The sequence below is a fragment of the Cynocephalus volans genome, chromosome 7, assembly GCF_027409185.1.
Source record: "Cynocephalus volans isolate mCynVol1 chromosome 7, mCynVol1.pri, whole genome shotgun sequence".
NCBI lineage: Eukaryota > Metazoa > Chordata > Mammalia > Dermoptera > Cynocephalidae > Cynocephalus > Cynocephalus volans.
The window spans coordinates 57,467,393-57,539,481 of NC_084466.1; the positions used below are offsets into that span (position 1 = coordinate 57,467,393).

Below are 72,089 nucleotides of genomic sequence, written 5' to 3' on the forward strand. Positions count from 1 at the left end.
CTAGAACATTCAACACGTATATTATAAAGACTAAGATTAATTTACAAGTGACATATACATTTGAAAAAAGTGCATGCTAGTAACTGCTAAAATATAGTGCTAGTTCCACATGAATGGAAGAAAACCAACATCTTTTTGAGCTAAGACTTGTTCTAAGTTCCTTACTTTCATCATCTCATTTAACTTTTCTATGGGGGTAAGAACTACTAATATTCCATTTCACAAGTGAGGAAACTGAGATTTGGGACAGTTAATAAACTTTTCCTTTGTCAGGCAAGCTAGCTAATGGTGGAGCTGGAATTTGAAACTAAGTATGTGGACTTCAGAGCCTGGGGTCTTAAACACTGCACAACACTGGCTCTCTGCAGTCATAAATCATAAATTATATTTTCTTTGATGTCTAATTTCTTTGAAGCCTTTCTCCTTTTGGGTCTGCATACTAACCAGTTGTACTACATGTTTTGTGACTATAAATTAGGTGAAATGTTCAGATTTTCATCAATATCATCTTTTTATAAAAAATAAAAATAGAAAATAATCTCATTTTTATAACATTCATTCAACACAGTTTATCTTAATGTTATGCTGAAGAATGTAGGGTTTTCAAAGAGGTTTGTCATGGTTTCTTTCCTGGATGACATTACTTTCTATGTATATATGGCCCTTATATTGAAACATATTGGAAGGTGGATACAGGAAGAGATATAAAAATCTCATGAGGAGCATTTTAAAATCTTATAAGTGACACACTTGCAACCCTCTCCCTAATTTGATATTCCCATCTTCAGTTTTATAATAATACATTTTACCAGGAGAAACAAAGTGTTTAAAAGCTTTTCTCTTCTTCCCTCTCCCCTCCCTTCCTTTTGTTCCTTCCCACTGCATCTTTTCTCCTTAGAAGTGGGTGAGATAATGTGGCACAGGGGTTCCTTTCACTTCCCCTAATAGGCCAAGTGTGAACAAGGTGATGTTTAAGGAAAAGGACTGTAAGAACAATGCACTTAGTCCTGCTTCTAGTGTAGGCTTAAGCTAAGGGCAATATGTGTTCTTGAAGCTCATTGACTGTTTAGCTTAAATGTAATAATCTGCACAGGTTTTTGTACTTATAGATCAAGACAAAGCAATACTCCATGAGGCCACTCTAAATTTATTTCCTCTGGGAAGAAGAGAATATCCATAACTATTCAGAAGTATGAGGCTATGGCCAAATATCTTTCTATTTGAAAAATAACTAAGAGTTACAATGCCTTGAATTTTGTTTTCTTAGGCCTTTATAAAGTTTGTGGCACAATGTTACTAAAATTTTCTCATTCAATTCTCATAATAAAGAATTTTTGTTTTGCCCGTAAGGGAGAAAATGATCCTCTCTGGGAAACATAGGACACTGGCTTAAAATCAGATTATATACTAAGCAGAGATGGGTGAAATGAGTAATAAAGTCTACATGAGTCATTTAGCTGTATGGACTGATCTACACGAGTGTTGGTGCCATGAGGGGAGATTGGGAACATAGGGTAGAGTGTGACTAAGTAAGCAAGCTATAAAATCACTTACAGGGGGTTATCCCATTGTACCAATTAATACAGTCAATGCAAGATGCAAATCAAATGTGAATATCTTAGGCTTTTAAAAAATCTTATCAAATTAATAAGACTGTAGATGAATAAAATTTCAGATATATGTTCAAGTTCAAGTCAGGGGTTAGTTTGTTTCTGATTCAGAAGCAGGTGTTAAATACAGGTCTGGATTCTGTTAGGAGGGTTATGTGATCCCCATACCTGCAAAATCACCCTATGAAAGTGATTCATTGAACACTTAATTACTACTTAACATGTTCATAAGACCATGATAAAATCAATACATTTTCTTCATATAAAGAAAGCTTCCACTGGAAGCTGAATTCCATTTTTTTTTTCTCATTTTTTATTTCAAAAGCAAACACATTTTCTTTTTAAATGCTGAAAATGCTTGAAAATTTACTACATCTCTAGGCCTAATTTTCAAAAGTTCTTTATATTTAGTATGGCTTTGATAAATTATTTTTAGTCAGTAGAACTTAATGACAAAAACAACTGAATATTAGCTAAAATATCTGAGATTTTTACAGCAAGTAAAAGCCAAAAGGAAATAATAATAATAATAATAATAATAATAATAATAATATAATACCTGCATATAGAACCAACAGTATAATTGAGAATTTCAATTGTTAAAAAAGTGATTTCAGTAATGTACCCTCAATCATTGTGCATTTGCATTAAAAGGCAAAGATATAATAATTCTTATTTTAAAATATGTGTTGCATTCTTCTTTCTTACTTTAATAAGAAAAACATACCCAGTAGTGCAAATAACATAATACACAACCATTTTAAAGATTTTAAATTTAACGTTATGGTCTTAACAGAACATAATGAAATGTATGCATTGACCAACTCCTTAGTCTTTGAAACATACCATTTCTGGATAAAATATGCTTCATTTTGAAACAGATTGATATAAAAATGCATGCATGCTATAAAAGAACAAAGACAAACTGTTTTCTAAAACATTACCTTTTTTATATTCACACATTTGGATATTGGTGAAAATAAACATTTAAAACAATCTAACAAGCTGCCCCAAACCTGCACAGTCCTTTTGTACTCTATCAGAACAGATGCAAGACTGGAGAGTGAATAATTCCCTTTAGAAGATATATTCACAAAGCTGGTGTTGCCAGGATTTTAAAAAACTCTCTTATTGCTTATACCAAAAGTAAAATAAAATTGAAAAATGAAACAAGTAGCTATTCCTAATTTTTCAATACGTGCCATCTTGTCACATGGTATCTGTTTGTTTCAGTCAATCTGTTGGTTTCATTGAATCAATTATTTTGACTCTCAAAACACAAAAACTTACAAATTGGTAAAAATCTGTAAAGCAGCTCATAATCATTTCCATGGTGTACCTGTAAGGCATCAGAGTAACCATGCTCAAAAAAAGTCTTGTTCAGCTTGATTTTAGTAGATACAACTTACTTTCCCACTTAAATTTGCATTTAAATACTTCACCAGTATTTGATATTCCAAATTAAATGACAGTAAGAATAATTTTTCTATCAACTTCGTGGTTCTGCATCCTTCCTTTTCTACACCACTCTTGAGAATCCCTGAATAAGCAGCCCTGAAGGCTCATGATCCAACTGTTCTCTAAAGATTATAAAAGCCCTTATTCATTCATGTTTCTTAATATCCCGACAATTGACATTGTTAACACTAAACTCCTGCAGAGTTCACAGGATAAGAAAAGAATCTAGAATGAAATGAATAGCTGCTCTCCAGTATCAATTTGCAATCACTGAGTTCTTAGACAAGATAACTTACCACCAGTAATTTGTGGAAACCATCCAGTCTGTGTCAGATTTTTCTTGCTTAGTGCAGACAAAAAAGATTTTCTATCCCATACCTCTCTTTTGTCTTTGGGGTACTGATGTGTAATTTAAATATAGTAAAATCCAACTTTAAAAGGTATTCAGTTCTATATGTACCTTTTGACAAACTTACACAGTCCTGTCACCACCACCACAATCAAGATAGAATATTTTCATCATCCCCCAAATTCCTTCATACCCCTTTGTATTCAGTCCCCTCTCTCAATTCCAATGTCTGGCAAGCACTAAACTGGTTTCTGACCCTGTATTTCTATCTTTTCGAGAATGTCAAGTAAATGGAATCATAAAGAATATATACATTTTTCTTAATCTTTCATTTAGCATAATGCTTTTGAAATTCGTCCATGTTGTTGTCTGTATCAGTAGTTTGCTCCCTTTTATTACAGAGTAATGTTCCACTGTATGAATGTACTACACTTTGTTTATCCACTCTCTCCCTTTGGTGACCATTAGGGTGGTTTGCAGATTTTGGTGATTATGGGTAAAGGTGCTACGAAAATTTGCCTACAGGTTTTTTTTTTCTGGACCTATATCTTTATTTCATTTAGGTAATAACTTAGGAATAGATTGCTGGTCCTTAGGGTAAGAATATCTTTAACTTCATATGCAACTAAAAATCTACTTTCCAAAGTCACTGTACCAAATTGCATTTCTACAGGCAATGCATGAGAATTCCAGTTACTTTGAATACTTGACAATTTTTGATAATGCCTATTTTTTTTTTAATTGGGGCCATTCTAATAGTTATATAGAATTATCTCATTGTGGTTTTAATATGTATTTTCGTAATGACTAATGATGTGAGTATCCTTTCATGAGCTTATTTGCCATTCATATCTCTTCTTTGATGTCTGTTCACATATTTTGCTCATTTTAAATTTGGATTGTCTTGTTAGTGAGTTTGAGAGTTCTTTGTATATTCTGGAGAGAAAGTGACTTTTTTCCTACTTTCTACATCTTTAGTGGAAATGAACATCATCTTATTTGAAAATAATAAATATACTATTTGCAGATGTAGACTATATGAAACTCAAACTTTTATTTAAGCCATTTGACCATCTTAATTGTTTACTGTATACTATTTCTGTGCTTATGCCTTTCGTTTAAACACATACAAATCACAGCCACTTTTGTTTATAAAAGAGGCTACAAATATAAAATATTGTTTAACAAATACGTAAAATAAATAATTTTGTTTTTCTCTTTTCTTTTTATCTTGAATTTCCTATGTGATGGTTGAAATAAGGGAAAATCAAACCTGATAGTAATATAATTTTCAGGAGAGAACATGATTTCATAAAAGCTTTAGCTCAATTACCATGATAGCCAGGCTGTCAAAAATCTATGATGAATCACCTCTAGTTCCATTTTGACTAAATTTTGCATTAATTTTAGTTGCCAAATTTATTTCAATGGAAAGAAACCACTGTATAAAGTTTCTGTAAGAATTTGTTTAACTTTTTCAAGGAGTCTGATTCAAGTTGAGTTGTCTTAAAAGAAGAAAATTCTACCTTACATTTTACTTTTCCATGCGAGGATCTAGTAGAAAACACATAGAACTACTCCAAGGTACTGCTCTAATGATATAGCACATAGAACAACCCTAATGATGCAACACTTTTTAGAATACTCTTCAGAAGAACATGCTTCATAGCCTAGGATATGGGCGTACTTTATTAAGTCTTCCAACTTCATATTTTATTTATACTACCTTTTCTAAAATATTTCAAAAAAGAGAGGTACAGAGGAAAGATGTGTCAAGACTGGGGAAGAGATGAATAGAAGTAAACCAGTGCAGGTATTTATATACTTCTTTTTACTTTATCGGAGATCAAAAATAGTAAAATGTATTCTGCGCAAATATTTCAAGCCATCTACTTAGAACTTCTGCCAAAAACCTGTTGAGCAATCCAGTATACTCTTAGTGACCTATGTGGTAGATTAAAAAAGAGGAATGGGACTTGGCAAGTGAAAATTCAGCCAATGAAATCTGTCTACACTGATAATAAGATGTTTTTGGACATGGGAAGATGAGCACCAGAATTTGAATATTATGACTTCAAGTTGGAGGAGAACAGGGCCTAGGAGTTTGAGATGTGACAGGAATGAATAGTCTCTTGGATATCATCTGATGTATGGGAAATAGTAATTATGACATCTGCAGATTTATCTGAGATGTAAGTTGGAGGGTGGGTGGATACTAGACTCATTGTTCCCCTATGTCAGACAATGATTTATCTCTTATTAAAAATAAGCAAACTTGAAGGTGAGGGGGATGAAACAGAACATTTATAGTCTAACTTCTTTCCCATAATCTTGCAAATTTTCTACCTAAATGATCTTTCTGATACCTGGTAGTATCAAAAAGTTTATCAAGTGTTATACCTTGAAACTGAATACAACTATTTAAGGATGATTTCAAATGATTAGCATTTAGCTGTAGCTGTAAATTTAGCTTTATATGAAGCCACCTTATACACTAGCCAACTTAAAAGTAGTCCATCTCATGGTGATTTCCCCTCCATCTTTACAATGATTTCAGATTTGTAGGCAAACGTGCCACTAAGCAATAAAAGGGACCCATTTTTTATATTCTCAACTCTTCTTGTTTGCTAAACCAAACCAACCAAACAAATGAACAAATAAAAAATTCCTCACAAAATATTCAGTGAATAGTGCTGCCAATGAAAACGCTGCCTTTTGAATCCTGAACATTTGATTCACACTTCTTTATTCATACTACTTTTCCCTATTTAGAGTGTGTGCATAAGAGGCAGCTTTGCCCAATTATGGAGAGAACATGAGCATAATCTCATGGCTCTATTCTAGTCCATACAGACGAGTCTTCTCCTCACAAAAGCAGCCTCTATGTATTACCATATTTGTGGTGTGGATCTTCAAAACCTCAAAACCTTAGACAAATAAGGGGAGGGTCTAGCATTGTGGGGTGGGGGTTATTGTTCTCTAACTAAGGATAGTGTTTGAAATATTAAACATTATCCTTATTTTTATCCATGTTTTTTTTCTTCCCTCATACATTAAAAAAAAAAAATCAGATGTGAGAATTCCATAGAAGGCAGCTTTGCAATAGGTTGAAAATCAGAAAATGAAAACTGTAAGTCGTATCTTTTATATCTGAAATCATTTGGTAGTTCTAGAGCATTGCACAGAATTATTGGAGAGAGCTTCAATTCCTGTTAAAGCCATAAAGAGAGAACCAGGGAACACTTTTTTAAAAATTTATTGGAACATAATTGATTATACATACTTGTGGGGTACATACTTAAATATCAAGCCTGTATACAATATGTGATGAACAAATCAGGATAATTAGTATATTCATCATTATAAAATATAATCATCCTTTGTGTCCATTAACCAATTTCTTGTTAACCACCTCCCCTTTTCTCCCAACTCTAGTAACCACAGTTCTGTTCTCTCCTTTTGAAAGGTCTATGTATTACTGTGATCGTTGCTTTTCCTTCCTTCCTTCCTTCTTTCCTTCCTTCCTTCCTTCCTTCCTTCCTTCCTTCCTTCCTTCCTTCCTTCCTTCCTTCCTTCCTTCCTTTCTTCCTTCCTTCCTTCCTTCCTTCCTTCCTTCCTTCCTTCCTTCCTTCCTTCCTTCTTTCCTTCCTTCCTTCCTTATTTATTTATTGGTTCCCACTTAAGAGTGTGCCTGGCTTGTTTCACTTAATGTAATTTTTTCCAGGCTCACCCATGGCAAAATTTCATTCTTTTTTATGGCTGAGCAGTATTACATTGAGTACATATACCACGTTTTCCTTATCCAGTCATCCGTCGATGGACATTTAGGTTGGTTGGTTTCACATCTTGGCTATTGTAAATATAGCTGTAATAAACATAGGAGTTAAGGTATCCCTTCGACATGATGGTTTCCATTCCTTTGGGTACATACTCATAGTGTGATTACTAGTTCATATGGTAGTTCTACCTGTAGTTGTTTGAGAAACCTCCATACTGTTTTCCTTAATGGTTGCACTAATTTACAGTCCAAGGAGCACTTTACAAGAGAGCTGTAATTTTTGAAGTAATGGATTATGACCAGATCATGATGGTATCAGACAATGCCTGAATGAACAGGCAATTTAAGTGTTCCCTACCTACACAACAATGACTTGGCACTATATAACCCCTTGAAAGTTAGACACAACCTTTGAAAAATTGTGAACCCCAGCAGAAGGAAATTTAACTATTATCCTATTAGAAACTAACCTGTGAAGTCGTATTTGTTAGGCATTTTATTTTATGAACTGAAATTCAGATTCGCTATACTAAGCTGTGTTTGGACAATTAACCCTTTCTGCATAACTGAAATCCCCTTTCTTAAGGGGAAACTATGGGTTGTGACTCTAATGTCTTTTCCTACAGAGGTTATTATATGGATGAGTAGGAATTAATCAATTATATTAGTGTTAACTTCTATACTCATTTCTTCAGATTTCTTGAAATATATGCTTTAATCCCAGTAATCCCAAACAAAAGGATACAGTTTATAACAACAAAAGTCAGGGAACAAGGTATGATGTGGTATGTTAAGCCATCAGACATTAATTGGGACCATGTATAAATCAGACATTGTATATGGAAAATCCCAAGTGCAAACATGACAGCAAAGATGGAGAAAAACTATATTTTGGTTCTAATATACTCCCCCAAAACTAAACTCATCACGCTACTGGTAGTAAAATTAGGAACAGTAGGAATATTATTATAGCAGATAGTTTTTGGTTGAGTAGTTATGTGCTAGGCACTGTACTAAGTATTGCAGCATTATTTTATTTAAACCCTGCAATAATCTTATCTCCAGAGTCCATGCTTCTCACTGCCTTCCATATTGCTGTCTTTAACCACCAAGAAACTCTAAAATAGGTTTTCCAAAGAAGAGGAATCCACTCTAAGTGCCTCAAATACAATTCAGTATTCACTTTGAAATAGTACATGTTTGTGTTGCCAAAAGTGTGCATGTTACTTTGAGAACAGGTTCTTTGAATTTCTCTGGATTCTTTGTCAATGAAACATTGATATAAAGGGGAAAATGTATTGTTAGATTTTTTTACTTTAATTAATGCAAAAATGAATAATTGATTATCCAGAGGATGTAATCTATCATTCATATGCTTCCATGCCAATAAAACAGAATGCTTACTTCCTGAATTCTTAATGGCACATTGGTTAGGACTTTTAAAAACTAGGTATATTATAGATAGAGAGTTGTGGATATTATAACTCTAGACATGGCTGAAGCATATCTGGAGAGGGACATCTCATCTGCACTGTTATTTTTATATGTGAAGAGCAGTTCTTCACAGTTATCAGAGTGAAAATTCCATCTGCTACTTGCTATATACAGACTCTGAGCAGAAGCCACAGACCTTTAAAAATGCTTATTTGTTACAAGAAAATACAATACATTTTCAGAATCCTCAAATATTGAACGAGAAAGATTATAGAAAACTCTGTGCCAACAAGAGCCAGTAGAGATTACAAACATTATACAGAGAGGAAAACAAAAGCATCCTGAATATCCCTGTTGAGTAAACTGCCTCATTATTTAGTTTTAAAACACAACTTAGATTTTTTTTTCTATTGTCTCTGATATAATTTCAAAGTCAGACAGATAATTAAGAGAGGGAGAGCAAAAGCCACGTACTGTACGTGGCAGGGGCAAGTGGGACTGAGAAGGAAAGCGGAAGGCATGAACATGTTTACTGTTGATTCTGTTTTGGTAAAAATAATGACAGTGTATCAAATGAGAGGCAGTTATACACACCTCCAGAATCTCAAAAATTTAAACAATAGGTATGGCATTTTAAGATATTAAATATACATTGTGGGCCATTTCTTTGGAAAGTCATTTTAACCTTCTCTTTCGATTGTCTATAAAAAAATTAATGTTAAGCAGCTCTCAATTTTTTAGAGAACATTTCGGCCATTGCAAGTTCTTCAAAACATGTTTGTTTATTTGTTTTCTAAATATGCAATACAATACATATATGGGCTAGCATACACTGATTGCTTGATAAATATTTTTTGATTGATTTTATTTTAGATGTCATGACACTTGATGTCACTGTGGAATAGAGAAACATTTATAACAAAAAGTATGAGCATAATTATTATTTACATGTATTTGGATCGCTTTTCATTATCTATTATTTTTCTACTGATTCTCTTTTACCTATGCCCAAGCAGCTTATGAACCTGAGGAACCTTCCAGGAGAAAAGCCTACTTTTATATGTCCTTGCTTGTTTTTGTTGTTGTTGTTTTTCCAGGTAACTTTTTTTTACTAGCCCCAAAGGTGTGCATTGTTGGAATAATTTAATACTATCCTAGGGCTAGTCAATTGTAAACAAGTCTGCTTCATGGAAAACCTGCTTTAAAAAATCACAACTCAACATCTTAGACTATGAAAAGGAATTGACTGAGGATATATTTTATAATAAGGCTTCTCAATTCATATTTTAAATCAACATTTCCCATTGGATTTTCTGGGGGTTAGAAGAAAGCTAAATTCTGAACTAATGGCATTCAAATAAAGGCAATAATAAAAAGAAAAATATTTACTATAATTTTACACAGGCAATTCTAATCCTAAATTCTAAAGCAAAGTAGTAAGTTCTAAAGCCAGGTAGTAAATATTTTTGGCTTTGTGGGCCAAATGACACAACTACTGAACTCTGTCATTACTGTAGACTCATAAGCGGCCATAGAAAATAAATTAACAAATGGACTTGGCTGTTTTCCAGTGAAACTTTATTTACAAAAACAGGCAGTGCCTGCCTTTGGTCTGTGAACCATAGTTCGCCATAGTTTTAAAACAGAATAATTAAAATTAAATCATTCCCATTAAAAATCAAGAATCTTGCATAACTTTTTCTGAAAACAACTGTTTTATTTTGGATATTTCTAGACTATCATAATTACTCTCATCACACTGTCAACAAATCCAACTTTTTGGCTGAATTGATAGCTTAATATAATCATATGTAAGATGGTTGTAAATATGGGAATTTTTATTTCCTACATGCTTGCCATGTTTTTTTTTTTATTACCATTTGAGATTTCTAAATTACTTATTGCTATCTGACAGAATAGGTCAGTTTTCTTTTCCCTTCCAGTGATTTCCTTGGTCAATAAACAGCTCAATACAAAGATCTGAGGGATTGGATCCACTCTTCGTCTTTAAAACCTTCCTGAAAAGAGGCTTCACCCATGTAAATTATTAAAATACTGATGCAAACAGAACAAGCTACTCAAAGATCATACATGGTGAAGTTATAATACTGAGGTTAATTTACAAAATAACCTATGAAAAACAATTTTGAAAAAAGAAAGTTTCATCCTTTACATACAGTTTTAAGTTGTGCCTTCATTCTTATTCAAGGCAGTAGTACATTATCAACAATAAGTCGACTTTAATGTTTCTGCCTATTTCTTTCTCTCTTGATATTACAAGGTAGTAGAGAGTCCTTTATATGCATTTTCAGCTGCATAAAGACTCTGTTTAGAATGTTTTACTAGAGTTAGCTAAGAGCTTCAGCTTGCTTAGTGGACTCCTGAGTTACTGCAGCTTGATACTGTCCTTATGCAGACTGTGACAATGTTTATTACCTTGTTACTGTTTAAAGTGTGAGTACTTTGCCCACTTAAATTAGCAGAAACCCATTTTCTCCTTTCACTAACGGTAGCAAAATAGATCTATTAAAACGCTACAAGTGTAAAAAGGATGGTCTACCATTTAGCTTGAACTAAGAAAGTCTCACTTTTCTATGCTGATTTAGAGTCTCCCTTTCACTTTATCTCATTTACCCTATATGTTCTTGGCAAACAAAGAAATACTGGAGAGCACTTCATGTGTTTCATTTACGGTACAACACATTCTCTGTCCAATCCTAACATACATCCTAGAATGTTAAATCGACCTGGCATCATGCAGCTTATGCCTTGATGATTAATTACAAGTTTAATAGAAAAGATAAACAACTCATTGCAATTGGAGAATAGTAAGCAATTTCCTTAATCATGGTGAAATTACTAAATCCTATTCATCACAGGTGTGTAGGTTTATGTTTTCAGCATCTGCTGTGAATCACACGAAGTTATTATTTTCATTCTACAGCACCAATGGGTGTTTATGGAAATAACTGTACACTATACAATTTTGATTGCACAGAGAGAAAAATAGTTATTTGGAATGCAATTTGGACTACAATATTTCTTTTTCGTTGCCTCTCATTTGGCAGCTTATCCTACTCAGATATTATCATCAATATGCCATACATAAACTTACATTCATCACTGGTACTTAGGCTTATTAACTAAACAGTAATTATATTTGGTAGGAGGATTATGGGAATGGATACAACTGCATGTTGCAGTGTTTCTTTCTTTATAGCACAATGTGTTTTTTGTTGTTAACAACAAGCCACAATGTATAATCTGTCTGAACGTATAGGAAGTGTCATTGAAGGCAAAAGCAGCATTTTATGAATATGTCCATTTATAGACATTCTTTTATGAAGTTCAGCAACTCAGCATTTTCTAACATAAAGTATATTGAACACAAATGGCACAAAAGATTCCATTGTAGTATGCAATTTTACAAATTAATTAAAGTCTGATCACTAAGGTCGTCTGATATTTATGCAAAATCACAAAGATTATGTGAACCCAATCTCAATATTTATTTTAAGTGGTAAGTAATTTTTAGAATTATCAGCTCCCACAAAAATGTAACTTCCCCTCAAAAGAAAATGGTAACTGGCTGCACTCCATGGCAGCCCTTCTGTCTCCGTGAGAGGCATCTCTAAGACAGGGCCCAGGCTTTGTAATTCTGGATCAACTGAAAAAACAAAGACAAGCAATTTGTCATGTACCTCACCACCACCTCAGCAAGCTTGTGGACCACATGGTGAGTCCTTGATATTCCCTTGACAACACCAGAAACTGTAACAGGAGAAAGCTTATTCCAGAGTCCAGAGGGAATATCCTTGCCTGCTATACACATGGTTAACTCAGTGGGCTGATTATCAGAATCCATGACTGAAATTCTTCCATAGACTGCAACATCACAGTGATTTCATTAAAGTGGACTATTTAAGACTCACAGATGCTGGTAATATTAAAAGTGTCTGGATTTTATTTTTTTTAAGGACTGAATTGAAAAAATGATAGAGAAGAGATAGAAAACTAGTTGAAAAATATACTCCTCTAATCTGATAGAAATCTTACACCAAATTCTTTAAAAAAAACTGTAGACATAGAGAGAGAAACACCTTAACTGGGGAGATTTTTAAAAAGTCATTGGTAGCTGCTACTTACTATAATCTGTAAATAGTAAGTTGTAATATTTGAAGTAGTGAAAGTTGTGTTAAATACTTTTGCCTGAATTAACCTATTTTATTGGTGTCATTGCAATTCTGCTCGAGCGGGCATATAACAGAGATTTTGTATTCACTATGCAGTTGCTTCTTAAAACAACAAGATGTGACTGAAGTGAAGACAAGACATCAGAACTGACCAATCAGAAACCACAGGCTTTTTATTCATAGCTTCAGGCAATGATTCCATCTGAATTTTAATGAGCTGTTCACCTTTGCACCCATCTTACTAGATATAAATTAGAATCAGCACTTCTGTCCTGGGATTCCTCAAAGGTTATAGAAATATAAGTTCAGATTTTAAATAAATCCTAGAAGTCTTTAAAGGAAGACAACAGGTCTCTGTAAAATAATGTAAATCTATAATTTCTCTTTTTATCTTTAAAAATTATAATGCAAACACACATTTTGTTTTAAAAACTCCTCACTGCTGTGTGGTCCAGATATTGGGTTGACATTCCATTATTAGCGAGAAGTGATTCATTCTCTACATGTGATATTACAGTTCTCAGTCTATCAACTCGTTTAAGATTGCAAAATCCCAGATTCTTCACTCTTTTTGAATATAGAAAGGCATATATGTAAAAAATAATCACTTTTTAGAGAAGAAATTTAGGATACTGACTGAGACTATGTATTCCCTGAAATAAATTTTCCCCTGACTTTTAAGGCTGATTTTTCTTTCCATTTTCAAGTAATAGGACTTATTTAATTTATATTTAAATAGCTGTTTGAAAGATTTTTTTAAGAAAAAAACAAACCCTAGATTGCTCAGATTATTGAGCATTGTAGCTTTTTCTCCTGATAAGTATTATTTAGTTTTACCTTAGTTTCTATGAAGATATTTCTATTCACAAATATTTTACAAAGACTCTTTTCTTATTTTTTCCTTTCTTAAATATATGTGTGTGTATATATATGTATACACATACATATAAAAACAGTAACTGAGAATGAATTAATGATGGTGTAGGAGAGAGTGACTTTCTTCTAAGGAAATTCTGCATTTGAAAGCAGAATTGTTGACTTCTCACATGTACAACTTGTTAATTGACTTATACCTTTGATTCTTCACCTGTGGGTTGGTACTATTGTTATCTCCATTTAATAAATGAGGAAACTGAGGTAGACAGTAGTTAAGCAACCTGGCAAGGCTATACAGTTTGTAGTTGAGAGAGAAAGAACTCAAATCAAGGCACTCTGGATGCAAGTGAATGTTTTTACCCATCCATTATACTATCTCTCTTGTCTATTGCCATGAGATAATAGAAGAATGCAGATGTCAATTATCCAAGATCCAGAAGAACATACTGATGAGGGGTAGGACATGGGGATGGAGAGAAGAAACCAAGCATTTGCATTTGGATATTATTGTTGAGGGACTGTTATAAATTGAATTCTGTACTTTCAAAGTTTGTTGAAACCCTAATCCCCAGTATTTCTGAATATGGTCATATTTGAAAATAGGGTCTTTGCACATGATGATGTGAAGATGAGGTGATCTGAGTGGGCCTAATACAGTATAAGTGTGTCCTTATAAAAAGGGGAAATTTGGACACAGACACATAGAAAGAAGCCATATAAAGTTGATGACAGAGATCAGGGTGATGCATCTGTAAGTAAAGGAACGCTGAAGATCGCAGGCAAGCCACATGAGCTGAGAAAGAGCCTTGGAACAGATTTTTCCTTACAGACCTCAGAAGAAACTAAGCCTGCCAACACTTTGATCTAGGCCTCCAGCATCTAGAACTACAAGACAATACATTTCGACTGTTTAAGCCACTCACTGTGATACTTTGTTACAAATACAGTGGCCTCTACGCACCAACTGGAGTGAATTAAACTGGCAGTTGTATATATGAGTCTAAGGGGAGAAGTCTGGGCTTAACTTGTTTGAATAAAATCCATATATAATAATGTTTAGCAAAATGCTTCCTTATTAAATTATTTTTATGAGATTATGACTTCTAATTACAAAATGACCTGCATTTGTATATATTTGTCAATACCAAATTAATTTCAGCATTTTTCATATTGTGCCTACTGGATGCTAGCTTAATTTTGTCCTAGCCCACATTTCTGTTACCATCATTCTCCCTGTAAAACCGACATGAAAACTACTTTGCACATATTCAATATGTAAGCATAAAAAAACTAACATTTGTTGAACATTTGCTATGTGCCAGGAATTGTGTTGTGCACACTATGTGAATGCTCTTGTTTTGATTCACTGATATTACTTAGTGGCAATATACAAACCAGAAATTTTGTAGCTATCCAATTTACAGCCAAGTACATTTGATGAAATTTTAATAAATGTGGTGCCAGGCACATGGCAGGCTTTCAATACGTGTTAGTTTCCCTATTTTTGTGGGTGGATTACTTATCATAAAAATTATTAATATTATTGAGAACGTGTCAACATAACCAAAATCATAGCAGGCATGTGTCTATTTCCTGGTACTAGATTGAAGGGAGTGTGTGTGTGTGTGTGTGTGTGTGTGTGTGTGTGTGTGTGTGTGTGTGTGTGTGTGTGTGTGTGTGTTTCATCCACTCTTCTCAGTTGTAATCAGCAATTTAATCTTGGATGACAGTAGCAGAAAAGGAGCTTATTAAAAAGATACTGTACAGCTAGGAGACATATGGAATCAGACGAATGGTATCTATGGAATCGGGATCAACTAACAAAAACCTTTGCAGAATTCATCTGGTAAAGAAACTATTGCCACCCTCACTTTGCAATCACCAGGTGTTATGGCTTTCTCTGCTGCCACTGTTTTGTTTAATTTATACATATTTATGCAGTACAAAGTGGACTATCAGTATTTGTGTACTGGATGTGATGATCAAATCAATATTATGGGCATGTTCATCATTACAAGTTGTAATAGCCTTTTGTGTCTCTTACCCAATTACTCCCTATTCCCCCATCTCTCCTTTTTTCCCACCTCTAGTACCTATAGGTCTGTTCTTTCCTTCTGAATGTTCAATGTATTATGGTCTGTCTTTCTTTCTTTGTTTCTTAGCTCCCACTTATGAGTGAGGACATGTGGTATTTCTCTTTCTGTGCCTGGCTTATTTCACTTAACATAATTTTCTCCAGGCTCACCCATGTTGCTGTGAATGGCAGATTTTTATTCATTTTATGGCTGAGTAGTATTCCATTGTATATATATACCATATTTTCCTTATCCAGTCATCTGTCGATGAACATTGAGGTTGGTTCCAACTCTTGATTATTGTAGATAGAGCTGCAATGAACAAGGGAGTGCAGGTAACCCTTCGACATGATAATTTCCATCCCTTTGGATATATACCCAGAAGCGAGATTGCTGGTGCTGCCGCTGTTGTCTGAGAAACTCAATCTTATAGAATTCATTATTGCTGCTCACCACCAGGGAAAGAGATCCATAGTCCCATTTTTCTGGAGGCGTCAGCTTCTGTGTTATAGCCAGCATCAATGTCACTGATGGGCAGAAACTAGATCATGTGCCTGAGTCTCTTGTTACAAGTAGTCTTGTTACCGACAGGTCAGGCTTGGCTTGCCCTCTTGCCTTAAACAAATGACCTGAAAGTCCAAAAGTTGATGCAAGGATTGGAAGGTTTATTCAGATTACCGGTTCTCAACTAAATGTCTAACCAAGGAAACAAAGAGAAAAGAGGAGCAGTGGGGTCCAGTTTAGCCTAGTCCTAATCGGCGGGGCCAAACTATTCCATTAATAGCAATTGATAAAAGCAGTTCTCCCCACTGTTTTCAGCATAAAGAAGAAAAGTATCGACTAGATTAAATCAGAAAAACAAAGCATAGCCAGGAGGCCTCCAGGGTGCACCTATACAGAAGTAGATACAATCCATCCAAACAGAAGAGGGCTCCGAAAATCAGAGAAAGCTAAAGAGAATAAAACATTGCCTTGTCAGAATTTAGGACAGGGACTCCAGGAGAGATCACCAGCAGCAGAGACATGGGAGCAAAATAGTCCCAGTGGCCACTTGCCTCTTGCAGCTAGGGTCCTCTCTGGTGCCCAAAGCTTTCCAATTTTTGCCAGTGATTAAATTAGGCTCTTGGATTGTAAAGTCATAGAAATGAACAATGTACCCAAATAGTAAAGCAAGCAATGCTTTATTAAAAGAGGAGGGGGACTTATGCATAAGCGGGGTAGCGACAGTAAAGCTAGCCCCCCGCCCCCAGGGGAGATGTTCGGGGTCTTTTATAGGGAAAGGAGTTAAGGGGTATAGGCCAGCGTCACTGGACATGGTCCATTCTGTTCCTCCTGGTTGCGTCATGGGTGCATGCTCAGTAGGTAGTGGTGTTCATCATTGTCACCCCAGGAGGGTAATTGTAGCAGTCACCTTGATGCTTTGTGTGCAGGTGGGAATTCCTAAAGGGGTCTTAAGGTTAATCTGTAACTTTTACAATTATAGTAAACAAGCCTTGGGGAGGGGTTTTGCAACTCAGTAAATATCTGTTTCCTCTCTTAGTCTATTTTGTCAGGGCAGCCCATGTGGTAATCATTTGCCCTGAGGGGTCTCATGACTGAGGAGTGGAAAAGTAACAAAGTGTCCTCTGCAGGGAAAATGGAGTCAGTTTGGTTCAGAGGCCTAGCCTTACTCTGTTTCAGTCTGAGAAAGCAGGAATCTGTCATGTTAACCTTGTACGATAGGGAACAGTCTCTTACTCCCAATAAGATTCATATGGTGAAATATAACCAAATATACAAAGGAGATTAAGATATTGCTTAGCTATAAGGAGTGGCAATGTTCACACACTGTGAAAGAAACTGTGTCTTATTCATCTGTGTAGTCCGACACCTTCATATTTAACCACATGAATAAAACATAGAGGGTATTTAATTTTACAAAATCAATTGATAAGGAACATGGAGAATAATAGCACCAATTAAGTAAAATTTACTTTTATTATTTATTAAAATTTTAAACAAGGCTAACAATTTTGCAGCCAAGCCAAATTTTATAGTGGGACTTATAAGTATATGGGATTAGTAGCTTGGTTCATTTGAGTCTAATAACATTGGACAGCTACTTAAATTGAGATGTATATTTTAAAAATGCAGATGTTTTATCCATTTAATGAACAATTGTGGCAAATTTTTTAGAAATATGTTATTCCTTGGCTCCTGAAGCAATAATTTTTCATATGAATTCAGTTGTCAGGGAGATAAAGGTAAAGCAAGATTAGTGTAACGTCATTCACTTAGGATAGAAAGTAATTAATAAGTAGACCTGGGAAAACTTTTGGCCAGTCTGAAGAACTAACCAATTAATACAACATCTAACTCACAGTCTCTAAACATCATTCTTTCATTATTCAGCATACATTTATTGAGGAACTAGTGCAACATGCCAAGTGTACTGTTAGAGCTAAGGGTATATCCTACATATAAAGGTGTCACATTTCCACCTTAAAGGGCGAAGAAAGTAGAGAAATTCTACATCTCAACAAACACTACTGGAATTCTAAAATGTAGAGCTAATCAGAAAGATATTTTTGCCTAAATTATCATACATGTTTCTATGTCGCTCCAGATCTAATTGTCAAGTAAGTTGTGTCTCATTGCTCTTTGCCATATCCTTTCTTTGGCCTTTCCTTCCATATGCTTGTCTGTCTCCTGCTTGTGGTTTTCTATTTCTGTCGCCCTTAAAAAAAAAAAAAAAAAAGGATACCACTTTGCCTGCTGTGCACTAAACTGAATAACGAAATGATATCCATCAACTTTATCTCTTGGCACCGTTCTTCCTGGTAATATATAGCATGCTACTAATTTTCAGGTGAGTAAAATGCCCTTGCCATCTGAGTGTGGATATATGGATATAATCTATCCTTTTGTATGTGTTTTTCACTGCTTTGTGGAACTTTCAAACTATAGTAGTAGTAAAAAGAAAAGAAAATCTAATCCATCCCTTGTCTTCTGAAGGACAGGAAATTAGTATTTATCCACCAACCCACAGGCCCCATTAGTTGAAGGTTGCACTCAACAGCATTAACTCCTCATCCAAGCTGTACTTTTCCACGGGTCAGGGTCAAATAATTTTAGGGAAAGAAAATGAACAGACTTACTGTTCTGCTTGAGGTAAGATGCCATCTGCACAAGATGTGTCTGAACTGACATGGAGCTGCCCACCACAGTAGCATCTGAAGTCAGAGATGGCCAAAGGGAGGTCAAGTACAAATGCCAGTGCATGTTTTGAGGTAGCAGCCAATTCTAGACTTTCTCTTATACTACTGCTAACAGCCAATGGCTGATTTTGTCTAACCTTCCTTCTTGCTAGCTAACTTTGGCCATGTAGTATTACAAGCTTGGACAGACCAATGAGTTTGGGAACAGTCACTGTCTTGTGTGATAGTTTCAAATTCTGAAAAACTAAACAAAAACAGCACTAGAGGCATAGAGTTAGGGATTTGCAGATATTTTCTATCTATCTGAAGCATTTTTGTTCTTACCTACATTCCAAGAGCCAGATGCTGAGTCATCTCTACCATTAGGGGGATAGGGGGAAGACTCTACAGTAAGTGGGAAAAAAGAATGCGATGTAATTTAGAATCCTGAGTGTTGGAAGTTACCACCATTTCTGATTCATATCATACTTACGTGCAGAGCACTTTTAAGTAAAAATTCCAGGGACTAAGTACTCTAGCATCTTCAGGAGCTCTACAGGTGAGGTGTGCTGGGCGGCTGCTATGCCAAACTAGACAACACATGCAAATCTACAGAGGGCAGCTGCTACCCGTCTCTAATCAGATATTGCAGGTGAGAATGAAGGCCCAGTGATAGCTCAAGGGTAGCTTTTTCAAGATAAACCAGAAATCAGGGTATTTATATAAAAATCTTTCAATTTAAAAATTTTAAATTTGTTACAATTTTAAATGTTTCTTAAATTTTTAAATGTTAGCAAATAATTTTAAAATGTTTTAAATGTGCAAAACAAAACACATGCACAGGCCAGGTTCTCAGCTGCTGAGTACAAATATGTTGACACCTTCTTGTTCAAGTGACAGTTGACTGACTGGGATTACTGTTTTGCTCTTTGCTTATCCATACTGGCGGGGGAAGGTAAAATATCAAAATTTCAAACTAGTCTCTTAAATCAATAAATGGATATGCCTACAGCTATTACCTCTGAAAGTTCTAATTGAAGGTTTCCTAGAACAAACAAGATGTATAAACTCTGTAATTTTGTTTTTCCTTGAGGTTCTTGCCACCATTTAAAGACCTGATTTCTATAATTCTGTGAATCATTAAGTTCCACCCACCCCCAAAAAGAACAAAACAAGCAAACGAGCAAAAATTTGGTACTTTTTGAGAATATATGTCAAGACTAAGCCCACAATAAAAGGATTTATAAAATTACCTGATCTGAACTCAATTTAATTCAAGAGAATTCACTATCAACATATAACTTTCATTGTCTCTTCACTCAGGTGAACACATAAGGCCTACGATTTCCTTTGAACCTCTCATATAGGCAAATGCGTATATTAAAAATTGGTGACGAGGGCCAACCCTGTGGTGCACTCGGGAGAGTGCGGTGCTGGGAGCGCGGCAGTGCTCCCGCCGTGGGTTTGGATCCTATATAAGTGATGGCCGGTGCACTCACTGGCTGAGTGTGGTGTGGCCGGTTACAAAAAGACAAAAAAAAAAAAAAAAAATTGATGACCATTTCACTATATTCTGACCAACTGTACAACAGTGTCATATTCTTGCTCGTACATGTAAATTTCTGTTCATTTTGAAACTTTTAGAATTTCTAAATTCTAGAATTCAGGTATTAAGGTCATTTTTGTTTTTTCCGTGTCATGGCACCAAACATATTCTGGATACTCTTCTGTAATAAACAAATAAATAACTAACATATTTAGATTTTTCATTAGAAAATGATACTCACTACGTATTTTATCTGACAGCATTTAACATTACCAGATTATAACAAAAAAAGGGGAAATTTAATGGTCAAGATGACAGCTACAACAAACTCAACAGCTGTGACACCATTAGGTTTTTATATTTGATCAACTTATTATGTCAGGTTTAACTCTGAATCACATTATTTAGAAATATGTCTACTGTCACGAATATAATTAGAAAATATATTAAGTATAAGCATATATAAACATAATATAAACATAATATCATTTTTCAGGGGGCTTTGCTTTGCACAGTAACTTAATCATACAGGAAAAATCTGACCGAATTTCAAAAAACAGTAGAGCTCTTTCTAAAACCCGAAAGCCATGCACAGCATGATACATCTCTTTGTGTATAATAAAACTCCCACCTTACTAAATCATGAAGATATATGTAACAAAACAAAGGGTCATGCCTTTTCCCCATCTTTGCTGTTATTAAAATATATAATCTAGCATGTAACTTCTTATGATCTATTTCACTTGTTTTTAGATAAGACTTAACATGTCTTTACTGAATATACACACATATTAAAGTTTCCCAGTATGATCTTTACTAAAAACCCACTAGGCCACTGTTCATTACTTACATTTCTTACATTGCTGCTTTTAAGATTAATGTCCAAATAGCTATGTACATCTAGTTTGGTGGCTATTGTGAACAATTAAACCTTCAAGGAAGGTAATATCTTCAAATGCACTTAACTTTAACCTTTCATCTATAGAAGGAAAAATAATGGTTTAAAGGTAATAATGTCATATTATCTTTAACTTTTTCCTCCTAAAAACTGGAAATTCAACTTTGGACCAGCTGGCCTCTGTGGCATTTTTTTTCAGATTTTGAATTATCACTGCTAATCTGATTGTTCCCAAACTTATTTACATATGGAATCCCCTGGAAAGCTTCAAAAAATAGTAATCATTTCAACCCACACCAGGACTATGATTTAATTAGTTTATGGTGTGTCCTGGACTTTGGACATTTTAAAGGATCCCTAGGAGATTCTAATGTGCAGGCAAATTTGAGAACCACTGCATTAGTTCAACACTGTGGCTCCTTTATGGATATTTCCTAAGCATTGGTAGTCTCACTCAATGCCTGTATGTCAAAGAAAATATGAAGTGCACAAAGATATGTTTAAAAGTATAGCTCTTCTCAAGGACCATTGCCAAAAAGAGCTCATAAGAGTAAAAATAAAAAGAAAACACCTCAAGAAAAGTGACCTGTGTGTAGGAGGTATGGTTCTCAGAGTGTGAATTCAAAGAGATCTTGTATGTTTTAATGTATTGAGAGCCACAAGGCTCTCTTCCTCCCGGATGAAGCCTTAGCCTCATCCACATAATTGTAAGAACAAAACACTAATTCCATTGAACCAATTGAGCACAGCATTTTGAGAAAATGTATATAATAATTCTATAAAGATCTACACTAATTATGAGAGCATTTCATTTAGTGGTATTTAATTTAGATGGCTATATACAAGGAGGGTAATAATTGCTTTGGTGCTTAATGTACTGGGAACCACATTATAGCAATCCTATATAAGAAACAAAGTGTTGAAAAGAACAGCTTTATATGCAGCGTAAGGTGAATGAATATTTTATTGTTCAACCTGGGTGCCTGATAAAAATGAAATTCTTTTGATTATCATTAGTTCAATATTGAGGATGATGTAATAAGTAGTCATGGGTGTCATGTCACAATTGTCTCTTTTTCCTTCTACACAGCTTGAAACTCAATAAGTAAGGACAAAGCTGCTAACAAAGAAAGTGTGTGATATGTATTCATCATCTGCCACAATTTCATTGCCACTCAAACCAGGTAAATCCAGATACCTACAGTTCAGAGCAAAGAAATGTGTTACACTGAATGGAACAATCCTTCAGAGTAGCTACTGTTAGATCCAAACTTTAAACTTTAGGAAGCATATGTACATTTATTTACACATTTTAAATTTGGGAAAAAGCATTGAGAAGAATAGTGTATAATTCTATTGCTATATTTGACACTGACTTTCTTACCAAGCTGACAGACTCATTTAGCTTTTCAAGGGATCTACTTTTGAAAGTTATCATTCATTTGTAAAAATTAATTTTAGTTCATCATTTAAAATCATACAATTATTAATAGAATTTACATAATTATATATCAGATGTAAATTATGAAAATATTTTAAATAGTGGTAGAGATGTGTGATCTGATATACACCCAATAAATATTAGTCATATGGGTAAAAACATAGAAAGAACCTGAGATACCATCTAATCCATGTCTAGCAATTTATATATTAACATATTAAATATTAACTCAACAAATATTTATTATCTATTGTGAAATGTGGATGTAGAAACTGAGACACAGAGAACTGAGATGATTCATCCAAGGACCAAACTGGAACTAAGCTACAATATTTAGCCTCCAACACAAGAGTCTACAATACTGCAGTCCTGTTTGCCACTAATTCACTACCACCACCTGCACTTGCTACCAAACAAACTTCCCTAAGCCAAACTGAAAGAATTTAATGGTGAATATCCTTACGCACACCATCTAGATTCTTCCAATTATATTTTGCTCAATTACTTTATCACATATTTGCCCATCTATCCATCTCTGTATCGATCCATTATTCATGCTATTTTTACATACATTTTCAATTAAATCTCGGACATCGTTATACTTCCCCCCAAATGCTTCAGCACACATATTGTAAACTAGATTCCAACATTTGTTATCCATAATGAAATGCACAAACCTTAAGTGTACATTCACTGAATTTTAATAAATGCATTCAGTTTTGTATAATTCTTATCAAGATACACAACATTATTATCACTCTAGAGCAGGGGTAGCAATCTATGCTGGCAGTCCCAATCTGGAATTTCAACAGCTTTTGTAAATAAATTTTTATTAAAACACAGCTATACACATTTGTTTGCATAGTATTTATAGCCATAGTTGCATCATGCACACGAAAGCCAAAATATTTGAAATATGGCCCTTTACAGAATAAGTTTGCTGCATGGTCTCTAGAAAATCTCGTGGTTTTTTTTTTCCAGTCAATCCTCCAACTCAAGAATTTCCTGTAAATGAAATCATACTATATGCACTCTTTTATGTAAGGTTTCTTTCGCTCATTTTACTGTTTTTAAGATACATTCATTTTGGGCCGAGCCCGTGGCGCACTCGGGAGAGTGCAGCGCTGGGGGTGCAGCGACGCTCCCGCCGTGGGTTCGGATCCTATATAAGGATGGCCGGTGCGCTCACTGGCTGAGTGCCGGTCACGAAAAAGACAAAAAAAAAAAAAAAAAAAAGATACATTCATTTTGTTAAATGTTTCTGAAGTTTATTTCTTTTTTTTTTTTTTTTGAGTAGCTACTATGTGCAATTTATTCATACCACAAACATATGAAAACATATGAAAATCATATGCTCCAGGCCAAGTTCTGAGAATATACAGACTAACTCGCAGAAAGACTAATTTGGGTTCAGATAAAATTAGCAGACTGTGCTATGAGAGCCAATAATGTGGGTCCTAGGTTAGGGGAGAAAGAAAGACTTCCCAGAGTCTTGATACCCAAGCTGAGACCTGGAAAGTGAATGGGACTGGCCAGGTGAGAAACGTGATCCAGCCAGATAAAAGAGCTCATGTGAAGATGACCCAGAGGCAAAGTACTATTCTGGTTGCTTTATACATGTGTCCTTAGAGATCATCCATGTAGAGCAACTATGTCCTCTCCTTTGTGGTTACTATTCTTTCCAATTTATTTAGATTTTATTATTTGGTAAAAATGGGATTCTAGCAAAGTTGTCCATCACAGGTGAAGGCCCACATAGGCCCAAACAGAGTTCAAAACTAGGGAAAAGAACTGACTAATTGTTTGAAAAGGAGGCTCCTGAGATGAGGAGCAGACGGTGCTAAGCCTGCCAATGGTCCCAGTCCCCTGGAGACATCACAGTTAATGCAAATGCCTTGAGTACAGGCCCTCTGCCAGCAGCAGATATTCTCTAAGGGCCACCCATGCCAGAAGGCCCAGAGCAGAATGAGGTGAGCAGGGGGTAAGAGGAAGAGAATGAACAAGTCGGAGTGCCCCACTGGGAACGGTGGGCCTCACAAGGACTGACAGCCTTCTGTGTGGATGGGGGAAGAAAGGTACCAATTCGCCACCCCTGGGATCCACCCGAAACCGGGCTCTGGAGTGTTGCTGGCCCTTGTACTTTTATCCAAGGAGTTCTTTGGTCTTCACTGCCAGAAGCTTGTCCAGCTCTGCAACTGTGTCATTGGCCATTTAGCTGAAGTTTCTCTGTGAGCCTAATGATGTCCTCTAAGGCTTTGTCCTTTGATTTCTTCAGCTTATTCATTGCATTGGTATGAACCCTCCTTAAAGAGTCTTTGGCCTTGTTGGTGTTCTGTTTGTCCAGTTTCACCAGCATTTCTCTGTGCTCTCTGGTTACTTTGGGAATGGGTACCCGAATTAGCGTTCCTTCTACTTCTGGGTTCAGATTCATTCCACTTTCTCTTATAGCCTTGATAGCTGCAGCTCTACACTCTGGGAAGTGGGCCGTATTCACCAAAATCAGCTGTGGTGACTTCATGGAGATCTGGCGAATCCGGTTTAAAGCAAGCTTCCATTAGCAGTTACCACAGTAATATGATCAAGTGATCCTGGTGAAGTCCTTATGTTGAGAGTCTTATTGAAATTGTCCTTGAGTGCTTCCATCGCAGGCCTCATTTCTTCATCCACCTCTTTCAAGTTGATTGTATCCTCAACCAAGGCAGTATTAATATTCACTCTGGTTTGAGACCATCTGTTTGCTTTGGCTTTTGTTTTCTTTGGAGCAAAATGGCACACTGGTACAGGTGGATAGGCCACGTACTGCCTGTGGTCATGTTGTCTTCCACTCACTGTCTTCACTGTAACTTTTTGGGGGGGCGGGGGGAGGAATGAAGTTGGTTTATTTATTTATTTATTTACTTATTTCTGACGAATATTCATGAGATACAAAGCTGATTGTCCCCCCTCCTGCCCTGCCCATGATGTGGGGGCCAGATTCATACGGGGGACATGCTCATTACCAGAAATAACTTTTGTACCCTTTGTCCCCTCACAATTATCCCCCAGCCTCCCTCCCCTTCGCCCTCTCCCCTCAACTCCAATTTGTAGCGCTAGGAATGTTCCCTCCCTCTGTTGGATCACAGCACTACTGTGGTCTTTCTTTCCTGCCTTCCTTTCTCTTTTAGCTCCCACATATGAGTGAGCACATGTGGTATTTTTCCCTCTGTGCTTTGCTTGTTTCTCTCAACATAGGTTTCTCCAGGTTCAGCCATGTTGTTGCAAATGGGACTATTTCATTCTTTTTATGGCAGAGTAGTATTCCATAGTGTATATATACCACAGGTTCCTTATCCAATCATCTATTGATGGACATTTAGGTTGGTTCCATATCCTGGCTATTGTCAACAGAGCTGCAATAAACATGGGAGTGCAAGTATCTCTTCAACATGATGAGTTCCATTCCTCTGGATATATACCTAGAAGAGTGATTGCTGGATCATACGGAAGATCTATCTGTAGTTGTTTGAGAAACCTCCAAATTGTTTTCCAAAGTAGTTGTACTAATTTACAGTCCCACCAACAGTGCCATAGTGTTCCCTTCTCTCCACACCGTCGCCAGCATTTGTTATTCACCATCTTTTTGATTATAGCCAGTCTAACTGGAGTGAGGTGTTATCTCAATGTGGTTTTAATTTGCATTTCCCTGATGACTAGTGATGTTGAGCATTTTTTCAGGTATCTGTTGGCCATTTGTATGTCTTCCTTTGAAAAATGTCTATTCAGCTCCTTTGCCCATTTTTTAATTGGGTCATTTATTTTTTTACTGTATAATTGCTTGAGTTCTATGTATATTCTGGATATTAGTCCCTTTTTGGATGCATAGTTGGCAAAAATTTTCTCCCACTCTGTAGGCTGTCTTTTGACTCCGTTGGTTCTTTCTTTTGCTGTGCAGAAACTTTTTAGTTTGATATAGTCCCATTTGTTTATTATATCTTTTGCTGCTTGTGCTTTCAGGCTCATGTTCATAAAGCCTGTACCCAGATCTAACTGCTGAAGTGTTTCACATACATTTTCCCTTAGTAATTTTACAGTTTCGGGTCTTATACCTAGGTCTTTAAACCATTTTGAGTTGATTTTAGTGTATGGTGAGAGATGCATATCTAGTTTCATTCTTCTGCATGTGGATATCCAGTTTTCCCAGCACCACTTGTTGAAGAGGCAATCTTTTCCCCAATGTAGATTTTTGTTGCCTTTGTCTAAAATCAGATGGCTATAAGCCTGAAGAGTGATTTCTGGATTCTCAATTCTACTCCACTGATCTGAATGTCTATTTTTATATCAGTACCATGATGTTTTGGTTACAACAGCTTTGTAGTATAATTTGAAATCAGGCAGAGTTATGCCTCCAGCTTTGTTTTTGTTTTTTTGTTTTTTTTGGCTCAGGATTGCTTTGGTTATTCGGGGTCTTTTGTTTTTCCATATGAATTGTAAGATTGTTTTTTCCATTTCTGTGAAAAATGTCATTAGTATTTTAATGGGGATTGCATTGAATCTGTAGATCACTTTGGGTAGTATAGACATTTTCACAATGTTAATTCTTCCAATCCAAGAGCATGGAATATCTTTCCATCTTTTTGTGTCTTCTTTAATTTCTGTCAGAAGTGGTTTGTAATTTTCATTGTAAAGGTCTTTCACCTCCTTGGTTAAATTGATCCCTAGGTATCATATTTTTTTGGTGACAATTATAAATGGGCTTACTTTATTTCTCTTTCTGTTAATTCATTTTTTAAGCATATAAATGCTACTGATTTGGGGGCATTTATTTTGTATCATGCAAAATTACTGAAGTTATAACCAGCTCTAGGAGTTTTTTGATAGAGTCTTTAGGTTTTTCTATATATAGTATCATGTCATCTGCAAATAGGGACAGTTTGGCTTCATCTTTTCCAATCTGGATTCCCTTTATTTCTTTCTCTTGCCTGATTGCTCTAGCTAGTACCTCCAGTACTATGTTGAATAGAAGTGGTGAGAGTGGGCATCCTTGTCTTCTTCCTGTCCTTAAGGGAAAGGCCTTCAATCTTGCCCCATTCAGAATAATACTAGTGGTGAGCTTGTCATAAATAGCTTTTATTGTGTTAAGATATTTTCCTTCTATAACTAATTTGTTAAGAGTCTTTATCATGAAGGAATGTTGAATTTTGTCAAATGCTTTCAGAGTTATGTTGGCCTCATAGAATGAGTTTGGGAGACTAGTATCTGTTTCAATTGTTTGGAACAGTTTCATGAGAATTGGTATTAACTCCTCTTTAAAAGTTTGATAGAATTCATCTGTAAAGCCATCTGCACCCAGACTTTTTTTGTTGGAAGATTGCTAATTACCGCTTTAATCTCCTTGCTTGTTATTGGTCTGTTCAGGTTTTCTGTCTCTTCTTGGTTCAGTCTTGGTAATTTATATGTGTCTAAAAACCTATCCATATCTTCTAGATTTTCAAATTTGTTGTCATACATTTTTTTATAATGGTCTCCCCTGATACCTAAACAAGATAAAGACACAACAAAAAAAGAAAATTACAGGCCAATATCCTTGATGAACCTAGATGCTAAAATCCTCAACAAAATAGTAGCAATTAGAGTTCACTGTAACTTCTGAAACAGCTCGGTCAAGGCAGCTGGTTACTAGGTCATTGCCTAGGTTACTAGGGAAAGACTCATGCGGCAGTGGTTGGCGGTGCGGATGTCGTGACGTCACCTGAAGTTTATTTCTTTTTATTGCTGAGTATTATTCCAGTGTGTGAATATGAGCCAGTTTCCTTATCTTTTACTACTAGCATTTGGCTTTTTTTTTTTTTTCCAGTTTGGGGCTATTATAAATAAAACTGCTATAAATACTCTTGTATACAAGTGGCCAGAAAATTGTGGGTGCTCCTTTGGACAATGGTAGTCACAATAGTACTGAAATCTAATAGTGGGATTGTACTTTTTTTTTTTTTTTTGTCCTTCCTCACAGAACTCCAGTTTTGTTCAGGATTCCTCCTTGCTTATAGAGGACAAGTTGAGCCACCCCAGATGCAGGGATTTGTCTGGCTGGTCTAAGGTAGTTTTATCCCAATGAATAGATCAGGCCAACAAGATGCCAGGGAGCCTCTGGCAGACTTCTTTCTCTTTCTTTTACTATTTGACATGTACAGAATTGGGTGCTGTAATTATTTCAGCTATTTTACTACCAGCCTGAGATAACATTGAGGCTATTAAATTTAGAACATCTCAGAAGCATGATTGGCTGGATTAAATCAGACCTGAGGCATGCTCTACCCTTCGACTTCCTGAATTGTATGAGTAAATTAATTTAAGCCATTGGTGTTATATTTTTGCTAGCAAAATTATTGTTACCGACTTCCAGGATGATACAGAAGCATATATGGGAAAAACCAGGGAAAGAAAAGTCCATTCATGGAGATCCAGAAGTGTAAAAATCACTGAATGATGAAAAAGATTGGCAGTACCAGTGAAAAAAAGAAAAGAAGAGAACAGTGGGTTTTGGGGAGTGGAAGAGGAGAAATTTTCAGGGTTCAGCAAGAACTAGATTACAAAGGTGCCAAAAGGCAAGTGTCAGGGGATTGTATTGTATTCTAGGTATGATGGGAATACATTAAATATTTTTAAACAGCTTTATTGAGGTATAATTGACATACAATTAACTGTGCACATTGGAAGTGTACTACTTGATAAGTTTTGATATATGTATGCACCCATGACATATACCTTCAATCAAGAAAATGAACCTATCTGTCACCTCTGAAAGATTCTCCATGCCACTTTTTATCTTCCCTTCCCACCCCTCCACTTCACACCTGCTCAGAAAACCACTGATCTGCTTTATGCCACAATAGTTAAGATTGCATTTTTATTGAATATTATATAGAGTGAATCATACAAAGTGTATTTTTGGTCTGAATTCTTTTACTCAGCACAGCTATTTAGAGATTCATCCATGTTGTAATATGAAACAATATTTTATTCCTTTTCCTTGCTGATTAGTATTCCATTGTATAAGATACCACAGTTTGTTTATCCATTAACCTGTTGATAGACATATAGGTGGTTTCCAATTTGGGGCCATTACAAATAAAGCTTCAGTGAACATTCATGTACAGGCTTTGTATAGATTATTTGGGTGAATACCTAGTATTTGGGTTGCTGGATCATATGGTAAGTGCATGTTTAAATTTTGAAGAAACTGCCAAAGTTCATTCCAAAATAGTTTTAATATTTTACATATCTACTGACAAAGTTTGAGAGTTCTTGTTCTTCCACCTCTTTGCCAACACTTGTTATGGTTAGTCTTTCTAATTTTAGAAATTTAAATAGGTTGTAATAGTATCTCATTGGAATTCTAACCTTCCTTTTCCTAATGACTAGTCATGCTGAATAACTTTTCGTGTGCTTGCTATCCATATGTCTTTGTTGGGGAGGCATCTGTTCAAATCCTTCACACATTTTTAAATTGTGTTGTTGGCTTTCTTCTTGCATTTTGGAAGAATTTTATATTCTAGATACAAATCCTTCATCAAATATCTAACTTGCAAATGTTTTTACCCAGTCTGTGGTTTGTATTTTTATTTTCTAATAGCCTCATAAAAAGTACAAGTTTATAATTGTGATTAGTACTAACAGTGTTACTACTCTTTTTTTTAAAAAAAATTGTTGTTCTAGGTCTTTTGCATTTTCATATGCCAATTGTAATTAGACAGTAAACTGACATAAAATATGTTTTTAAAATCTCATTCTGGCACCTCTGTGAAGAATACATAAGGGGGCAAAGTGAATCTTGACTAATACATCAGCCAATCCATATTTTTTAATAAATGAGAAAATGAACAAATGAATGAAATAACATAATTTTAAGGGAAAAAATAACTAATAAATGAAGTGGGTCATTTTATATTGATATAGGGTATAATCCACACCAAAAGTATAAAAATGATAAACGTGTTCTGAACATCATGGCATCAAAATTTGTCAAGGAAAATACTATCAAAAATATAAAGAGATATTCACCGAATTTCTCAGTGATGACTATAAAACCAGATACACAAAACTTATATGCTTAGACAACATTTGTGTAATTTTAATTGTGTTCCTTAGAAAGGGTGATTTAAACAAACAGTAATTTACTTTTCCTTATATAAAGAAAGTCTAGAAGTTAGCATTTTAAGGCTTGTTCAGTAGCTCAATTGTGTCTTTTCAGAATCTGGTTTTCCTATCTTTCTTATCCTTTATTTTTATCTTCTTGTCTGTCTTATTAATGATCACAAGGTGGCTGCTGTCCTTTCAGTCATTATATTCCAGTTCCAGGCAGAAAGAATGGCAAAGAGTCTATGCTACATCTCTAAATCAAAGGCTTTTTCACACACCTCCCAGCATACAAGAGGGTCAGGTGGCCACTTCTGCTTGCAAGCAGGCCTGGGAAATTGGGGATCTAACTTTTCAGTCTCTATGGGGTATCTCACGGTGGATATTAATTATTTTATGAGACCTGCAAATTTTCAAACGTCTATAGATCACGAACAATAATTATCCACACACCAACCAGACCTTTGCTTTCCACAGTGAAATATATTTTTAAACTGAAGCAAACAAACAATTTAAAAAGAAAAAAAATGCTATATCATAAAGTAACTACAGTTCAAAAAAGAAATCTGAAGTAGCATATGTGTCATGTCTAGCTCCTAAGATTTTTTTTTTTTTTTTTTGGAAATAATAGAAAAAAGTTTTCAGAAAACTGCCATTTTAAAGTTGTAGGCAGTTTCCAAATAGTGACTTATATTCACTTTTATGACAGCAATCTGAAAGAATTCCCCATTTACACAGATATAGAGAGGAAAGTATCTATCCATTGTTCTTGGATAAAACACTGTTAAGGGGTCATTTTCCTAAACTTCAATGTTAAGTGTTCCAGTCTGATAACATGAATTGCTTTAAGACCAACTGACCACAGCAGTAAATGGCTTTGTGGGGAGGTTATTGGGAATAGAACTTATTACCTGTTCATTAGAACCTATGCTATAGGAACAGGGGACACAATATTTCCTTAAACCAGTAGATGAGAGGTCACGTAAATTTTGTTTGAGACTTTAACAGAAAGGTGAAATGACTGTTTACACATAGGCAGGTGAGACCTGGTTTTCTTGTTCAATCTGTGGTTCACACTATACAGATATTAGAAATTGTGTTATTTTAAGACAGAGCTTTTATCTCTTTTGTACATAGCAGTAATTCCAGTGCTTCACACAGTGCTGATCACACTAGCACAGTGGGGTGCTTAATTTGTTAAGTTAATCAAAGGAGGGATGGACAAATTAATCACAAATGAAGTGGAGAAGACTACATCTCAAGAATGGGGTGTAGCCAAAGCTACAATTAGTGGAAAATATTGATAATTTAAAAGCCATAATTATTTTTTAAAAATTTAAATTCCATGAACTAAGCATTCTACTTAAATATAACATGAAATAATCTTTTTAAAAATGTAAGATACAAAATTATGTGTAGAATGAGATCCTAATCACATAAAAATCCATCATAAAACTACATATAAGAAAAGAGTAGAAATTTGTGTTGTGTTTGTGTGTGTATGCTATATGTATATATACATGATTAAAGAAGTAAAATAGGGTTAAATAAGACAGCTATTAATCTTATTTGTGGAATCCTATTTTTATTTTTTGTCCCTTTTCTTTATGAAAGTTTACATACATAAATAATCCGTTATAAAAGTTTACATAAATTTATGTAAATTTCATGATTGAACAAATCATCATTTTTTAAAATTTTAGTACATGAACATGTATTATAAAAATAGAAGATAATTTAGACCAATCCTCTCATTTGCACAAAAGAATGCTGAGACCATAAAAATAAAGTATATTTTTTAATGTCACACATTATTTAGAAATAGAGCCAAGCTGAAATAATTCATTTGATTCAGCAAATAATTTTCAGGAGCCTATTATGTGCCAGGCATCACACTAAGTGTTGGGAATGTATTGTTCCTAACCCCCAGGTATGTGAAATTCTAGTGAATACCACAGATAAAGAATCAGAGTAAAATTTGATAAGTGTTATGCTATAGGAGAAGACAGGTGCTATGGAAGAATCAGCAAAGAACCCTGAGCCCAGTTCAGGTGATCAGAAGATAAACATACAAATAAAAGATAAGTTAGAGTCACTAGGCTAATGCGAAGGATAGGAGATGGTTTGACGTATCTCCTGCTTAACATCAGCAATTCTTTCCAAAAATTGGATTCTCTAAGAAAAGTCTCTGACTGGCAGCTTCTTTTTCATCATTAAATTATGTCTTACTTGATAGTAGTTAGCTGTTATTCCACAATAATTCTTCAAAACATTCCATTCCAGAACTCATTAGCTTACAAAAATAAGCATTTGCTCACACATTTCTATGTAGACTGGGGTTTGCTAATCAACTCTGAATTTGACATGGGTTGGATCAAGCTGTGCGTTGAGTCCCAGACTACTCCATGGATCTCTCGTTGTTCTTGGAATATCAGCTCAACGGGGTGCATGATTTCCTGATGAAGAAAGGCAGAGGCACAAGAAAACAAGCCCAACCACCCAAGCTGTTAGGTGTTCTTTTATGTGATCGATAGTCAGGTGTGGCCATAAGAGGGGACATAGGAGAAGCTCAGGGAAGCAAAAGTTTATTATACCCATAGGTCCTAGAAACAGGAAACCTGGTGAAGCCTCAGGTGAGCAGAAGGCAGAAAAAAGGAGCAAGAAGAAAGCCAAGGCTAGAGCTCTTATTGTGGTTTCCATGAAAAAGGCAGGGCATGGTAAACAGTTAAAGACAGGCTAGTTTAAATAATTTTGGTGATCTCTAAACTGTAGGAATGGTCCTAGTTGCCTGGTACCTGGCGCTGGGATGAAAAAAGCAGAGAAATATTGCTTCCTGAGGTATACAGGCCAGAGAGAGGTGTTATGGCTTTGAATTGGTCAGTTTGCATATCAAAGATAGATTCCTGGCCAAGCATTTTGCTGTCCTAAGAATTGGCCCCAGGAGGGGCATTCTTTCCCTAGACAGATTTTTAAAATGTCAAAATATTATAATATGCAGAAAATAAAAAATTGTATGAGCAATACAAAGCACATTTTAGATCTCAGCTTGCCATACATTTGCCACCACCCCGTTGGCGAAAGCAAGTCATCTATGTCCGTATATGACGAGACCCTGATAAAGGTCTTATTCTATACTATTTCTACAGGTTTTGAAGAATCTACTGCACATCCCAACCCAAATCCTCAAGCAATTGCCTAAAATATAACTAAAACACAGTGATATTACTATATGTAAGTAATAAATGATTATTTTACCTTGTAAAATGTTTAAAATTTTCTGAACACCCATTATATGGTTTTAATGGCTTTACTAAAGGATGTTTTGTATGCAGTAGCATCTTCTATTTTTATCATCTTTTTCAATCTTTTTATTTCTCCATGATGTTCTTCAATGCTATCACAAATCTATGTAAGAATAAAGGGTGAATATGAAAGCCAGGCTGGAAACACATTCAGGACAGGCATACAGTAACATAGAACTGCTCACATTGAAAAGACACTGGGATACGTCTTTTAAGGGCAGCAATCTCCAAGGAGCACATACCCTCTGAGACATTTGTCATACTTTTCAGTTCATGTAAGAGTGACTTTGGCATTGTAGGAGTTGTATTTGGATTGTAACTCAAGAATTTTCCTGCAAGTCGTTTTGCTAAAAAAATGTTTCATTAGACATAAATATGTTTTTTGGTCTTGTATAAACATTGGCAGAAATACATTATGGTAAGAATATATAAGTTCTATTAAGTTGGGACAATAAAAACTAAGGGACATTCCTCCAGAAGAATGTTAACCAGGTAGATATTCTAAGAATTTGCCTATTCAGGTATATGTCAAGGGCCAGAATTTAAAGCGATTTGGCATGTTCACAGGAATTAAAATTCTATTGTTTGTTAAAACTAGGTTGATATCAAATATAGATTGCACTATGATTTTGTGTACCAATACAAAAGAAAAGCACTATAATTATATTACTGACTGTGAGATTTATCATGATATTGGAGAATATTTAAAATATGAAAAAATATGTCTTAGAATCTATGCATTAAAGTTGTTCAGTACAGCTGGATCACATAATAAGAAAATAGGGGTGGGAAGAGATAATGCTGTAGATTTAGCTGGGCTGTATTATCTTGTTCATTACAAAACAAGTACACAGGCTTTAAAACCAAGAAAGATAAAACTGCCATTGAACAGAAATGAGAAGTGTCTTGATTAAGTTTTTATGCTAGAAAATGCAATTTTGTTTGCAGTATGGAAAAGGAACAGGGATTCAGGCAGGAATACGTGGTCAAAACTGAGAGGACAGTCCCCACTTATAAAGCTGGCAGCAGGGAGGGGAGGGTGGTGCAAAATGCAGGTGAGGGATGATGATGGCCTGAGCTAGTGTTATGGCAGTGGACTTGGAAGAGAGTAAACAAATTTCAATCACACTAGACTCAGAGCCAGGGCTGATATCAGAACATCCACCCATTCTTCGTTCAGTAAACCTTTATTGATGACATGCTAGGTATTGAAGATACAGAAACAAAGACATAATCTTGTTCTGTGAGGAGCTCTTGGTCTGATGAGCCAAACCAAACTAGGCTAACTCACTTCAGGCTGTCATTGTGATGTCGTATCATGGAAGGCAAATTGGTTTGGGATCTTGACACCTTGTAGGGTGAAGACTGGGTCCTAAAAATTTGTATAACTTTCTCTTTCCTGGAGCCATCACTGTTTTCTAGCCTTCTGGCAGGAAAGAAATAGAATGAAAGATAAGGCTGTGATCTCTGCAGTGACACTTCTCTAGTGGGTGGAAGATGAGCAAGAAGACTCCACAGAGCCTCACCCAGCTCTGGCGCGAACACTAGCACTGGCATTTGAAGCATCTGTTTACTCCATGCCTTCTCCTTAATTTTTACTGTTACTGTAATAGCAGTAGAAGTAAATGATGGCTTAGTTCCAAACGATATTGCTAAGTTGTGAAAATTCTGACTAAAAATTACATCTCTTATGGAATTAAATGAGCTGATTTCATCAGGTTTTTTTTTTTTTTTTTTTTTCCAGATGGGATGGGAGAGGGTGGAGTTCAGTTAGTTATGAAATCTTGCTGTTCAAGATGAACAGAATGAAATAATTGTTATTACTCCCTACTGCTTTATCCTGAGGTGTCTGGAGTTAAAGGGAGAAGAGAAGCAGCTGTAGTAAAAGCAGCAGCAATCTCTCTTTAACACAAATCAAAGCATCCCCCAAATAAGAACCCCATTAGCCACATGTTCCATAAAACCACCATGAATCCACCTGTTCTGAAGCAGCTGAATTTGCAATTTCAGGCCTGCAAAGCTAAAAGGTGAGGGGCGAAAATGATAAAGAGACTAAAAAGAGATTAATAGGAGAATAATGCCAAAAGCCTCATATGGTGAGCCTTCCTGCATCTGTTTGCATATCTGGAGGGAGAAAAAGACTGTGATTAATATAATTTGGTTCATCAGGGATTCATTGAGCACTCAACAGCACACCCAGCAGTGTCTCATTTCCACCGGGGGCAAGAGGATCGTGGATCATTTAGGATTAAAGCCATACTGTGCCCACCTTCCACAGGATGGATGTAGTGCCCACACATTATTTCCTCACATAAAACAATCCCGTGGTACTTGAGTTGATGATATTATCTATCTTCCAAACATTCTGCCTCATTTAGCCAGTGCTTCTCAAAATCAATTGGGGGGTGGGGGGGGAGTATAACAAAACTCTGGTATACCACTTGCTAAATACATAAGGAATGAACAAGAAAAATGAAAGAATGAGAGGAAGAAATATAGTACACATTTACAATATGTCAAGCATCATTATGTGTATTATGTCATGTAATTCTCAAAATGACTTTACAAAGTGAGTTAGACTTTAGAGAAAATTAAGGTAGAGAAAGGTCAACTTTCTGAAGTCACATTTAAAATCAAAATGTCACCTTATGTACCATCCACACTACAAAACTGCCCTTCCCTATCATTTCAGTCAAGAACAGAAGTGTTGGAAGACCCTTTGAAATTGTTTATGCACATTTGTCCATCATCAAGCTTGGGATTTTATTTTTTGTTGGATCCACCCTCTGTGTAAATTCCTGCAAGGCAGAGATTATGATGATTGCTTTAATTAACTAATTTATTCATTTATCAGATCTTAGTTGATACACCTACTCACGGCAGACACTTTTCCACAGCTTGGAAGAAAACAGTGAACAGTACAGTTTCTTCCATTATGGTGGCAGCATTGCAGTGGAGGGTTGGAAAATCAATACAAAAAATATATACCTACACAGAATATTCATGATAGTTCAGGAACAAAGGTTAAACAGGACGTGTGGAAAGGGAGAAGCTGTTTGAGGCCAGGTAATCCATGAAGGCCTGTCGCTGGAGGTAACATCTGCAGTTACCTGAATTAAAAGAAGCCGTGAACCATGCAATATCTGGGGGATGAGCACCTTAGGCCAAGGAGGAATAAATGCATCGGCCATAAGACGGGAGTGTGTTTGTTATGTTCAAGGAATAGTCAGGAGGGCAGAGTGGCTGGAGGGAAATGAGAAAGAGCATGAGTAGAAGAAGTTTTAGAGGTTTGTGTAAATCACACAGAGCTCTAGAGGCATAGGAAGGGATTCATATTTTATTTTAGGAGTTATGGGAAGCTGTTGGAAGGATTTGGGTACGGAAAGGATCTAACTTATATTTAATAGGATAGTTATGACTTCAATGTGGATAAAATATGGTTCAAGTGCCGTTGAACACAAGGAGGGCATTAACTATACTAGGGCAAAATTCCAAGCCTTCGATGGTGGTGGCTTGGTCTACAGTGGCAAAGATGAATGTTAAGAGAAGTGTTGAGATTCAGAGTATACTCGTATTTTAAGTCTAAAGCTGACAGGATTTGGAGTATATGAAAAGGACAGGAGTCAGGAACAAGTACAATGTTTCTGCCTGAGAAACTTGGCGAATTGAGGAGCTACATCTTGAGATGGGGACTCTTGGGAAGTTGCAGGTTTGTGTGTGTGTGTGTGTGTGTGTGCAAATGTGAGTGTGTTTGGGGAATCAAGGATTCTGTTTGGGGGCATACTTTAAGACCCCTGTTAGTTTTCCAGAATGTAAGCCCCATGAGCACACAGTCTCTGTCTTGCTCATTGTTATAGCATATAGAGCAATGCCTGGGAATTATTAGCAGGCAAAAAACTTTTGTTTGCATAAGAGAATAAATAAATAAATTCATAAATTAAAATAGAGATGTTGTAGGCCATTGGGTCTAAAAATTTGAAATTCAGAAGGAGTGAATTGTGTAAGGTTGATATAAAATCACAATACTAAATGAGATCACGTCGAGAGTCTATGTCGACAGAGAAAAAACTCCAAGGACTGCTTCTTGGGGCACCCAATCCAACATTTTAATAGAAATAGGCAAACTATCCAGAAAAGAAACTGTGAAGTTTCAATCATTAAAATAAATAGAAAACAAGTAAAGTGATATTTCTCAGAAGACAAGTGGAGAAAGTGTTTCAACTGAAAATGGACTTTTTATTTGAAAATGTGGAAGCCATTCTAATTTAAAAATAAATCTTGCCTAGATGTAACTTGGAAACATTTTTAATTATTATTAAACATTATTATTACTACATTATTAATATTTATTTTATAATAAAATAAAATCCTGTATCGAAGTTACGAACATAGAAATTTGTTAACTTTTTGTATTTTCAGTGTTAAAATATATCTAACTCACTTAGCTACAGGCCATTGAAAGAACATTGAGTAGAAAACAATTTGATACTGCTTCTATTTTCTCTGAAGAGCACTCATTAATTTATCAGATTGCATGGTATAGGGTGACCATACACATTTTGCATGTTATATTGTATCTGGGCATCTTTTACCCTTGCTGTGTGATTGGTCATGTGTGGTCAGGAGTCAGAACACTTGGGTAGTAGTTTTTGCTCCACAATGTGCTAGCTGTGTGGTCACAGACAAACCACTCACCTGCCTCCTAAACTAAATAGAGATAATGTCTCCATATCCTCTGTCACTAAGTGAACATCAGAATATCTGCTTACCTCAAATTGTTTAAATCACAATCAATTGAAATAATTTATGAATTCTTCCTAATTTTATGAAATAAAAATGATTCTTTTGTTATTTCATTTGATCTTTTAGAAAACTTTAGAAGTAGAGCAACATATGATTTGCTGAGAAAATCATAAGGCATTTTTTTAAAAACTGTTACTAAAAAAACTTGGCACATATCTATTAGAAAACCTACTCTCTACAAAATCTTTCTTTGTAAAAGGTCAACAGAGAGAGACTAACTAGAGATGTGTGAATCTTTACAACTAGAATGGTGGCAGCTGAGACAGGCTATGTATTTCACTTAGAGACCCACAGCCAAGAGAGAAGCAAATGGGAAAAGATTGACCTCTACTGCATATAGACGGGGTGGGGGCATAAAGGTGAAGCTAAATTATGAGAAGTGGTTCTGGAGTGAGCTATTTGCCTATTTTATATGGACCTGATGAAAGCGTGTTGTAAATAAGTAGAGTGCCCAAGCACAAGATGTTGTTGTGAATCTTAAGGATCCTTAAGCATCAGATTGGATGTACAGAGATGGTTTAAAAAGTAATGAATGGACAGAGTGGGTCAAAGTGTAAAATATCATGATGTTTAAAGCATTCTGCTAAGACAGACATTTTTATGCCAGCTGGTTGGATGCAGACATTAACAAATGGTGAACAGAAAAAGAGGAAGAGGCACTCAGTCAAAAACCAAAGAGCTCTCCCAAAAGCACAGATGAAGAGGCAGAGGTGAGGGGCTGTGGGAAACCCAGAAAGCAACATTGCCAACTTGGCATCAGAAGTTAAGAGGTAGGAAGCGTGTCCTCAGGCACCTGTGGAAAGACAAATAGTCAACAATGAATCTAAACATAAAGATGAATTAGTGAAAGATGTCTGGCTTTGTGGGATATAAATAAGAAAGTTTTATTAAAACACACTTGCTCTTTATCTCTTTTCCTGAAGAAAAATTCAGAAAGAGAACACAAAAATACAGAATCTTAGGCTCAGGAAGAATGCTTTTTTTTTTCCTTTTTAAGTAAATATGCATAGATGTAAGGATAGGAACAAAGGTACTTAATGTCGTTGTCTTCTGTCCTTATTCCAGAAAATACTAATTTACTTACAGTTATTTCTGAGATTTCGTTTAACTCCTGAGGTCTATCATTCTAAACTTTGATAGTACTAGTCTTTGCTCCACACTTCCTAGCTTGACCGTTAGGGGAAAATGTGGGAACTTTCATAGTCCTGTTTTATTTTGAGGTGGGGATATTTTGGGTTGCCATTTGTTTGTTTTTAACAGTTTGTCATGAAAGCTATAAGTCAGCTTTTCTCTCTGAAGGCTCTTGGTGAGTACAAACTTTGATGTTCTGTCTTTTTGAGAAATGCTGTGTATAAGCGTAAACTGGTTTAGGATGGTCTGCCGAACAAATTAGTTAAATTGTATATTTCTCCTTCTGGAGTAACCATGACAGTTGGAGAAATGCAGTTCCCCTCGGCTGGACCTTCTGGGCAGCACTCTTGCTCCAAAGACCTACCAGAGCACTCCCAGCAGAACTTACTGAGCGTCTCAGGGAAGGAGGATCTTCTATATCAGCCCCAAAGATGTCTGGCCTGATTTCCAAGCTTCTTCTTTCTGGCTTGCCCTGTCTGTCTCTCTCCTGGGGTCTTTAAGGCTCCAGGACTCTGCTTGTCTCCTGTAAGACCTGTGCAACGCACACAAATCCCACACATCAGGATGGCTCAGCTCACAAGGACCAAGAGACAGAGATCGTTGCAATCAAGCAAGAGGAGTTTATTCCAGCATGCTGGGGTCGCCCAGTCTCCAGGACATGAGCAGCCCCTAGCTCTTAACTCAAGCATCGTTTATACAGTTTGGTAGGCAGACTTTGGTAACAGGATAAGTTGTACACAGCTTATTGGTCATCTGAGGTGACCTTTAATTTCATTGGTGGCACACAGACAAGGAACTGGAGGATTGGCCCATCCCTTTTGTGGTTAGGCCATTCCTGGAACTGGGCGTACTTGGGCTCTTTTGGAAAGTCCCTTCCCCCCGGTAATGGAAAGTCCCAAGCACCTGGTGACGGAAAGTCCCAAACACCTGGTATTCTTTACCATAAAGGTCAGGGGTTATTTTTACCTCTACACTCCCTCTTTTGTCAACTTGTTTCTCTTTGTTAATTGACTTCCCTTGGGGTATTTCATATGCCTGGGGGTTCCCAGGCTTGCATATAATCAAAATCATATAGGAATCTTGTTAAAATACAGACAACCAGCATGTCACACTGTAAGAACTGCTCAAATTGTAGGACTGGGGAGGATTTGCATAACGGTGCAATTAATATACTTGATGGTGTACAAAGAAAAATATTTTTTCCTTCATTCGTTTTAGGTTCATGGCTGAGGCCCCATAACAAAAGTCAGATTAAGAAACCAAAGGATACAAATTTCTTTAATACAAGTTTCATATGACAGGAGAACCTTCACAAGGAAGTGATGGCCTGAACAAATGGTTAAACTTGTGTATTTTTATCTAGGTTTGATGAAGAATAGACAGTTGTGGAAACATAATATGACAAAGAGTAGAACTGAATGGTAATAAAATGGAGGAAACTTAGCAAGACCTGTTTGTTCAGATTCTCCTCTGTGACCTTTCATCATCAGGATGAGAATGTTCCTTTCCTCTGTGTACAAGGAGGCCACCTGTCAGATGAGGATCTTATGACTTGCTTCAAGGGAAGGTTGAAAATTTCTTTTTAGGTTTTATGAACTGCGTCAGGGAAGAAGGGCAGGAGAAGGTGAGAGTGACCTTCCTGCTCCTGCTGTTTTCCCAAATTCCAAGGTGCCATAATTTAGGGTGGTGTGTCCTGAACCCCATCAATAGTACTATCATCTTTCCCTGGAGGTCATTGTCACCAAGTCTTTCTGAATCAAGGAAACAGACTAGCTTAATATCAAGATACTAAAAATTAATTATTCAAAGTCTCATTTATCTCATATTTAAATGATAGCATATTGCCTGACGTTTAGTATGGGCCCCCCAAAAATTCAGGTCATATTATTTTTGTTATTCTTTTATTTTTAAAGTATTCACTTTATTTTGGATGTAATTTAGTTCTTGTTTTCTTTTTGAGGAATAGCTGTAAGAATTTTTTATGAAACCGAGGCAATAATATTAGTAATACTATTAGGCCACATTTATTGAGATAAGTATGTGCCAGGCACTCTTCATAGAACTCTACATTTAATCTTTAATATGATCCTATAAGAAAAGAACAATTATTATATGCATTTTATAGATGTTATGACCAAAACAGCACATTCTCTCCAGGGTTATGAAGGTACGAAGTAGATCTGGAACTTATATCTAGGACATCTGACCTGTCTCTACTAAAGTGAGGTCTATTGTCATAGAGTAGAGACAGTAAAGCAGAGACCTTTTCCAAAGTGTTCTTTGAAGACTCATCACTCAGTGAATCTCAGGAGAGTGGCCCTACTAAAACTTATCAATAACAATTGTATGCTAACATATCTTAAGCATGAATGAAAACAGATGTAATGTAGAGGTTGAACTGCCTCTGGCAAACCATGGTGAGACTAGGTAGTTTTATTTGCCAGTAGAGCCTAATATCTGAGAGTGTGGAACTGGAATCAAAATTACCTAGGTCCCAATCTTGTCTCTGTCTCCTACCATCAATGTGACTTTGAGCTAGTTACTTAATTCAAGGCCACTTAATCTCTATAAGGCTCAGTTGCCTATTCTAAAAGGGAGATAATGATATATGCCTCATAGTATTTTTGTGAAAATATATGCAAAATGCTTAGTTAGTTCTCAATAACTGTAAGCTATTATCATTATCATTATTATACATCCTGGAAGGACCAGAAGAACTCTTAAGATGACACTTGCTGCTGATGACTCTGAAGAGAGAAACAAAGCAGAGATTTTTCGTATTTGTACATATGAAACCTAAAAGTGTTAATAAGGAGGCAGCAGGACAGCAAAAGAGAAAATGAAAGCAGGAAAGCGACATACTTATAATAAAGAAATCTCATTATCATGTACATGTATATAGGAATTCTGCATGTTTATTTCAAAATAAAAAAGTTTTATTATTGAAAATGTTAAACACTTAGGAGGGAAAACATAATGCCCAATGGAAACCTTTAACAGTTCTATTATATCTAAGTAGTAGTCACTCGTTTCAATTATATTAACCTTAATTTTTATAGTTTAATATGTCTTTATTCTAAAGAAGGCATGAATAAGTATTTTTAACAAAGTATTTGTCATGTTATTTTAATTACTTATTCAATTTTTACTCTTCCACGAGTACAGCCTGATGACCAGGACTATTTTACATAAAACATATTGATCAGTCATTAAGCTGCTCATTAAAATCCTGCTGCAAAATATTTTAAAAGTCACCTGCAAATAAAATATACAATTATGAAGCTGAACACAATTCATCACTTAAATTTAATTTACAATTTCTTTTAAACATTAACTGTACAGTCAAAAATGTCAAGTATATTAAAATGCTGGCCTGACAGAAGCCCTGAGGGGGAACAGAAAAATGGTCTTTGGGAGTAGATCAAATAACCCAAAAACGACTTGTTCTTCTGGGATCAAAACTGAATTTAAATCTCAGAAGATGGACATTTCACAAAAACCTCCCTATAGCAAGTAATGTGGGTTAATAATTGATTATTATACTATTAAAATAATTGAAGTAGAAACTCAGATTTCTATTTCACATTTATATATATATAAAATGCTCCTATTAATGGGTTCTAGTTCAAGTAAAACAGAAACAACATAATACGTTGGAGGAAAATTGATGACCTGTGGAGATCGATGACATTATTCTGAGGGATTTTGTTTCTATATCAAGTGCTATAGCTTTTTATAGTAACACTGGTAGAGCCTACTCAAAAATTAGGGTCATTCCTTTGTTCCACAAATGCCTACTCTATGGAAGCCATTGCGGGAGAAATTAAAATATAAAGAAAAATAAACTTTTACTTATTTTATTATTACTGTTTGCCTGCTATACAGTCAGGTTTTGAGAATTCAATTTTGTTTTCTTGACGGTTACTTGAGATGTATTAAGCAAGAAAGCACACAAACAAATATAAATTTGCCTGCCCTTTGAAGGAAAATTATATGATGTTTGAGAGTTACCGTGGAAGTAATCTATGAGAGAGGCTTGGGGAGACTCCTCTAGGAAGTGATACTTGAGCTGATCTGTAGGAGAATGTACCTGGTGAATATCAGAAAGAAAAGCATTCAAGGCAATGAAACAACACAGTCAAAGGACCCATGAAGGGAGGAAACATGGCGAATGCAAGGGGCAGAACAAGATCAAGGTGGCTGGAAGCTGAAAGCAGAAGGAAGCATGATTCGATCAGTCTGGGAGGAATGGAATAGGGAGACCACACAGGGCGTGATAGAGCCAAAGGACACCCATAGATGGTTTTAAATAGGTGAGTGAACTGAGAAAGTTTGCCTTTGAAAGAATTGTTCTGGCTGCTGAATGGAGAACGGATCTGAGGATGCCAAAGTGAATGCACATTGATTTTTTAGGAGTATTCAAAGAAGCCTAACAAGAAATAATGATGATTTTGACCCTCTCAGTGTTGTCCAATAGAACTTTCTGCAGTGATGGAAATCTAATCTGACTGTATAACATAGTAGCCATTAGCTACATGTGGACATTCAACACAAATGTGGCCAGTACAACTAACTGAAGAACTAAATTTTAAATTTTCTTTATTATTGTTTTGAATTTACATTTTAAAAGCCACATGTAGTTAGTGGCTAATGTATTAAACAACACTGCTCAGGGGGATTAAGTCTAGTGTGTTAAATGATGTCAGTGCAATATGGACAAGATACTGTAATTGAAAATGGGAATGGAAACAGAAAACTAGAGCAACATCACCCAGCTATTATTTGGAAGAGTCAAAATTTGAATCTAAATTACTCCAAACCCTATTCTTCCTCCTCCTCCTCCTCCTCCTCCACCTTTTTTTCTTTCTGTAAGAAGTCAAAGGGGATGGGAAATGACAAAGAAATCTTCATAGAGGAGAAGAAATCTGATCTTTCTCTACCTCTGATTTGCTGGCACAACCTTAAGGTGTTTATAAGTTGTGGTTTTCCTGGGTCAGTTTAGTTTTACACTAGTTATCCCAGCATAATATTAATAATATCCCCTCACACTTTCAATAGTGTCCTGGTTTGGATGATAAATTATACGGTTATTCTAGCTTCCTGCTACTGAAGATATAAGATTTACTGCATAAAATATCTTTGAAAAAATAGATGGTGTAAGATAAAATAGAGTTCAAATTTCTTGGTTAAAGTTTCCACTAGGAAGTTTTAAAACATTGATGAGTACAAAATTAATTATATTTATTGAACAATAACCTGTAACACTGTATGAAGTTGACAGCTATTAAAACTGTTTGAGTGGTTAAGCTCTGTCAGATTCTTTTTAGTTATGTCAATTAAGTATCTTTCATTAATTCTTATTTGTCTCACTTTTCCTGTAAATAACTTATTAACCACCCACTACTTCTTCTCTGACTGATTAAATGGTATAAATGTTGAGAAAAACAACTTGAATGACATAAATGCTAAGAATCATTTGAAATGTGAAAATATATTTAATACAGAGGTCTGTTTGAGACTTCTACAAACATACTTAAGGAAGGACATAGTAAAATAATGTCAGTAATTAACTAGGATTGGTAGAAAACCTTCATTTTCTTAATTCTTATTTTGTAGTCTATTTGCCAGGAGCTTAATATACTAGGTCAAACAAACAAACAAGAAAAAAAAACAAAGGGCAGTGTACTGATCCAAGGACTTGTCAAATAGACGTTCCCATGCCAAAGGTGATCAGAAAAATTGAGACAATTCAGAGCCTTTGAGCAGGAGGGTGTAAAATATTATAGGAAACAATAAAGTGAAAGATGTGAAACCATGACTCAGTTTCCCATGCCGAGGAGCACATCCACATTCTTCATTGCTCCTTCCTGCTTGCTGAACATGGGTGACATTTTTCAAAGTGTTGGGAAACATTGTTCAGTAAAGTTCTTTTGATCGTTGCTGTCCAAATGTATTACTCCTATCTGTGAGAAAGTTGAATTTAGCAGTTACAAAAAAAAAAGAATGATTCTCATGTAGATATGGATACTTGAGGGCTGTATTAACATGTAGAACAGTTAGTTACACATGCTCCCAAGTTATAATAATGAAACAATCAGCAAAAAACCAAGAGGCAGCAAAGAGATAATTTAATGCACAGCTGCATCCCCTGAGTGGGTCACATTTACTCATGAGTCACAGAATGTAACCATGACCATGGGATAAAGTGAGGGATAATTTCCCAGAACAAAAGTTGTTTTCCAACAAAAATCCTGATATGTAAAACTCCTGCAGACATGCAGTTTCTACACTACACACACACACACACACACACACACACACACACACACACACACACACACACACACACACACACACACACACACACACACACACACACACACTACTTGCTGGATCAAAGGAATCAGACTCATCTTCAGTGTTTTCATGGATTTTTGCATAAGCAAACAAGCATAGAAGCAACTCTTACAGACCATGGATTAATGAAAAGCTTCTTCTGAGTCTGACTTATGTTGGATGCAGACAGAGAACATGTGAATTCTCTGCTCTCACACAAGATTTGCTACAAATTAGTGTGAATTGTAGACTAATGTGAGGCACAGAATAGGCCCAGCACATCACACGTATGCAAGGACAGAAGAAGAAAACCTTGACAAGAACCAGGTCAGAGATTTCCCAATGTTATTACTGGTTATCACTTTCTCCAATGCCCTGGGAAGCAGAGATTGGAAACTACCCTCAAAACTATAATTAGTGACGACTATAAATTATTTGCAATTAATATACATACTTAAATTAATATTTGAGATGTTCAGAGGTGATTTTAAGATGCTTCTGTGCAAGCAGATGACTAATTCTGAGCAGGCAGGGTGCCACTGAGGTGTTTAGGGATCTCTGTCCACCTCCTTCAAGACTCAGACCAAGATTCTTCTGTCTTCCACCACTTACTTATGCCCTCTAGCTATAAGTACCCTCTGAAAGCTGAGGTTTTCTGAATTTCCTTAGTGCAGTCTTAGAATCTACATATGAACTTCTGTTACTGATACTGATAGTGAGCTTTTTCTTATTTGCAGTTGCTAATTCTTTTTAGTTTTAACCCTAAGCATTCCTTTTAAGATTGTTGCCCAAATCTCATGAAATGTGTCCCACAATTGATTCTGTTATTTTTATATGATTTTTTTCTTTTTTTGTAAAATCATATTTTTCAGACACTCAGCAGATAAGCAGCATTTCTTATAGAATGGTTTCTGGGCTGTGCTCATTCCTGTTTTAATGTGCAATGTATTACAAATACACAAAAAAAGGTGAAGAAAGGGGGTAATTTAATGTAAGACTTGGAAGGACTAATTTGAGGGAATAAAAACGCTGCTGAAAAGTTAATGGAGAAACTTCTTATGGCAATCACACGTAGTATGAATCAATGGAACATTAAAATGATCAGGACTCCTTTTTTGAGCCACTGAATAATATAACAAGAGTACATGTAAATAAAATTAAAAGCAGAAGTTATTCACTGCAATGAGACAGATACAAAAGTGTTATAAAAAGTTTCAAGGAAATGAGAGAACATAATTGAAGATTCAAATAAGACTCTGAGTTAATCTTAAAGTACTGGTAGAATTTTGACAGCTCGATATGAAGTAGAGGAACATTTCATGTGAAGGGAATAGCAACTCAGAGATGGGAAAGTACAGGTAATGTCAAGTTGTCAGGTTGCACTAAAACATAGACATATATTAGGGAAAAAATGGAATAAAAATTGAAAAGGTATATTGAGACCAGGGTATGGAAGTCTTTGAATTGTATACTTACACACATGAATTTATTTAGTAAACGGTAGGAATACTTTCATGATGCTTGACTATGTGACCGTACTTGTGCTTTAGGATGGTACTTTGGTATTGACATGAGAATGGACCAAAATAGATAGATAAAGAAAAAGGCCAGTCTGGATTAGAGATATGGAGACCAGATATCCATTTTGATAAATCAGCATAAAATTAGAAAATTTTAGCTTTTAGAATTTAGAATTGAATTGTGTCTATGACATTGTGAGAATGTATTGCCATCTTCCTAAAGTCCAGACCTCTATTATTTTTACTGCAATAAGAAGTAAAATGGTTCATATGCATATAATTATTTTTAAAACACACCCCATTATGGGCCAGCCCCGTGGCTCACTCGGGAGAGTGCGGCGCTGGTAGCACCAAGGCCGCAGGTTCAGATCCTCTGTAGGGATGGCCAGTGCGCTCACTGGCTGAGCGTGGTGCAGACCACACTTTGCCAAGGGTTGTGATCCCCTTACAGATAAGAAAAAAACAAAAACAAAAAAAAACCACACACCACATTATACCGTAGCTAACAACAATAACAGAACTAGCAAATATCATATAAATGGCAGAAATAGAAAACAACAATTTTAATGAAAAGAAGAAAACACCTTTAGTCACCATGATAAATTCAATATTTGAAGAAAATTCTAAATTAGTGACAAGATAATAAAATATGCCCCATATTCTACAAAAACAAAAATTTATTTTGAAAGCCACTTTTTTTCCCCCTAAAAATGAGCTCTGTCATGAAAAATGCAGCTTTTTAAAAATTGTTTCCTGTAACCTTGGTTTTAGCTGCTTTGTTGAGTTTTAGTTTGGTTTTTGGGGGTGTGATAAAATTTTTCTTTGAGATTAACACAATCAGAAGTTTTATCTTATGGAAAGCTGTGTGTCAACTTTGTCTCGCTGATCAGCTCACTGTTATCATGATCGCCATCAATGACTGCTTTCATGAAGTACACAACTATTCACGATTTTCAGCACAGCACAATATCTGGTGACTATTTTGTAAACAGAACATTGTCATATCCATTCTATTTAATTCTCACTGTAACACTTTGAAGGAGGCATGGGTATCCTCTTTTCACAGGTAAAGTGTTTGTCATTGAGACGTTAATTGCCAAAGATCACTATATTCTTTGTGTAAGTGCTCACTTTTTATCCCCTGTCAGATACTTCTTCACTGACAGTGATGTCCAGAAGATCTTCCTCTTGGGTGGCATAATATCACCAACTAATGAAGACAGTTATCAATTTTCCAATGCCCTGGGAAGCAAAGATTGGAAATTACCCTCAAACCTCCTCCTAGTGATGCCTATAAATTACTTGCAATTGATTTATATACTCAAATGAATATTGAGATTTTCAGTGGTGATTTTAAGATGCTTTTGTGCATGAAGATGACTAACTCTAAGCAAGCAGGTGACACTGAAGAGTCAGCTGATGGTGATGTCTCAATGACAGACACTTTACCTGTGAAAGGATACCCATGCTTCCCTCAAAGTGTTGTAGTGACAATACTCTGTTTACAAAATACTCACCAGGATTGTGCTCTGCTGAAAATCATGAATAGTTGCATGCTTTATAAAAGCTGTCATCAGTGACAATCATGAGAACAGTAAGCTGATTAATGCAACAAAGTTGACACACAGCTTTCCATAAGATAAAACTTCTGAATGTGTTAATCTTAAAGAAAAAATTTTAACCCAACCAAAAAAACAAAACAATACAAAATGAAACAGACAAAACGAGGTCATGTCCCTAATGTTACTACACAAATTAGGATTGCTGTATAAATAATAACCAGGTACTTCTATAGAGGGAAAATCTGTGTGTGTCTCTGTACCCGATAGAGAAGTGATCCAGTATGAATAACAGCTCACAAAATGCTCTAGACAATGACGTGAATGATACTGTACATCTGGAACCAGGACGGACCAGTGATTATCAATTACCTCTACCTTTCAAATGAGTTTAAAATATGTACGTTATTCACCTGGACACTGGAATTTTGTGGGAGCAACTTAGGGAACCCTGGATGTCACATAGTAGGCTTTGTTATTCACATTCGAACATCTAGGTCTAGCCCAAAATCTCATGTTAACTAGATTGTGTTTCCCTGAAGTGTCACTTAAACTTTCAGATCCTCAGTTTCCTAAACAGAAAAACAAAGGATTGAATTAATTGGTGGCTGAGAGTCAATTCTCCAGGAATCTCATGTTCCTTCACGTCTTCTGTGAGCAGAGGCACTGATAGACTTTGTTGCAGACTATCTTTCCAATTATGTTTGTATAGTGAAAAGCCTTGGAAGAAAGGGATAGTCTCTTTCTCCAGAACAATGGTCAGGATGCTACTGCCCATTAACAGTTCTTAGATCCCCTAAATTCATGGTTTCATTCCAATAGCTCAGCCTACTATGTGAACAGGTGTTACCTGGCCCTGTTCCTGTCTCTGTGGTCACTGGGGTTCAATGAGCTAGCAGCAAAAAATACTGATGCTGGGGCTATTGCTATTACTGTGAATAAAAAAATTCTTTGTCTCTGACCCACAAGGCTTCTTGTCCTTTGCCAGCATCCACAAAATTGTGGCAGGCTAACTAGTTAGATTGAAAGTACAGTAAATTCTCAGACCTTTCGCAGTTCTTGACATTGATGTATTTAGTTTTTGTAAACCTTTGCAAAAATTGATGTGCCCCCATCCTTCAAATTGCCAAAACTGTACTGTCTAACCTCTGTCTTTAGCTCAAGTTTGCACCGGGGTAAATCCTGACCTTTGCTGGGGTAATTTAATTAGCTCTTTTTCAGTGTCTCTGCATCGTTGACCTTAAAAAGCCCTGCTCTGAAAACATGTGCTGCAGCTCTAACTAGGAACACATTAAGACCTGTACAGAACCTGAGTAGTGAGAAGATTATGGTGCCCTCTGCATGGGTACTTCAAAATAAAAACAATATTGAACAGCAAAGGAAGTGTAAGCAGGACCAATAAAATTTCAATTATACTCATGATGACCACTGTGCCACTACAGTTCTTGTAGTAGCAAATATTAAAGATTTTAATTTCTCCATTACTTTTTCCCCACCTAAACTTGTATTTAGTCTAGTGAATAATCCAGCAGCACTTGGTTCTAAACCTGAACCTCAAGCCTGAGCTATCATCGAGTCTCTTCTTGCTCACATCTATATTGTGCCTTCTCCCCAGTTCCCTGCCCAGGTTCCACCCTGCTGCAAAGTCAAGCCGTCTCTCTTCTGCAGAATTAATCTGATGTCAATAGCTTACCTGTCACCACTTGTCTGAATGTCCTCTTACTACCCCTCTTACTTCCGACTGTCCCACTGCCTCGGTGATGCTGAACTCACTGTCTGACACAACCCACTTTTCTTTGAGGTAATGCATGATTCGGGCTCATCTACCTCAGGAAAGAGGTTCATGTCAAGAATCCCATTTTAGGCAGCAAATCAGGTTATGTCCAATTATACTGTTCCATGAATGTCATTTGATAATTATGTATTACCAGCAGCGTATTGGAAAATAAAAGGCATTATTCAAAAACACTTCAGGGGTTTCTAGTATGCTCTCATCAGTCAGTTAGAAGGCAATCCTATAATTATCACCATCATCATATTTCAAAAAAGAGGAAGTAAGAAAATAACATTAAACTTGAGAACATTTAAGTGTTTAGAATAAATATAAAATTTCTTAGTAAAATATGAAGTGAGATAGGAAAGAAGGATGAGGTATAGCTGCCATTTGTAAATGGCTAATAAATATTCCAAAGGAGTATAAAAAAGACAGATTCAAACTCCATGAATCAGTGATGTCAACTGATTCATATACACATTTTAGCTGAATGAGAGTTTATTTAAATAATGTACTTAGAGTTGGCATACATTATGGGACTCTGTTATTTAGGAGCCCCCGTCCATGATTATGGCATTGGTTTCTTCCTTTCTTTCTTCCTTCCTTTCTTCCCTTCTCCTTCCCTGTCCCTCCTCCTCCTCCTGCTCCTTCTCTGGCAGCTTTTCCTTTTTTGTAAAGGCCAAAATACTTGAAATATTTTTATGAGCCTAGAGGCACAGCTAACGAAGAAAGCCTTCTCCCTGCTCCCATTTCCTTAATCTAAGTGGGGAAATAGGTTTCTCATCCAGCAGCGCTTAGTGAATAGCATTAGCAAAAGCAATGGCAGCTGAGGGTTACTATAACTTACATACACAGGATGACTGGGAAAAGCATTTAGTGTGTGTCTGCCATGATCATCATGTCTCTTGTCCCAAGGGGATTAGGTTCTCTGGGATACCTACTTGGAACATCTCCTTTCTCCCTGTCACGGGTACTGACTTTAGTAATCACCTTGGATTTCAGGACACTGCAGTCTCCCCAACGTCAACAAAGCTGGCAATCCTCCTTGGCCTAATTTTTCCTCTTCCAGAAGCCAGGCGTGAATCTGAGCAGAAGTCACCCCCAGCCTGTATCCCAGCAGCCTCTTCCCAGTCTCCTGAGCACGGTGGATGAAGACGGCACAGGCCCCATGACTGGCTACTGAGGACGCAGCACGTCTCAGGTGTCTTCATTGGTTTCTGACAAAACCAGCCTAAAGCTGTCAGAAGAAAAAGGAGACGGTGGACTTCATCTTCCCCAAGCTATCTCGACTTAATATTTATATTACTCTTGTGACCCAACATCTTATTTAGTCATTTTCTTGGTTGTTGCAGGGCAGCTCCAGGAGGGCAGAACTTTTGCTGTCCTCGGCATCTCTAGCTGTGATGCTTCTCTGTGCTTCATGCATTTCTGCCCATTTGCTTGAATTACCTCTTTGTGGCCTGCGGAGGACACGCTAAACCACCTGCTGCTGCACAGGAAAGGTACCGGCTTCCTCCTAAAGGGGCCTTTGGAGTCTCTGACACTCTGAGCAGACCCATGGCTTGGGCTGAGTAAGAGGACATCCCTCAGTCGCCCAGGCCTGGCGAGGCTGCCATAGCAAGGGCCACCCCCAAGGCCACAGAGAGAGGACAACACCGGCCATAGGGAGGGCCATCCCAGGGGCCACAGAGAGAGGACAGCACCGACCATAGGGAGGGCCACCCCAGGAGCCACACAGAGAGGACGGCACCGGCCCTTCTCTGCGGTATACTGCAGGACAGACCTTTTTTTAGGTGTGATCCCACCCTGCTTTCCTTTTTCGGTAAAATTCTATCTGTACTAAGAGCTCGCTTTCAGTTAAAAAATAAAAATCCCTGTTTTCTCTGCTGATAATCACTTAAAATAGCTGTTAGACTACTTCAGATGACGTGGCCCCTGCTCTGACTTTTAACTTTGTGATTTTGAATAAGTCAAGCAGTCACTCTGACTTTAATTTCTCCCTCACATTTGAATAAAAATAGTAACTTCCTCTACTTTTAAGTCACATCTAAAAATTACATTCTTGAGATTCGATGACAGGTAATGCCTGCCTTGGAGGAACTCATCATAGAGGTAGGGCAATAGATATCCTGCCACCTGGCCAGGTTGCACTCTTCTAAATGTTTGGCTAGTGCGATAGGCATTCCCCAAATCAAGTTAATTTCTAAGTCCTGCCAGATGTACTGCCTTAAACTCTCCAGTTCAGCTACATCTCTCTCCATTCCTGCTTCCCCGTTGCTGCCATCAGCTCACCTCCTCTCCTAACCTCAAACACTCCTCTCCTGACCTTTTCTACTGCAAAGTAATCCTGATTTAAAATGTACATCTTACTGTATCACTTATCTCCTTAAAATCCTATCTGTTTCCCAGTTCCCTTAACATGAAGTCCAAATTTCTTTAACATGATTTAAGAGTCTCTTTATGACCAGAACTCTACTGCCCTCTCCAGTCCTATCCAAATCCTCCCTGATCAAAGACCATTTTTATCAGCACAAGAACAGAGTCGGTTGTTCCAGGTAGAAGGAAGAGCATTGGCAAAGTTGTAGAAACATAATACAAGTCAGTGCGGTTTGGAGATCAGTTAGCAATGCTGCTGAATGACTAGAGGGTGAGGATGAAAGAATGAAGAGGAAAAAAAAGGAGGCCAGAAAACCTGAGTCCAGATTGTGAAAGGCTTGGATTGTTGCGGTAAAGAGTATGGACTTTCCTGCAGGCTGTCACCCATGTCCTCTGGGAGCGTGACATGACTAGAACTGCATTTTACAATGTTAACTCTAGTGGCTGTGATGCATAAGGACAGCAGATAGAGATTTGGGTCCACAAGGGCAGTGACAGTTTTATACAACTGTGAAAGAGACTAGAGCACAAACAAAGGCAGTGATAGTAGAATTGGAAAAAGAGTTAAAGACTTCAGCAGCATTTTGTAAAATGTGGGGAATTAGGAGGAGGGAAGCATCAACCATGATATCAGTGTTAGAAATTTATGAGACTAGGTGGATTAGGATGTTTTTGCTGAAAGTGAGCAAAGGGATTTTTCAGAGAATAGAGTAGAACTTTTTTTCGTTGTTTTTTTCTGAAAGCATTGTGAAAACTGTAAACACCATACTCTAAGATATCATCATTACTGTTACCAAACAGAGCTATGTTAATAGCCCTTTGGGTCTAGAGCTTGAATTATGGACCATTTCTTCTACTTGAAAGAAGCTCCATCCCAACTAGTCAGAATGGATATTACCTATCCTGCTTTCATAGCCTCCAGGGATGAGCAACCGCAACAAGCTTGAGAAAGCCCCTTTTCCTAGCAACTAAGCATCCTTCCAGATGTCTTATCCATGGTATCATCTTGATATGTTACAGAGTCCATTTAAACAATTTTTAAAGGGACTTGTGACATTCTGGTATAACAGAGTCATGATTCTTAGAGTTCTTTAAAATTCAAATGTAGGGGGAAAAAGCAAGTGTTCTGTTTGATCGCAAAAGCTATAAAGATGCAAGGAGAGAAAGGTTCATGCTAGCATTTCAATAATATCTGTTTTCACTGGAAACCTGAGCAGATTTTAATCATCTATACTTCAGTCTGAGCCAATATCTCAGGGTACTGCACGTGCTGTGAATGTTTTCACACTAGCACGATGTCTTTGTGGAAATTTCTCCAAGATACACAGAATAAAGAGCACATTTTCTCGGTCTCTCTGTCACTCTTTCTGTTTCTGTCTCTTTCTCTGTCACACACACACATATATATACACATGCACACAAATTGTCTTCAATTATTAAATTTATTTCATTGTAGACAGTATAAATATTTCAATTAATGTAGTACTGTTCATGCTAAAAATATTTTGCCTATTAGAAAGATACTCAGTTTTAACGGATTATTGCTTATTTGGGGGGATAATTGGGAAATGCAAACTCAGCGGGAAGGGAGGACAGAACAGTGTGTCTTTGTTCATTGCTGTGAGGTTGGAGAGCCAAAATCAAGAAATGCAGAACACTATCAGTCAATGCGCTTTTTTTTTTTTTTTTTCTTTTTGCACCTGGCTGGTAAGGGGCTCTGAACCCTTGACCTTGGTGTTATCAATACCAGCTCTAACCAACTGAGCCAACTGTCTAGCCTTGTCAACATGCTTTGAATTTGAAAACAGCATCTACTACTGCATCTTTCAGAGAGATCATTCACAAACCTCTTTTTCAATTGTATTGAATCTTTTGTGCTGGCATTAGAACATGGAGCACCTTGTTATTTAAAACACTTTTTGAAAGAATACAAGTATTTTAAATTTAGAAAAAAATGTTTGCACATAAGAAAATTCCTTTTTTATCTGTCACTTTCATGCTTAAATGGTTGTCCAGTTTGGCATTAACTTTATTGAGAACAATAAATCTCTATAGCACTTCTATTATCCAGTCTACTGTGAGTAGGTAGCACTTAAGTTGAAGGAAGTTTATTTCATTTTTATCTTTTCTGGAACACCAGAGGAAAGGCTCAGACAATGTCACATTTCATTTGCAGGTAAACCTGTATTCATCATAGGTTAACTGGTTACCACTACTCACTTTCACCTAATGTTTCCATATTTTTTCTTATAGAGTAATGTCTACTTTTATTTCAGAATGAATCACTTGTGGCTATTTGACTTTTTATGGCTCATGGATTCCTAATGAATATCCAAATTGTATTTGCATTATCCAGTATACAATTCTTTCTAAGTAGCAAGATTTTCATTTTACATGTGCAGTTTGATGCCCTTTCTTAGGTATTAGTAAAGTGTGTCTCCTTGGCTTTTTCATGGAAAAATGAGTAATGGAGGTGTCCACAGCATTTATACTTGATATTTTTATTCAACTTTTTTTATATCAAGAGTTTTCACTACTCCATGAGTTAGAAGAAAGTAAGGTGCACAGCAAACTCTTCACATGTCTGTTCTGCACACTGTTATCGTGTTCATGCAAACAATATCTAAATATGGCCTCTACAAATAAAAGCTGGACAGTTTAGCAAAGAGACATACTGTTCTCTAAATAAGATAATGTAGTGTAGAAATCCCTGACTACGTAAGACTTTTTAGAGTGAATATAGGAATAACTCGAAAGGATAAAACTCACTCATGTTGTTTTTAAAAGTTTTTAGTTTAATTAATGCGGTGCCATGGAAAGCATTAATAGGAAAGTGACAAGGAAAGGCTAATAATAGTCAGTCATTAAAAAATAGCATCATTAGGCCGAGCCCGTGGCGCACTTGGTAGAGTGCTGCGCTGGCAGTGCGGCGACGCTCCCGCCGCGGGTTCGGATCCTATATAGGACTGACCGGTGCACTCACTGGCTGAGTGCCGGTCACGAAAAAACGACAAAAAAAAAAAAAAAAAAAAAAAAGCATCATTAAAAATTAACAAGAGGGTCTGGCTGGTTAGCTCAGATAGATAATGGTGTTATAATACCACAGTCAAGGGTTCGGATCCCCATAGCAACAGCTGCCAAAAAATTTTTAAAATATAGCAAGAAAGAAAAGCAAAATACTTAGGTCACAATTCCATAAAGGATATGGCATTATTTATAAATTTTATATGACATCCACTGACCAAGTACTAACATTTTTTAGGGCAGAGGTATATACTATACAATATCAGAAGTCCATTTTTACCCCAAAACACAGTTCTTTAATTTAAAAATATTATCCACAGAATTTATTTACCTACAAGTTGGCTGCTACTTCAGATGTCAATGTTTGTTTTCATAATTCTAGATTTAAATTTGTGAATAGCTGTATACAAAGAAGCATGAAGTACTAGATATTTCAGCATCTCTTCTCAACCTAATTGATTCCCTACAGTAATATTTTTTGGACTTTAGCAAGACAATTTGATGAGAGGATTTTTGTTTGATGTATGTGTGTGTGTTGAACCAAAATGTTTAATATTTGAGCTGCATAAATTTTTTTTGTGCTTGGGTTTTTTTCCAGCTTTACTGAGTATAATGGACATATGGAATTTGTATATATGCAAGATCTACAATATGATGTTTTGATATATGCATACATTTTTTAAATTTTGGATTTGCTTCGATGGCTATTTTTGTGCTGTCCTTAGATAATTTTTTCAATTTCTGTTCAGTAGGAAGAAGGTTTCTTGTTTCACTGACTCAATCCACTTTACTTTGTTTCTCATTTACTTTTCTTAGTTTTGAGAATGGGGATGGAAGCAAGGTGTTGGAATATTTTATTGCTGCCCAAGGCTTGAAAGGAAAAATAACACCGGAATGACTTGCCTTTTAATTCTTTCTCATTTATCCAATTCAGAGCATAACAGAATCAAATCTTAAAAGTAAGTACTTACCTTGCACTAAACAGATCAATCTTTTCCATTAGATTTGTCACATGAGACATGAACTCAACTGTAATTGATTTCAAAGTCATGTGGCACAACAGCCACTGTAGTATTTTTCCTATGATAGTCCAATCAATAGACCTAGCAGCTTAACAAAAATAATTACATCAACATATCTGCTTTCCTGACACCATTTTGTTCTTAGGTGTTAGAAACACTTTGGTATTAGAAGAAATCCAATAAGTCAGAAGCAGGCAGGCTAAGAGTCTGGGTAACTAAGTACTTGTACCTCCTGGGTTCCACTGATACTGATTCCTTCATTTTCTCAATCTTTTCACAGCTCACAGCACAGTCCATCAGTCTTACAAGCAGTTCTAATAGTTCCTGGATTTGGAGTTTGATGCAGGCTTTGTATGAGCAGATGCTTATATAAAAGCTAAAATAGGCAGGTATTAAAAGGATTAAGTGATTCAGTAGAGTACCTCAGACAGCCATAATTCAAGACACAATAGTTCAAATCTTTCATTGCTGTTTTCTTTGATAAAATGTAGGTTTTAACCTTTTGGGAAGTCTTTTTCTACAGTGTCAGCAGCAACTCTAGACTTGTCAACTCAACAATACTTTGCAACTAATGCCTTTCACAATGTCTGAGGAAGAGAAAAGAATTGCAATAAGACCGTCTAGGATTCTGTGAGATTGGAAATTGTACTAGCATACACTGGCTGGCTACTTTGTGTATGGAAATAGGTGAGTCAGCAATGACACAAGGGAAAAAAAAATACCTGCAGCAGAACAAAGTCACCAGAATAAAGTTATTCTCTCAGGGGACGTCAAAGACCAATACATGCCATGTCTGAATTAAAATTATAAACTATTACCATGTCATGTAGTCCTTACCCTGACCGTTTTCAAAGAGTAATTTTTGTTTGCATTAAAAGAGCAAATATCAATATAGTCACTAAAAGGTTGACAATTGAGGTTTCTGTTTATACTGGTTATTTACTTGTTTTTAGGTGCTTGTTTTTATGTCTTCCGTTAACCTCATAGCATGTGAACATCAATTAACTTCAATTTTGTCTTGTTCACTGTGCAAACCTTTGAATTCCATATTTCTTATGCCCATTTTAAATGTAATTTTATTGACCAAAGTAAAAATATTTTTCTGTAAAAGTGTGTTAGCTCTAGCATTTCTTCATTATTGCAGTCTAATCATACATTGTTCACTCATTCGACAGTCATTTACTGTGCCTATCGTCTGTCAGCTACTGTATTACATACACAGTGAGCAAAGAGAGATGGTCTCTTCTGAGAAAAGGTAGAAATTATTCAGAAATGAAAATTAAGCAAACAAGAAAACTACGCATGAGCAATGATTTGAAGACAGGTGAATGAATGTTTTGGCTGTAATGGTGAGAATAAGCAGGAAGTAGAAAAAGAAAGCAAAATAGCCTACTCTGTTAAGTAAAAGTAATATTTAGCTCAATATGCCTGAACTTAGTTATAAGATGATTAGCTCTCAATTATGTTATGTAATTTGTAAGTTTCCGGAAGTGTTCTGCTCCGTAAGTATATATCTTATACAATGCCTACATTTCAAAATTTTGTATAAATTTTCTTGGGTTGAAATCAATTCTTTTTTAAAATGCAAATTCATTTAGAGGAGTAACAGATTAACATTGATAGTTTTTTGCCCCTTAATAGAATTATCTTGGGATTATTTAGTTACAGTCAATCAAAATGAGAGCCTGGTTTTTAAGGGGAGAAACACAATTAAGCTATAATATTGCTGGAGAGATCTGACAGTGAATTCAGAGAGCAGTTTTGGGCAGAAAGATATGCAAAATGAGGAACGACAATCTATAGAGAAACTTCCTGCTTTTATAGTAACACTCTCCCTAGTCATGGTTATACTAACAAAGTTGTGAATTGAATTTCTTGTTAGACTTTATTCAAGAATAACATAGGGATTGATTTTAGATAATTTCTTCTTCGAGAAACACAATGCTAGAAACAAACATAGACGACAGAGGTAGAATGAGGGAGAGGGAGAAAAACAGAAACATTTCTATGACATAATTAGCAATATTATTCTCATTGCCCAATAAAGAAAAGGATGTAGCAGATATGTGACTAAGAGAGGGCAGTAAATAAGCGAGAGGGAATAAAAAACTTATTTTTCCAAATAATGTTTCCCTTTGTCATAATAAAGACTTCCCTCTTTTAGTTACTTTTCTCTTTCTTTCCCACTTCTCTCTCTTTCTTCTTTTCTCTGCACTATTTTTTTTATCTTCTTTGGTGTCATCATCTCTTCCCCCGCCACCACCTCCTCCTCCTTCCTCCTCTTCATTTTCTTTATTATCTTCATCATTTTCACTGTCATTAACTACTTATGGGATGGTAATCTAAGGATTTTTCAAATGCATAGTTCTTATCAAAAATCACTAAGTATTTGATTAAAAATATGTATTTAATTTAGAAATAAGGTTTTTCAAAAATACATTCTGAAATAGTTCACTGGTGTATGGAATACTTTTTTAACAGATTTTTTTTTTTTTTAGGAGTGTTGTAGGTTCAGCATTTTAAAAAAATAATAATTCTAAACAGTTTTTTTTCAAAAGAACTTTTTCTTAATTTTTATTTATTCAATAGATTAAGACCAACATCCTTGAAGAATATTAGCTAGAATTCTACTCCTGGAAGAATTATGAAATTATAGATAAACAATTGCCATTGCCATTGAATATGCAAGACAGAGATGAAGAATTCTGTATTTGTGGCATTGTTGTGTTTATGGGAGATTTGGGTCTACATTTAGATAAAACTTACCATGCTTCTTATATAGTTAAGTAATCTTGAATTTTCTCTGTTATGTCTAAGTTATATCTTTTAGTATTACAAATAATTTAAGAGGTAGTTCGCAGATCTATTTTGCTCTCAAAATTTTTAAGTTACATTTTAAAACTAGGTGCTTGTGTCCTATTTAGATATTCTATATTATATTTAATTCTGATTTTTAAGGATAGTCTCTCTCACAAAAAGCATTTTTTTAAAATTTTGGATGGTGATTTCCAGAATTTCTTCTGCACAAAAAAAATTTTTGTAAAAAATTTCTTTTTCCAAGTATCAAGGTTTATAATATCACAAATTATGAAAAAAGCCCTGAATTTAGCATAAGATTAAGCAACTCTCTCTCTCTCTCTCTCTCTCTCTCTCTCTCTCTATATATATATATATATATATACTTTTTATTTTTCTACCCAGTAACAAGAGTAGCATTTAGTGCATACTTACTTCTAGTAGATGGGGGAACAGGTACTATAGCAATATTTAGTTCTCCATAGTGAATCAAGATTGTGAAAAAAATTAAACCATTTATTCTAGGTCAATGAATTTCTGTCATTTCCATAATCATTTTAATTATGTATGGTAGAAATAAACGCTATCTAAGTTTATAAAAATATAATGTTGTAGTTAAAGATTATCTTTAGCTTGGAGAAGATTTTGTTACAGGTTCAGACTTACTTATAGTTTTGCATTCTGTATCCAGTTTTGTAATGAGAAACAAAGAAGGGTTTACGTAGTCCAGGGCTTAAATAATTAATTTCTTTTTGCCTAGTTTTTAAATTTTCTTTTGATAAGTATTTTCCAGTTTTAGTTTTCTGTTCATAACTTTAATCTACATTTCATGTTATTTAAATTTTCTAATTAAATAGCAGTTGTGAGTGAGGTTAAAAGTACTGCATTTTGGTGAATAATACTTATTGAGTGTCCACAGTGTACAGTGAATACATGTGTCAGTAATATGAAACTGAAATAATAAAAAGCTTAGTTCCATTTCTTTGAGAAGCACAATTTTTACCCATGCAGCTAAGTCTCACAAAGAAAGTAGACTTTTTAAAAGTCCCATGTAAAATAAGTTGTAAATATAACCACATATTTAAATACATAATGAGTTCATAATTTAAAGGGATCCTGTGGTGAATTACAAATAGCTTATTTTGTAAAAATGTGATAATTTTTAATAATTATTTTCTCAGTGCATTTTTTTAACCTATTAACCCTATTTAACCTAAGGATCATTTATGTACAGGTACTGATGGAGGTATAAGAATACTTTGAAACAGTAGTATAAGGTCAAGTTCATCAGGAATGGTTCCATGGAGAAGGAATTGAAAAAGAACCAATTAAGTAACAGAGAGCAATAAGAAACACATTACAGAAAAATTTTGCTAATTTGTCTAATGAAATTCATTCCATTTAGCTCCTATTGTTTTATTTTGTTTTACTGTCACTTAGGTGTTTGATTGACCTACTCTTAGAAACGAAAAGTCAACAAACAAGGTCCCACAAGAGTTTCATTTGGTGTAAAGTGTTTTTAGAATCCTATAATTTTATTTTATTTATTTTATTTTATTTTTAATTTTATTTTGTCGATATACATTGTGGCTGATTATTGCTCCCCATCACCAAAACCTCCCTCCCTTCTCCCTCCCCCCCTCCCCCCCAACAATGTCCTTTCTGTTTGCTTGTCGTATCAACTTCAAGTAATTGTGGTTGTTATATCTTCTTCCCCCCCCCCGGTTTTGTGTGTGTGTGTGTGTGAATTTATATATTAATTTTTAGCTCCCACCAATAAGTGAGAACATGTGGTATTTCTCTTTCTGTGCCTGACTTGTTTCACTTAATATAATTCTCTCAAGGTCCATCCATGTTGTTGCAAATGGCAGTATTTCATTCGTTTTTATAGCTGAGTAGTATTCCACTGTGTAGATGTACTACATTTTCCGCATCCACTCATCTGATGATGGACATTTGGGCTGGTTCCAACTCTTGGCTATTGTAAAGAGTGCTGCAGTGAACATTGGGGAACAGGTATACCTTCGAAGAATCCTATAATTTTAAATGGGGCACACAGTCGCCAGCTTACCTAGTGTCTAAATTCTATGCTGTTTTATATTCAGACCAAAAGGATTTGGGTTTGCACAAAGCTATGGCAATAGTTATGCTAATTGTATGGCTATGGCAATTCATAACTAAAGCCAAAATGTTTCATTATTTTAGTTATACTAAGTTTCCATTTGTATTATCAGGGCTAGGGTTCAGACCCTTAAAACCTATTGTACGGACTGGGTCACCAGACCCCTCACACGCCAGGCTGGGTCACCAGACCCCTCACATGCAGGTCTATGCTAGGCAACTGGGAAAGATTCCGGGAGCCCTTGGCAGATGACACGGGCTCAGCCCTCAGCAATGGCAGCAGAAGTTTACAGGTCCAGCAGCTTACAAGTTCCGGCGGCAGCCTCTTGGAGGGTCCCGGGGGCACTGGCAGCAACAACGTGCAGCAACAGCATCCAGCAGCAGTAGCAGCCTCCCTGTGGCACCCTGGGGGCAGGGGAGGGCTGTGGATCAGAGCCGCTGGTCCTTCATACTTAAGTCCATAACCCAGGACACCTTAGTGTACATGTGCAATTACATTAGTCAATAGTCAAGGAACACCTGGGTGCACGTGCATATTTACATAAAATGCTCGGCAAGATTCTGAACATCTGAGGGGTCCTGACCATTTTCCTATATTTTCCCAACAGTTTGCTACCCTTTATTTTAATCCATGTATTAACTAAAAGCTTACTATGTGCAAAGACTGTATAAAAGAGACATTTCCCCTACCTTCATACGAAGCATGCAGTTGTAGTGGCCAAGGAAAAACTTCCTCTTCATCCCTGAATGTTCATTAATAAGAAATCACTGACAAATCTACATTAATATGAAGAAAGGATATAACAAATTTTCTTATTTAATGTGCTGGGAGGGGGCAAAGCATGGGGAATCACAAGAGAGTAATTTTGCAGTTTCCCAGTGGGGTACAGATGTTTATATATGCCTGTCCTCATAGGGAAAGGGGAGATCAGGGTGTAGAAGTAATTGATTCTTAAGGAGGGGTCTCAATGGATCTAAAAACACAAGAGGGACAAAGTCTGCGAACCCCCAGAGCAGACAATGACTGGTAAAGGATTCTCTTCAAAATATTGAATGGGATGGAAATAGAAGACAATGGTCTGTTACAAAAGAGTTAGTCTAGGTGTGTTGATAGACTCCAGTTTTCCTTCCTGTGATATGAGTTAAGTTAATGAAAACTCAGGGAAAAAAACAAGTAATTGTCGTCTTCTTTGGAGAGTCCTAACTTTAGGCAGATGAGAGAACAGCTTCATCCTGTGTTTTGGAGAGTGACAGAAGATTGAGAGAGAGAGCAAGGGAGGTCAGAGACAACTTGAGGCTGCTTGTTTATTCTAGCACCCAACACAGACCCTTGGGGAATAGATAATAAAGAAACAATTACGTAGTTAAATTGAAGTGATGTTAAATACCTCAAAAACTACATATGCACTTCAAAGTTTAACAATAGGATTTAAACTAGGAAAATGATACTTAAGGTAAACCTTGAAGAATTAGTGAATCAGGTGGAGGGTTTTCCAGGCAGTCACCTTTTCCCAGTGAGGAAAATGAGGTGTGGAGGGGCTGACATTCATGACCAGTTAATGGAGGAAGAAAATTCAGGTCTTCTGGCTTCTAAGATGGAATTCTTTTCACCGTCAAATGTTTTTATCATTCATTTAAAATAATGCAATCCTATGAATGCAACATTTTTTGTGTATGAACATTTAGAGATATATTAAACACTTCAGAAAAATTAAATTGAGCAGAGATAATTTGATTACCTTTTACTGTTTTATTGAATCTTCTTTAATTTGCCACAGTGAAAGACCATGGTAAAGAATAATGAGAAAATTCATTAACTAGGATCAGTTTTTACTTCCTTTAATTAGTTAAATCATGTGTTTATTTTAACTTAGATATACCTTTATTAAAATGATTATTTCCCATTTGAAATAATAGCATGTCATGTATTTTTTTTATTAAGAAACTTTGAATTTAGACACAAAGAGTAAAATTTTCACATGCCAAAACTAGAAAAACTATGAAGTTTGTGCTTCAGTGAGCATATTATCTATTATACTAGAGAGAACTCTGATTAATGAATTTGTCAATTTTCCTTTGTTGTGACTTTTGGATAACATCTGCATTTTTCTTTAAAACACACTATTACACCCAAAAAGTATTGGTCTCAGAAAATCAAAATCTCTCTTCTATCTATGTGCACTTAGAGAACCAAGCATGATCAGTCAGAGAGACTGGTGATAGTCATTGGAGTCAGAGCCCTATGGGTAGTTTTTCTAGTTTTAGGTTTCTGTTCCTGCCCTGAGGAAGGATCCTTCAGACCAATCAAGTTAAGTCTTTAAATCAATGAACCACAAAGAAGGACTTTTAAAATCATGTTTATTTCAAGCTAATCTAACCTGGGATACGTCAGGATCTATCCCTTGACCCCTTTACTCTGCTTGCTCCCCTATTCAGGCATGGAAGACAGGGGTTCAAAAAACTAAATATATCCAATTCTACCCAATGCTCTACTTCTAAATATGGAATAGATGGAGGGTGGGGTTGAAGAACAGTAAAACAAAGATGACCGACACTCACATAACTTTCACTATGTCCTTGGCCCTATTCTTTGTGCTAAACACATTAAATCACTTAATCCTCGTATAAACCCTATAAGGGAAATATTATTATCCTTATGTTACAGATGAGAAAACCAATGTTAGCCCAAGGCCTGTAGATTGTAAGGCATTGGAACTGAGGCAGATGGATCCAGAGATTGTGCTTACTATAAAACTGGAATCAGCCTGCTTTCCAATCTGGACTCTAAAATTTACCACCTATGAGACTTTTGGTAACCTGTTTTTCCTCTCAGAAAATGAATTTCTTTATTTGTAAGATGAGAAAAATGGTAGTACCTACTTCAAAGGTTTACTGTGAGGATTGATTGTGATGACCTACGTAAAGCACCTTTGCACAGTGGCGGACACACAGAGAGCACTCTAAGTGGTTAACTTTTATTGTCATTGATATTATATTATTGCAAATGAATAGGTATGCCTGTGGCTGGCAGAAATTCTTAACATCCCTCTATCAACTCAAGGGACCTTGATGAAGACCATGATCAGAATCTGAAATATTCTTTCTCTTAAATATCCTTAAGTTGAAGTCACAAGACCTATAAAAATGTCCTTAGGAGCATGTCAAATTAAATAAACAAAGAAACAAAAACTTCCACTGATTGACCTAAAAGAATTTCAAGCTGTGAAAGGAATTCTCTGACAGGTGAAACCAGTTACTGATTCATCTCCTTGCCTCAAGTCTCTTCTCTCCACTCTGAACAAAGGGTCATCCTTCTAAAGAATGATCTTCATGAGAGACATAATCTCATTATCCTTTTCGTTGGCTCTTTTTTCCTCCATGGATTTGGAGATGACGCAGTGGTCTGTGATAGAGACAGAATATGGAGTATAATAATAGCAATCAAGAAGAAGAAAAGGAGAAAGAGAAGTTAGAGACACAATAAATAGGCCTTTGTTGCAATGGCTGTGGAAGATAATGGGGAGAGAGCACAAAGTAAACAACAGTGATCAATTCTCCCAGCGTAGATGTCAATGACAGAGACAGGAAGACAAGAGAAAAGGCAGATGGAAAGTAAGGAATTTGCTTCAGGATATGTAGAGAGTATTTTGTCTGATCTCAATATACAGGTCAAGGTTGAAGACTAAGATCCAGTCACCAACCACATGCAGATATTATAGTCAATAAAGAGAAGTCCACCAATTCTCACCCCAGAATATTTTACTCTATGTATTTATATTTATTTCTTTAATGGAGTAATTATTCCGGTCCCATCTTTTGGTTCACAGCCTATCTGATTCCCACAGAAAGAAAAAGAAAAAAAAAAAAAAAAAAAAAGAGGGTCCCAAACTATCATGTACCATCAACAACCCAAGCATCAAAGCAAAGATTATGGAATTATTCTTTGCTGACTTCCATGTACCATTTTGGCCTGGCCTTTTATAACTTCTCTTTTCTTTAAGGGTAAATGACTTCCATGTTCCTTTTAACCTGGTTTTATCTACACATCAATTATAATTTACAGGAAGTATTGAGAGATGGATTCAGTGTGAATTTCTCTGGTTTCAGCATCCTTCAGTGTTGGTCTGTATTCAGAAAGGGAGAGCGTATGACTGCTGAACTAATATTTCATTTATCTACAGTTTGACCTATGCTACTGCTTCATCTCATTGCCCACACATGCACTACCCTGGCTTTTTTCTTCATGGCATATAATCAATAATAAGGGCTTTATTCGTGTTTGCAACACCTATGTAAAGGCAAAAGTCTGTAAGTTCACCACAAATCTGGGGAAGGCCTCCTGCTGACCAGACCTGAACCCTTGTATTAAGACTGTCCTCTGTTAAAATATTTAATGGAAAGTTGAATTCTTAGTGGTGCCCTAGACTTAAAGTGTCAAAATAAGTTTTCTAAGAAATATATTTTTAAAATGAATTGCCAAGAAATTTATCCTTTTCCATTCTACAAGCAAAGTTGTTATTTAATCAATTTTGAAATAAGAGATAAATGAATAGGCTGTATAAAATCATCCCATCACTTTGCAAGGTTATACCAATAAAAATAAAGAGCTTCAGTCTACAAATTCTATAATTTGACTGGCTCTAAATTATAAATGCCAATTCTTATCCAACAAATGCAAACTCACTGAGGGAATATCAATGAAAAACAATTACTGGGTGGATTTTTGTGCTCTGGTTACACAAAATAAAATACATTTAGTGTTTTCAAATCAATAATGGAGGAAATTTCAAGGTAGGGGTACACATTTACTCATTTTGCAGAGATGTCCAAAGCTATTAACTTTGTGCACTTTAATTAGAAAAGCAATGCAAAACTATTTTCTTGCTCAGTTGTGGGAATTCAAGACATTTGGTATTGGGAAAGAGTCCTGAGTTTGTGAAATCTTATAGATCCAAATGTATTTTTAGTATAATGGCAATAGTTACTAAAAATGTGTTTCTATACTTATCAGTATAGCTTGATTCTTTAAGCATAAACCCTAGGCATACAAAGATAATGGATACTGAAAGAGTAAGATAATTATAGAAAAATTAGGATGCTTAAGTAGCTTTAAAAAATAGTATAATATAAATTTTCTCACACAATGTATGAAAACTGCTTGGTTTTAAAAGTAGTTTTTTTTTGTTTTTTGTTTTTTGTTTTCTTTTTGTCCAGTTTGTGACAGGTAAGGGGATCGCAACCCGTGGCTTGGTGCCGTCCGCACCGCGCTCAGCCAGTGAGTGCACTGGCCATCCCTATATAGGATCCAAACCCGCAGCGGGAGTGCTGCTGCGCTCCCAAGTGCTGCACTCTCCCGAGTGCGCCACAGGGCCAGCCCGAAAGGTAGTTTTAAAGTAGAAATTGCTATGGCTGACAAAGTATTTCTTAATGATCATTATTAACAGATTGAGGGTTTTTGTGTTTATTTAAATTAGTTTCTTTCCTTCCACATGCAATTATTTAAGAATCAAACATTGCTCTGATGTTAGGTCACACTGAGGGAATTAATGTGACATATGCCTTAAGCCCAAGACACTTGCAGTTACTCTCAATGCTCAGATTATTGAGCATAGGAAAAGGAAACCAATATTTTCTGCCTCATATTAATCCCCATTTCTTTATTTAAAACTTTATTTTCACATTGAATCTTATAGATGAGCGATGGAGATAAATGGAAAAGTTTTTTTAAAAAAAGGTGAGAAGAGAGGAAAAGAAGAAGAAAATGATACTCTGAGACATTTGACTCCTTTGGAGTTCATAAGAAAAATCCCAGGTGCCATAGGATAGAAGAGCTCATTCCCATGAGTTTTAAAAGTGAATGACCGGATGTTCATTAAAATGATTTGTTTAGTTGAGTTTTGAGTAACAAGTTACTGGTCACCCTATTTATCTTCTAAGGAAAAGTTCTATTCTTGACCTGAGAATGTGAGATGGAATCAAGAGATCTCTGAATACATTTTGGGGAATAGGATTGTTGCCTTGAAGATATATATAAATATTCTGTTTAATTCATTGAAGTTCAATGGTTACTGAATTCTAACTGTGGTCCAGATATTGTGTTAAAAACATATGGCAGGAATTCTGCTGGAATCATAGGTTTTGACAAAAGTTGTGCAGCTGATGGAGCCTAAGTCTGAATTCCTAGGTCTAAATTGTCTTCTTTCCTTCTTTTTTTTAAAAAATATTTTAAGTTTAATGGAAAGAGTATGGACTTTGGAGTTAGATATATAAGCGTTTTATGTACCTTCTCCTACTATCCATTTTCAGTCCATAAAATAAAACTGCCAACTATGGTACCCCTCCATATGCTCTGCCTGGAATTTTTACCTTCCTTCTTTTTTTTTTTTTTTTTTAAGTGCAATTTAAAATGGCTACTTTAAAAAATTAAATGGTACAAAATAAAAGCATTAACATATAAAAGTCTTTGCTGTTGCTACTCAACACAGTTCAACCCCTTAGAGTTATCTATCTAACAGATTGGTGTGTATTTACTGGTAACATTAGCCTCTGGACAGATAAGAACTGAAGAAGATGTGTAACTTTCAAACTTTTTTCCTTACTAAAATTTACTGGTATTCTTTCAATGTAAATAAAAGAAAATACTAACTATGGTAGTTGCTAGGTTTGAATGATGTTGTCCCCTCCAAAATTCACGTTGAATTTTAGACCCCAAATGCTGCAATACTATTAAGAGGTGTGTCCTTTGGGATGTGATAAAGTCATGACGAATATGACCTCATTAATGGAATTAGCACCCTTATAAAAGGGTGCAAAGCCGAAGGGAGAACTCTCTCACATTTCTGCTTTTCTGCCATGTGAAAAAACAGCAGTCATTCCTTTGGTCTCTTCCTCCAAACGAAATACCAGGACCCTGATCTTACACTTCCCAGCCTCTAGACATCTAAGACATAAATTTCATTTTTTTTTTCTTTTCTTTTTTTTTTTTTTTTGTCTTTTTTGTGACCGGCACTCAGCCAGTGAGTGCACCGGTCATTCCTATATAGGATCCGAACCCGCGGCGGGAGTGTCGCCGAGCTCGAGCTCCCAGCACCGCACTCTCCCGAGGGCACCACGGGCTCGGCCCAAGACATAAATTTCTATTCTTTATAAATTACGCAGTTTTTTTTATAGTCGCACAAATGGACTAAGACATGTGATAAAAGCATTGCTACATAGAAACATGTGCTTATTGTTTAAAATAGGATCTTCCTGGCATAACTTAAATATTAGCCCCTCCAGAGCAAGTTTCCATTAGCTTCTGGGTATTCTATATATATGTAGTTTAATGTAGTTGAAATATCTGGCTGAGTAAAAAAAAAGCCTGCATTCAGATCTCAACTCATCCACTTACGAAAAGTATGACTTTGAGAAATTTACCTCCGCACTCTGTATCTCAGTTTCCTCATTACTTAATGGATTAATAATGAAACCTATTTTATAAACTTATTGTGAGTGTTAAATCAGTTAATACATGTAAAGCGATGGCCTAGAGATAAAACTCATTAAATGCCAGTAATAATTTTCTCCACTAAAATGAAATTCATAAAATTATCCATAGTTAATTAACAAAAATAAACTATAAACAAAGCTCCTTTTTTCTGATACTGTAAAAAAAATTTCCTCGTTGGAAAAAGTTTATTAATACAAGAAATATTTTTAAAATATGTGTGTAAACTAATATTTAAAGTATATTATCTCACCTTTTAGGGAATTCACACAGATTTAGTAAGAATTTTTTTCCCTTAGGGATCTTACTACAGCTTTTGATACATCTTCTTTAATTATTTAAATAAGGCTATAAATAAAAGTATGTCTAATGCATGGATAATATGTTTATTTAAGCCATTACAGTACTTTAGGATCCTTATATCCTTTTGATGTAAAAAACTTATTATAATATTTTATTTTTTCTCACTACTACAGTTTTATCAGAATGCTGTTTTTCCCCCTAGACCAAATTAGGCAGCTGTCATACTTACTAACTCATGCAACCGATTATAAACTAAGCCAACAATATAATGACAGGAAATCAATCTAAAATTGTAGACAATATGGACATAATAATTTTGTGTCCTTGAACACCAACAGTCATTTTTTAAAATAAGGTATTATTTAGTACCTAAAATTTAACAACAGTTGTAACTATGGAGATAAAAAAGAGTCCTTTGTTCTCAACCTATAATCATCCTTTATGTCTTATAAATCTTTGTACATATAAATATAAAAGTATTTGGTTTGATTGCTAAACTAAAAAAATTAAGCTCTAGTTATATAAATCCGGTGGTTCTGAATTTTAATAACTTCTGATAAGTAAAATATTAATACAAAGACAAACAGCACTTTATTAGTCCATTTCTGTTGCTTATAACAGAAATACCTGAAACTGGGTAATCTAAAAAAACAGTATTTATTACTTAGAGTTTCAGAGGCTGGGAAGTCCAAAGTCCACGGAACACATCTGATGAGGGTCTTGTTTGGTTGATGGTTCTATTCAGTGATTTAGGGTGTCACATGGCAAGAATGGCAGAGCAGAGAGAGAGCGTTTCTCATACACTCTCCTTTAAAGCCATCGGAAGCATGCCCATGACCACCATTAAACCTCAATGGATTAATCCATTCACTAGTGCATGGTCCTTGCAATCTAATCACCTCTTCAAGACCCACCTTTCAAATACCAAAATAGGATTTTCCACACTATAAACACTGTCACGGGGGGGAGGGATAAGTTTCTAATACCTGGAACTTTGGGGACACAATCAATCCACACCAACCATTTATAGTGTTATACTTCATTGATATTGTTTCATATGCACAAGAACAGAGAGAACCAAGGCAGCTCTGATTCAAACAGTAGACCTGCTGCTTTCAAGCTGTGTGAACTTTTATCAAATTACTTGATCAATCTGTGTCTTGGTTTCTTTTTTTTAATCTGTAAAATGGAGATAACCATAGTACCTATTGGAGAGAAATCCGTATAAAGTGTATAAAGTGCTAGAGCATACTAAGCACTCACTTTATATTTGTTACAATTATTATATTTGCATGTGTATGGTTTTTTTGAAGACAATATAATTGTTACTATTTTTGTCACAATGCTTTTTACTTAAAATGCTGATAATTTTGCTCCTCAGTTAATTGCACACTGAGATGATATGACAACTAATGGTCAATATCCATCAATGTTCATGTAATTGCTGACATCCCCCACCTATGTGTGATTAGAACTCAAGATTGTGAATTTTGAAAATCAGATTTTTGAACCTTCTTGCTGAAAGGCTTATTATAGCTTGATCTTTGCTAACAAGCTTGGTTGTTGGAACTTGAGTTCAGAAAAGAAGGT

The 72,089-nt window shown here is 35.9% G+C and overlaps 1 pseudogene; it reads right to left on the minus strand.

The window, feature by feature from the left end:
• Window positions 1–24,976: 24,976 nt before the first annotated feature.
• Window positions 24,977–51,407, minus strand: LOC134381635 (ribosome-recycling factor, mitochondrial-like; annotated as a pseudogene).
• Window positions 51,408–72,089: the final 20,682 nt, after the last annotated feature.